At 40.7% G+C, this 72,089-nt stretch overlaps 2 protein-coding genes, 1 long non-coding RNA gene and 1 pseudogene across 3 annotated transcripts; 3 read left to right on the forward strand and 1 right to left on the reverse strand.

Annotated features, from left to right (window-relative positions):
- Positions 1 to 17,446: 17,446 nt before the first annotated feature.
- On the forward strand, positions 17,447 to 26,753 carry LOC121745191 (folylpolyglutamate synthase-like). The gene is made up of 16 exons (XM_042139000.1): positions 17,447 to 17,542; positions 17,726 to 17,871; positions 17,975 to 18,040; positions 18,193 to 18,302; positions 18,433 to 18,493; positions 20,719 to 20,802; positions 20,893 to 20,949; positions 21,095 to 21,155; positions 23,134 to 23,180; positions 23,314 to 23,391; positions 23,983 to 24,138; positions 24,227 to 24,487; positions 25,544 to 25,622; positions 25,811 to 25,960; positions 26,071 to 26,183; positions 26,524 to 26,753. Exons 1-16 carry the CDS (start codon positions 17,533 to 17,535, stop codon positions 26,578 to 26,580), a joined length of 1,536 nt encoding a protein of 511 aa, XP_041994934.1. The 5' UTR covers positions 17,447 to 17,532; the 3' UTR covers positions 26,581 to 26,753.
- A 12,101-nt stretch (positions 26,754 to 38,854) lies between these two features.
- LOC121744045 lies at positions 38,855 to 42,656 on the forward strand (annotated as a pseudogene).
- Positions 42,657 to 43,126: 470 nt separating this feature from the next.
- Positions 43,127 to 44,953, reverse strand: LOC121743018 (uncharacterized protein At2g39795, mitochondrial-like). The gene is made up of 3 exons (XM_042136191.1): positions 44,621 to 44,953; positions 43,576 to 43,916; positions 43,127 to 43,471 (listed from the first exon to the last, which is right to left on the reverse strand). The coding sequence occupies exons 1-3, from the start codon at positions 44,888 to 44,890 to the stop codon at positions 43,312 to 43,314; spliced, it is 771 nt and encodes a 256-aa protein (XP_041992125.1). The 5' UTR covers positions 44,891 to 44,953; the 3' UTR covers positions 43,127 to 43,311.
- Positions 44,954 to 51,539: 6,586 nt separating this feature from the next.
- LOC121744008 lies at positions 51,540 to 54,419 on the forward strand. The gene is made up of 3 exons (XR_006038409.1): positions 51,540 to 51,770; positions 52,491 to 52,582; positions 54,038 to 54,419. It is a non-coding gene; the product is annotated as an uncharacterized LOC121744008 (long non-coding RNA).
- The last annotated feature ends 17,670 nt before the right edge of the window (positions 54,420 to 72,089 follow it).

Raw genomic sequence — 72,089 nt, forward strand, 5'->3', positions numbered from 1 at the left:
GGTCCAGAGACCGCAGCAGCAGACCAGGACAACTCTCCTAGACCCAGTGATGGGAAGAGTGACAAGGAGGCACGCCGCCAAGCGGTTGAGAGAAAAATGAAGAGAAAGCAGGCCGCTCCTTCCTTGACCAAGAAACCAAAGGGCAAATCTGTTGAAGCCTCTCTTCCTCCACCCGCTAAGGTCCCTTATGCTGCTAAGTCCGACAGCCCTACTCGACCTAGCGAATCCGAAGAGGAACCTGAGGAGGAGCTCAATTTCGAACCCACTGAAATCTGGTTGACCAAGGAGTTGCTTGATGCAATGAGAAAGTTTGATGACCCCAAACGTGCAGCAACTTATAAAGCAAAGTGTACCCAAGGTAAATATGCAAAGTCGGGAAAACGATATGATCCCGAGGAATTGAGGGAAATAGCTTCCGACTGTGAATTCCGGGAGTACATAGATGCCATCGGTTTCGACTGGTTACTTAAGTAGAGCTCTTTTGAAGTTCCAACGGCGTTAGCGCGAGAGTTCTTCTCGACCTTCCGCCTGAAGTCAACTACCGATCTGGATGTTGATTCTATCACGTTCTGCCTCTTCAACGAGGAGCAGGAAATGAGCATCCGGGAGTGGTCGCTCCGCATGGGACTGTTTACACGAACAGAGGATGATGAGGGCCTATGGCATGATAGGATGGTTGGCCCGCCCAAGTTTACCCGGGGATTCAAACCACAAGCAGCTTGGGAGTTCATAACCCACCCAAAGGTGGGTCAGTTTAAAACGAGTTGTTCGAAAGCCTCTCATATAGAGAACCGGATCCTGCGATTTGCTCAGACCTTCATCAGTTACAATCTGATGGGAAAGGCAAATGCTGCCTTGACTACGGCAGATCTCTACTTCACTTGGTGCATGGCCAAGGGAGTCAGAGTACACCTGGGCTACTGGTTAGCCCAGGCATGCCATCAGATGACCGCCAACCCTTCCAGACACATGTATACATGCCATCTCCTAGGGGCCTATCTTCAACGCAACATAATACTAAAGATCGCCAAATCTTGTCGTGATGTGGAGATGTGCTTGCCACCGGAAGTTTTTAATGTCGATTATTTTTTCAACAAGGGGCTTTTATACATGCATGGGAAGGAGGTGTGCTTTTATGAAGTCGGTAGGTCTGAAGCCCAGGTCAAGCAGGAATCGGAAGTCGTCGAGGTAGCGCCCAGTGTTGAGGTTGAAGAGGTAAGGAAAGAAGTGAAAGGAGTGAGGACGGAGGTAGAGAAGATGAGGGCAGAAGTCAGGGAAGTCCGGGAGGAGATTGTGGCCCTTCGGGGTAGTGTGACAAAGGTAGTGGAACAATCGGCATCCCACTGTGATCGGATGGCGGAAGCCGTCGAACTGATGATGATTATGACTAAGTGGATGAAGGAGCACTTTTTCGTTCCCCAGGCGGATCCACCTACTGGACCCAGCTCGATGTCCACCCAGCCTGGTCAAGGAAGTGTGCCTCCCCAGTTTCCTTCGCCTGCGTCAAGACCCCTGCTTGCTCCATTTGCCTCAAAGCCAATAAGTCTGAAGAGAACAATCCCCAGACCAAGTGAGGAAGTGAAAGAGGTGTCGGACTCACCGGCAAGGAAAAAAATGAAAGTGACCAGACCGTACGTGCCACCCCAGTCTGGCTCCCGCGGAGGCCAGACCCCGAATTGATTCCCCCCCAAGACCAAGTAACTTTTCAATTTCAATTTTTTTTTCTTCTTTCTTTTCAGTTATGTGTTCTGTGCTCAGCATGCTTTAACTTGTTTATATGTGGTGTGCCTTCACACACTTAGCCCAATGTTTGGTCTAAGTGTGAGAAGAGGTTGTTTTGTTTTCAAGCATGTTTTGCTTAAGTGTGTTGTACCTTCTCCGCCCGATGTTCGGTCAAAGTGTGAGAAGTTTGTGTTTTTTTTTTGCTTATTGGTTGTTTGTTTGTCTTGGTTTGTACTGTTTTCCTTCCCTGTTTCCCCCCTTCACTAGGATAGCTTGGGGACAAACCGGAGTGAAGTGGGAGGGGGAGGGAGTAAGTGCAGTTTCTTTTGTTTTTCTTTTGTCTAGGTTTTTGTGTTTGTGTATCGCATGGGCTAGTGATATTATAAGGAAAGATCCCCTTAGTAAGAGTGATTGAAGATAGGATGCACATCAACTTTAATGCCTTTTTCCTTAATAAGCTGAATGCGGCCTGAATGAAGTAAGGACGATAGAAGATGCCTTAGATAACCTAGTTGTGCAGCCCTACTATAAGAGAAAGTTATAAGCCTAAACACTTTGAGCTGACTTGTCAAAAAATGGCCAGCCACTTGATGCTTAGGGAGTAGAGTATAAAGGGAAGAATGGGTTTTGGAGGTATAAGCTGGACGAAGTCCAGGGGAGGTGTAAATTGAAAAACAATTGGGGGTATAAGCTGGACGAAGTCCAGAGGAGGAGTAAATTGAAAGAATTGGGAGGTATAAGCTGGACGAAGTCCAGAAAAAAAAATATGTAGAAAAAAATCTGTTATAGAGAAAGGGAAAAATTCCTTAAAGGCAGGAAGCAATAGTAACCTGACCTAGGAAATTAATAGAGAAAAGGAGTAGTAAGAAGGAGAAACTCTCATAACCCGACGCATCAGTGGTGTAGCATTGATTTTAGAGCGCTTCGATCCTAACATCCCTAGTGAGGAATGAGTGATTGAGCGAACCTAACAGCTGGAAAATCGATAGGCTATCTTGACGAACTGACAGACCGTTTAGGCAGAAGAGAGAAAGGGGAGGATTTGAAGATTGTAGACGATCGGATAGAACTTAAGCTTGTGGGGACGATCGCCTAAAAGTTGAAACTGGTTCATGCTTATGTGTTTTGTTTTCCTTTGTGTTTGTTCCCTTTTTGTGAGTGTGTAGTATGTCTAGATGTAGTTGTCAGTACTTTGTTCGTGTCTTGTTTGTAGAGTCGTTCATAGGAACCGTGCATTGAAATTCGTCTTATTCTTCTTCTTGTGTTTCATGCTTGAGGACAAGCATGGTTTAAGTGTGAGCAGTTTGATAAGGCTAATTTCATGCTTAGGTCTAGGGGATAAATTCATGAAATTACGGGGTCTAACACATGTCTTAAGCCAGGTGTGTAGAAGAATTTTGCCAGGTCCAGGAAAGAGAGAGGACAATCACATGGTCCGAGGAAACGGGCGAAAAAGTGAGCATTGTGGAGGAAATTGCAAGACGGAGGAAATCTCGGAGCTGAAGGGTAGAATGGAGATTTCTACGTAGGCTTCTAGAAGATTATGTCCGCGCCTATATAAGGAATGAAGCATGCATTCTAGAGGGACCTTCTCGGTGGAGGCCTCATTACGGATTGTAGCTAGGAGCTCACCTTTCTCTTACACACTTGGGTTCTTTTTTTGGAAATTCGAGGGTTCACGTCTGGGTTCACTTCCTGTTTACAGTAGTTTCATTTGGGTGTAACACCGTCCTGTCGAGGGTGAAGAAATAATTTCCAATTTATTTCTCGTTATTTTGTGGATTTCACCGAGCTTCGCTGTTCCAAGCTCGGCACTCTGTTTACCCTTTATTCTGTGGGTTTATGCAAGCTATTTTCCATAATGTTGATGGTGTTTGTTTCTGCTTCAGTTACTGTGTTTTTCTGGAGTTCGTGCTAGTACTTGTTTTGGATGCTTTTCGCATTTGCTCACTGAATCTGTGTAGAATTGTTTGAATTGGTTGTTGATCGGAGTAGATATTTAGAATCGGAAGTTATGGGGATGATTCTGGTTGTTGTAGGACTCGGATCGCTTGGATCCGGAGTGGATTAAGCATCCGACGAGAGATCTGAACAGAGTTGGTTTAATTTAATGCCTAGCCTTCGTGTTTTTATTTCGCTCCGTCTAGTTTATGTAGATCTGTGTTATTTCCGATTTGTTGCAAGTTTCCGACGACCAAACTTTTATATTCTGTTTGAATCAGGGTATGTGCTCTGTTTCCTTCATCTTCGTGTCTGATTCAGCTAGAGAAATGCATGTCGTTGTTAGTTAAATTCCCAGTTCGTTATTTGCAGCTTTTCTGTCGTACCTGCTATTTCTGGAATGATGGTCCCCACTGTTATTCGTTTTCTGTCTAGCTAAATTTGGTAGTCGTTTACACGGTCTAGGAAGTGAATTTAATATCTAGCAGTCATGAGGACGTTTGATCTCATCATGTTTACAGTTTTCTAGGTCTGGTGTTACATTTCTTGCCTAGGTCTAGTTGTAGTTATACCTTAAACCAGTTTGCGTGGCAGTAGCCGCCTTTGTCAAGAGTCTCTAAATGCTTTCTTACGTGTCCGTCTTCGTGGGATCGACCCCTGCTTCTCTATACTAATCCATAGTATTCGGGTTGAGGGATCTTTGAAGGGGAGTTTTGTGTGTACAACGACAGAGCATTCCGTGTTCCATTGAGTTCCTAGACCAAGTGATCTAGTGGGTTCATAGGACTTGGTATCTCGACCTATCATAGCACATCACCCTCTCTCCCTTCACTTCTCCATCTCTCTCCCTTCTCTCGTCGACATCGCAACGCCTCTTGCTCAAATTCCATCCAGCGACGAGCCGCCACCACCGCCGATGACTCCAGCAGCTTGAAGTCTGCATAGCACGTGTCGTCGACTGCCTGGCGGAGTCAGCACAACACCGCAAGAGTCCGCTGCTGTCTCAGGGGTCTCGCCGCAGGACTCCCTCCGCCAGCGCCGTCTTTCTCCGGTGGAGTTCCTTACCCCTCCGTCCCTTTTTGGCATCTCCAAGGCAGCTGTTATACTGCGAGGCACGCGAGTTTTCTCCGTCTAGCGTCGGCGCCTTCCGGTCGCCACCGCCGCTGCCCCACTGGTTGTCCGGCTGAAACACCGCCACCTTGGAGTTCTCCACCCCTCGGCGTCGTCGGTTTATCGCCGGGGCAACCCCTCCTCTGCCTCTATCCCTAACCGGCCATCGTCGAGCAGTCCCCATACCCCAAGCTAAGTCTCGCTCTTAGTTAACTAGGTGTTTCGATTTATTTAGCAATTATATGGTAATTGGCCTTGAGGATTTATGTGTGCTCTTCATCTATTGAGTTTTATCAGTTTGTACCTGGCCGTGAAAGTTGAGCTTTGAACTCTAGGAGTTCACTACTATAGGTTATTGGTTGTTGATGTTATGGGTTCTAAATCTAAAGCCGGTTGGTTCGATTATTTCATGTGAGTGTTAAATCTGTTACTAATGAAGGGATGGCGAGAGTTTACACTTCCTCGCGTATCTATGCTATCATGCTTTTACTATGTGAGGAAATAGAGAGGGTGTTACCTCTCTAACGGCTGCTGCTCCTTGAATTACTTTGGCTCCTAGGCTCCGTCTCTTTCACTCTTTAACTCACTGACTCGTAATGCTATGTGGTGGTGTAGGAGGCAAGGCTGAGGGATTATTACCTTTATATAGGGGATGTATAACTGAAAGCCTGAAAAGGCTGATTGTTTGGGCAGAAAAGGAGTCCTTGGTTGGTTGTGTTTTGGCTGCTTCCCTGCATTAATGCTGGGTGTGTACTCTTGAGAATAAATGCCAATTCAAATCCCCATTTGTTGTCTTATTGCAGGGTACTTCAACTGCATTTATGAAATCCTTTCTTTTGTGGCAGGTGCACTAGAATGGCTAGGATTTGTTATTGATATTCTTGGCAATGGCAGGTGTAAAAAGGGGGTACGAGCTGCCAAATGCAGCCTTGCAGGGGTTGCAGCTGCTGGGGGTGGAGAGCCGGTTGGACTTGCTTCTTTCAGTCCAAGGACTTTCTCATTTTTTTGGAAAGGTAGTACTAACCTCTTCATTCCTTAGAGTGTCCACAGTGGGGGAGCCGCGGCCCGGGGCTCGGGTGCGAGGCCCCCACTGCAGAGAGCCACGAATCGCGGCTGAGGGCCGAGAGCCACGAGAGAGCCACGGCCTACACGAGGCTGAGCCGTGTGAGCCGCGGCCCACCACTGCAGGGAGCCACGAAACGGCGGCTGGGCTGCGAAATTTTAAGTTTTTTTTTTAACTTTCGAAAATTCTTTTATAAATCCTACCATTTCCATTTCCATTTTTTCCACTTCATTTTACATTTGAACACTTCAAAACCCTAATTAAAATCCTACCAAAGATGCAAGGTGGAGATGGTGATTCCCCGGGGTATGGAGACTCGGGATACGACAACTTCCCAAATTAGATGTGGAGTCCACAATCACCGCAATACCGGGTTCAGTCATCCTCCCATCAGCAGAGGAACGTGGTTCGCCAATAATCGGGGTTCGGTGACTACCGGCCAAATATGGACACGATCAACAACCCGTCTCAGCACTTCCAATCCTCTCAATTCCAATACACCCAGTCTCCTCTGTCTGAATCTGATAGATTCACATGGGAACAGTTGATGGGTACACCGGAGACCCCGACATCCGGTAGTGTGGAGGTGGAGGCCCCCACCGGGGGTGGCCGAACTGGCGGTGGTGGGGGGCGAGGCTGTGGCCGAGGCCAAAATGGCGGCGGCGGCGGGAGGCGAGGCGGCGAAATGGTGGAGACGGAGAGCAGGGGCCCGGCGGCGGCCGCGCGGAGACAGAGAGCAGTGGCCCGGCGGAAGCGGCGGCGGTGGGAGCCGAGGCGGCGGGCGGAGCGGTGGTGCTTGGCGGGGGTTCCCGTACAACGACGATGAATCCCTTGCTGTTGCGCGGGCCTGGGAGGCGGTCACGACGAATCCGGTCATCGGTACGGATCAGACCGACGTTTGCTTCTGGAGGCGTGTCCTGACGGTGTACCACGACTTCAAACCAGCAGACAGCGCCGAGTGTGATGAAGGCCAGATCCGGAAGAAGTTCGGCCGGATCAGTAGAGCTTTGAAGAGGTTTAGTAGCATTTACGAGAGACAACTCCAGAATGCCGAAAGCAGCCGCAGCAAAGCCGACGTACAAGCGTTATCGTATCAGTTGTTTAATACTGAAGACTGGCCCAAGTTCACCTACTGGAATGAATATATGCTTCTCCGAGACTCCCCTCAATTCAAGGCGATCTGCGATGATGAGACAGGTCCTACTGGGAAGCGGACAAAATGCCGTGCCGACGGCACCTACAGCAGTGGTAGCGACTCACGTGCATTCGACCTGAATAACGATGTGTTGGAGGAGCCCCCCTCGACAATGTCGAGGCTCCAACGCCCGCAGGGCCAACAAGTCGCCATCCGGGAATCTAGAACCGCAACCCAAGTCTTTGCTGCGAGCGCGTCAGCACCGCGCCCATCACCGACCGCGGCGTTGGCTCAAACACTGGAGGTGCAGATGATGAAGCAACTTGGGGATAACTTGTCCTTGTATGAGAAGTCGACAGACCCTCTCACCAAGAAGATGTGCTACGACCTCATTCTTAGATTGAGGTCGAAGTTGGGGTAGGCCGATGGATCGGAGACGGGCGGAGCTACCGGCAGTGGGGGCGGTGGAGGCGGCAACGAAGGTGGTGATGAAGATGTGCCGGATTCCGATGACGCCACCGAGTAGGAAGGGGGGCGTCTTTTTGTGTAGTGTTTTTTAAAAAATTTCGTTGTATAATTTTTCTCTATCTATAGTACGACGAAAATTTGTCTTTAATTCACTTTTTTATTAAATTAAGTTTATTTTCCAAATTATTAGGCTAATTAAATTTGTTGTAGTTAAATTAAAAAATATAATTATGTAAACAAATTTTTTTTTTGGAGACGTGGCCCTTGTTGTTTTTGTTTATTTACCATTGCGGAGGGCCATGGAGAGCCACATTTCGTGGTCGGGCCAACTTTGGTGGCCTTTAAGGGCCACCATTGTGGACACTCTTATGCATTCGTGTCTAATGGTTTGTGTTTGGCAGGAACATGGAGATTGAGGGCCGTCAAAAAAATATGGGCCGAAACCCGTGCTAAAAGGGGCCCGAAGCTAGTAGTTCCATTTGTAATAGAATAGTGTCTCTACTTTGAAGTTTTTCCCCTTTCCTTTTCATCATGTATGCGAAAAACTATAGAAATTAGTGTGTAATTTGTTTCCTTTATTTCCATCATCGAACATTTGTAATTTATAGCTTAGTTTGAAACTTATACTCCCTTCGTCCCATTAAATATGCAACATTTGCTTTTCAGCACGAGATTTTATGTAATGTTGTTTTGTGAGTTAATGAAGAGAGAGTAAAGTAAGAGAGAAGAAAAAGTAGAGTGAGTAATGTTTTCATTTTTAGAAACGTTTCATTTTTAATGGGACAGCCCAAAAAGGAAAACGTTTCATTTCTAATGGGACAGAGGGAGTACACCGCATTTCGTTTACTTAAGAAGTTAAGGGATGCACTTTCACTTCATTCGGCCCTTATCTTATTTTTTCTTTAAATTTCTAGATTCGCATCCTTTATAAATCGTGTTTCCCAAAAACGAGTTGGAGACTTGTATACTCATCGTACATCAATTAATCAAAAAGATAAATTTGTTCCACGTTTCCAACGTTATTCCATAAGTCTCGGAAATTTAGTTCGTGGCTATTACATTCTATCCTCCTTAACGAAAATTTCATCCCGAAATTAAAGGTTTAATTATTTTAAATTTACCTTTCTTTATTTGATTTCGATTCTATTAATAATAATTTTTAGTAGACGATGGTAGCTTAGTTTGAAATTTATACACCGCATTTCGTTTACTTAAGAAGTGAAGGGATGCACTTCACTTATCTTATTTTTTCTTTAAATTTCTAGATTCGCATCCTTTATAAATCGTGTTTCCCAAAAATGGGTTGGAGACTTGTATACTCATCGTACATCAATTAATCAAAAAGATAAATTCGTTCCATGTTTCCAACATTATTCCATAAGTTTCGGAAATTTAGTTTGTGGCTATTACATTCTACCCTCCTTAACGAAAATTTCGTCTGAAATTAAAGGTTTAATTATTTTAAATTTACTTTTCTTTATTTGATTTCGATTCTATTAATAATAATTTTTAGTCGACGATGGTTGATCCACAGAACTTTTTCAAGGATGAACAAAGTATTCCGCTGTTGCATTGAAGATTTGGACAAGCTAATGTTGGGGTTGATTGCAAATGATTAGGTAATTAACAATTTGATGGCATTTGTAAGAATGATGAGTTGTTCGTGGAAATAATTGAAAAATTAACTCGTGAAAGTAAGATGTGTTGTGTTTTGTAAGAATGATGAGTTGTTTGTGGAAATAATTAGAAAATCATTCGCAGCCGGCCGTGGACGACGCTGTGACCCTAAAATCCTACTCCTTCAGCCCTTTTTCTTTCTCGGAAAAGATTCGCAATTTAACCAAATCAGGAAATTTAATTAAGAGCATCCGCAGCGGCGGAAGTCGGATCGGCATGCCGGATGTCCGCGCGGGACGTCCACCATTAGAGGGACGGATGCGGATGTCCGCTGTGGACACCACAGATCCGCGGCTTTCCGACGACGTCCATCGTGACGTCCGCCATTGCGGGTTCCCGATGGACGTCCAGATTTTTACTTTTTTTTATTTAAAAAAACTTTATATATACGGCTAGTTGAACTTCATTTCATTCGCACCACTTGTTTTAACGAGTTTCTCTCTCTCTACGTTTCTTTTATATATCTAAAATGGCTAGTGGTAGTGGTAGTGGTGCGGGTGGTAGTGGTGGGGGTGCTTATGACGTACGCTGGCGAATTAAAGAATAGTTGCGGGCCGATACGTCTAGGGAGATAAATCGCGCGATACAAGCGGCCTTGCACCAGCAGCAGCAGCCGGTGGTACCTGGACCCATCCATCTTCGAACTATAGTACCCTGGGACCACATCGCTGCATACGGTCGGTTGTATGAGGACTACTTCGCTCCGGAGCCGCAGTTTGGGGAGAACATGTTCCAGCGATGTTTTAGGATACATCGTCGGCTATTTCTGCGTATCGTGGGCGATTTAGAGCGTCGATACGAGTATTTCAGGATGAGGGAGGATGCGGTTGGTAAACTCGGCCACACGCCCATACAAAAGTGCACTGCCGCAATCAGACAGCTGGCATACGGAGGTGCGGCCGATATGTTCGATGAGTATCTCCACATCGGCGAGACAACTGCCCGCGAATGTCTGCAGTATTTTTGTAAGGGCGTTAGGGAGATATTCGGGGATAGGTATCTTTGGAAGCCTACCCCCGAAGATTTCCAGACTCTAATGGATATGCACGTGAGTCAGCACGAGTTTCCGGGAATGTTGGGCAGCATAGATTGTATGCATTGGGAGTGGAAGAGCTACCCCGCCGCCTGGAAAGGGGTGTACACTACCGGTTTCAAGGGCAAGAATCCCACGATGATCCTTGAAGCGGTAGCTGACTACCGGCTGTGGATTTGGCATGTGTATTTTGGAGTAGCCGGGTCGAACAACGACATCAACGTCCTCCAGTCGTCGTCCCTTTCAACGAGCAGTGCATGGGCGTTGGTCCGGCATCAGTTTCGTCGCCAACGGCAGCCAGCACAATATGAGCTATTATATGGCGGATGGGGCTGATGGGATATACTCTATGTTGCCCGTCTTTGTGAAGAGGATCAGATGCGCAACAGAAGAAAAAAAGATCTATTTTGCGGGTCGTCAGGAGGCAGCGCACAAGGATGTGGAGCGGGCATTTGGTGTGCTCCAGGCTCGATGGGCGACAGTGAAGGGTCCATCACGGCTGTGGTATATTGACAACATTGTTGATATCATGTACGCATGTATTATCATGCACAACATGATTGTCAAAGATGAAGGTCCAACACTGAATGATTGGGCCAATGATGATGTTGATGCTGCCGGTCCAAGCCATGACGTGGCCACCGCCAATGTACGTATTGGGATACCCCATGAAGAGGCCGATCGAGTCCGTGCATTTGCCGACATGCGCCAACGACAAGCCCATATTTGACTCCATAACGATATAATTGAAGAGTTATGGACGCGGAGCGTACAATGTAATTTGTTTAGTATTTTTTTGTTGAAATGTACTTTTTTTATTTTTTTTATTTAATGAAATTATCATTGCACTTTCTCCGTTCGTATTCGTGTCGAAATTTTAATTCCTTAAATTGTTTAATTTGGTGAATTTGTGAATTTTTATTATTGTGGATGTCTGTCGGGATGTCCGCCATTGTGCAGTGGGATGTCCTTATGACGTGGTAGTGCAGTGGGAGGTAGACATGCCCACCGGTTCCGGTTCCGGCGGTTAACCGCCGAACCGGAACCGGCGGTTCCGGAACCGGAACCGGAACCGGCGCAATATTCCCGAACCGGAACCGGCGCAATTCGGTTCGCGGTCCGGTTCAGGTTCAAGATATTTCGAACCGGAACCGTCACCGAACCGGCGGTTCGGGACGGTTCGGAACTGGCGGTTAACCGTGGAACCGCCGGTTCCGGTGCTTAAATCGAGGCAGGGGGATGAGGGCCGGTGGTGATCTTCAAAAACGGTCGAAACCGCCGGTTTTTTCGGCGGTTAACCGGCGGTTAACCGGAAAAACCGGCGGTTAACCGCCGGTTTAGTGACTTTCGAGGCGGCGCGGAGCACGAGGCGACAATGGAGCAGCTTTTGCAGACGGTTCGTTGACCGAACCGGCGGTTTTATTTCGGAAACCGGCGGTTTTGGCCCGGAAACCGGCGGTTCCGCCGGTTCCGGCGGTTTTCCGCTAAAACCGCCGGTTTTGTGAAAATTCAAATTTTTTTTTTTTTTTTTAAATTTCAAATTCGAATTCTTCCATTTTCCCCCTCATTTTTTTCTATAAATACCCCCCTCTATCCTCATTTACATTCACCCCACTCTTGTGTTAATAAGAGTTTCTCTCTTCAATCTCTCAATTCTCTCTCTTTGTCTCCAATTTCTCATTTGTGCTATTGTGCTTCCATTTAATTACGCAATTGCTACTCTTATTACGCATTGTTATACACTTATACAGTTATACTTGTTCCCGTAGTTCTATAAGTTGTCTTTCTTTCTCAATTACTAAAACAAAAAAAAATATTATTCCATATTTCTACATTTCTACATACCATTCCAATATGTCTTCATCCCGAGAAGGTCGTGTTGATAAGGGAAAGGGAAAGGCCAAGAGGCCATCTCGGAGATCCGTTATTGATGAAATTTCTCAACTGAACATGGATGAGTGGCAGGTTAATATTTATTATCTACTAATTTCATTAATTTTGAATTACATTTCATTATTGTTCATAATTTTATTTTGTATTTACAATACAAATATTATTTTGTAGGCTCGAGAAGAGCAAGATGTGGCACATGCTATTGCTCTCTCTCGCTCTCAATACCAAGGCGATGCTTATGTTGGTACCGGTAGTGGTGCTCCCGGTCGCGGTGCCTATTCCCAACAAAGTCCAACCCCCGTGAATGTTGATGAAGACGATGATGATGATGATGATGACGACGAGGAGGAGGGGGAGGAGGTAGAAGAGGTTCAAGAAATGCCACCCCCACCACCACCAAGGAGTCGGCGTGGTCGTGGTCGTGGACGTGGACAACCTCCTCAACCTCCTAGACCAGCTGAAAGGTCTTTAACCTCAAACATCTTCGTGAAACATTTCAAGAGGGTACAAGATAGTAACGATCCAAACACTTATAATGTGTATTGCAACTATTGCGAAAACGTATACACATTCCGAAAGGGTGGAGGGTACGGTACATTTACCCGTCACCTGGAGAAAGCGCATCCGGTCGAGTTTGGTATCGCTCCAACCCAAACTCAACTCAACTTTCAACATGGAGTCGGAAGTGGGACGACGGGTTCATCCCAAACATCAGGTATGTGTAGCAATACTCTTTTGAAATATGATCACAAAAATGCTCTTAATGTGATGTCTAGATTTGCCGTTATGAAACATTTTCCATTCAATGCTTTTGATAACGATGCTTTTGAGTCGAGTATGCGGCAAGTATATAATGCCGCTGCAAGAAAATTGAGTCGAACTTCAATGACGCGAGCCGTTGTTCGACAATGCATGGAAAAGAAGGCGCAATTAGGTACGTTTATTATTAACTTAGGGCATAAAGTTTCTATTTGTTCTGATGTGTGGACTGATTGTTTTTGTAAAAATTCGTATATGGGCATCACGGTGCATTTCGTTGATCACAGTTGGACTTTAAACAAACGTTTGATTGCATTTCGGGAATTTCCCGCACCACACACTGCACAAGCAATTGCTCAATTGATCATTCAAGTTTTGAATGAATTTCAATTGATCAATAAAATTTTTTCTATTGGTTTTGACAATGCTAGCGCTAACACTGCTAGCATAGATGATTTAATCAGTGCATGTTCTCCTGTTATTGATGGTAAATATTTCCATGTGCGATGTATTGCCCATATTTTGAATTTGTGTGTTCAAGATGCCATCGATTTGTGGCAAAAGTATGTTGATCCTATTAGAACTGCTGTGAAGTTGATTCATAACAAAGCTCCTATTGGTAGAGCTTGGAAGAGATATTGTCATGGTAAGCAATGCAGGTACACCAACTTTCGTTTGGTTGTTTCAACTCGGTGGAACTCGACATATGATATGTTGGAGTCGACTTTGAACCACATTGAGTATTTATGTGATTTTTTTAGAAGTTGTCCTCATGTTCCTTCTGATTTGATTTTGATACCCGCTTGTTGGGACCACAGCATGGATTTATTTCGATTATTCCGCGCTTTCAAAAATGCCACTGTTGAGTTATCCGGTGTTTATTATCCTACTTCTGTGCGCGTTTTGGAGCATTGCATGTATGTGGCAATTGGTTTTAAAACTTGTGTGAAAAATACTCAATTCGTTGAGTTGAAGGCTATTTTGTTTTACATGGTTGAAAAATGGTTAAAATATTTTTCACGTATTCCAAATGTGTTTTTGATTGCAAAATGCTTGGATCCAAAGTGGAAGTTGCATGGTGTTTATAAAATTTTAGACATGTACTATGGTTGTTTGCACGCTTTGGATTTTTCTCAACTCCGCGAAATGGGCTTGACAAGAGGAGAATGCTTCGAACTAAGTATTCCGGATGTTGATGAAATCAAACATAGGTTAGATAGTGCACTTCGTTCTCTCTACGCGGAATATGAAATGCGGTATAACACCGCTCACCAGGTACGTGCTCCTCCTAGTCCTTCTACATTTGATTTTGGTGGAGGGGATTTTTCCAATGTCATGATCGATCCCGACGTAGTATCACAATTGCAAGATCTATACGGTACTACAACCAATAGGACTAGAGCGACTAGTGAATTAGATATATATTTGGAATCGCGCTCTATTTTTCAAGATGCAGGTCCTCCTACTCAACAAATTGACGTCCTTAATTGGTGGGGAACACATGACAAAGAGTTTCCGATACTCTCCATCATGGCTAAGGAGATATTCGCCGTTCCCGCTTCCACCGTCGCCGTTGAACAAGCTTTTAGTGTCGGCGGTTGTGTCCTAGACGACAAAAGGAGCAATCTCTCCGCCAAGAACATGGAAGCCACTATGTTACTTGACGATTGGGCAAAGGCGGACATGAGAGCACAAGAGCCGGATTTCGACTTCCGTGTAGAGAGTGATGGTGAAGAATTTTCTTCCGATGGCGATGACGAGGTCAGAAGCGATAGCACTCAACATTAGCAATGAGTCGACGGGGGCGGTGAACGGCGAGCACTGCCGACCAAAAAGGTAAGCAAGGTAAGAGAACTACGTGGGCTTTGATTCCTCAATAAAATTGTGGATACGTAGGCACCTCAACTTAAATTTGAAAAGTTTAACTTCGAAAGTTTAAGTTGAGCTCAAGCCCTTTTCAATTTTTTTTTTTCCCCCTATTTCATAGATCATTCAGGATGCGGCTATGTTGTACTTGAAGATCATTAAAATATATTCCCCATTTGATAAATATCAAATGCGGAATATATTTTAATGATCTTCAAGTACAACTTAGCCGCATCCTGAATGATCTATGAAATCTTACCTTGGAATCAACCTTTTTTTCTTGCAAAATGTTGCCCATTTTCTAAGCAAACACATATCAGCACGCTATATACACATTGCTGCATTTCTAATAGGGGCAATTTGATCTTCCAAAGCAATCAATGCATCTCGAACACACATAGTCAGAACATTATTCAAGCATCTAGCATGGAAAAAATCAGAACAAACTATCTATTAGTACTAATTTTTTCCATGCTAGATGCTTGAATAATATTCTGACTATGTGTGTTCGAGATGCATTGATTGCTTTGGAAGATCAAATTGTCCCTATTAGAAATGTAGCAATGTGTATATAGCGTGTTGATATGTGTTTGCTTAGAAAATGGGCAACATTTTGCAAGAAAAAAGGGTTGATCCCAAGGTAAGAGAACTACGTGGGCTTTGATTCCTCAATAAAATTGTGGATACGTAGGCAACTCAACTTAAATTTGAAAAGTTTAACTTTGAAAGTTTAAGTTGATCTCAAGCCCTTTTCAATTTTTCCTTTTTCCCCCCCATTTCATTTTTTTTTAAATTTACCTTCCGAGTCCGACGAGGCGACGAGCCGACGCCCGACGACACTTGTAAATTATATTACATTGTTGTATGTTGTTGTATTGTATACTTATGTATTGTAAATTGTAAAGTATCGTTGTCCGTTACAACTCAAAATCAATAAAATTTATTTCATTTTCTCCTTATTCGTCTTATTTGTGCTTGAATTATGCATTGTCTTGTTCCGATTTGTTGTATAAAGCCAAATTTCAAATTTAAAAAAAAAAAATAATAATAATAATTGAACCGGCGAAACCGCCGGTTCAAAAACCGGAACCGCCAAAACCGCCGGAAAACCGGCGGTTCCAAACCGGAACCGGAACCGCCCGGTTTTCGAACCGGAACCGGAACCGTGAAATTACCTCACGGTCCGGTTCCGGTTCCGCTTCCGCCAAAACCGGAACCGGCGGTTCCGAACCGGAACCGCCGGTTTTCGAACCGTGGGCATCTCTAGTGGGAGGTCCTTATGACGTGACAGGAGGCGTTTTTGGGAAGTCCGTCGGGATGTCCGCTGGGACATCCGTCCCATTGTGGATGCTCTAATTAGTAAAAATGTGCTTGATTAAGTAAATTAAATGAATTAGTTCAGTTTAAAAGTTATTGTAGCATTTCAATATATTTGATTTATGTTTATAGATTATAGCAGTATTTTAAGTATATTTTAATTATCAAGTTAATATGGAGTAATTTTTTATTAAATATATAATAAATTACTAAGAAAATTCTAATATTAAATTCTGTAATTTATAGTACTAGTGTTGTGGGGTTAATATGATAGTAATTTAAATAAATATGTACTCCGTAGGTAAAATTGAAAAAAATAAAAACTAGGTGAATGTGAAATATTTTTTTGCAGATGACTCATATTAATTCGATTTAGCTCTCCAGCTTTATAAAATAAAATAAGAAGTGAGCAGTTAACAAATAAAAAAAGAAGTGAGTGTCTGAGAGCATGCGCAGCGGTGGCGTCCGTCGCCACCGCCGTCCGCTCATCTCAACACATTTAACCTTCACTCAAAACATCAAATGGATTTCACTCATCTCATGGCGGAAGTGGAGCGCGAAGAACAAGAATACTACGAACAACATCGTGCCGCTTACGAAGCATATGTCGCGGCGAATACCCCCGCTCATCCTCCTCAACGCACTAGATCAAATCGCCGCTACATCCATCGTGACCGGGAGGGAGCCAACGAAAGGCTCGTTGCCGACTACTTTTTGCGCACGACCCGAGACGGGTTCTTTTTGCGCAGCGTCAAGAGTCAGCGCGGAAGGACGTCGAAAGAGCCTTCGGAGTCCTTCAAGCTCGATTCAACATTGTGAAGGCCCCGGCTCGGCTGTGGTACGTGAATAATATCGCCGACATCATGTTCACGTGTATTATATTACACAACATGATTATAGCCGACGAAGGGCCGAGGGCGGCTAGCTTCTACGACGAGGACGAAGCCGGAAGCTCAACAGCGAGGTCTCCCCCACGCCGAGGCGAGCATACGACGGTTGGCCAGAGGATCGAGACAAGACACACAATGCGCGATACTCGAATCCACAATCAACTACAAGAAGACCTAATCAACCACATGTGGGCGAAATTCGGCAATGAGTAGTGGTTTTTTTAATTTTTAGGATTTTAATTATGTAATTTTTAATTTTTAGGATTTTAATTATGTAATTTTTCATTTTTAGGATTTTAATTATGTAATGTTTAATTTTATTTGTCATTTGTAATATTTATTGTGGTTTTTAAATGAATTTTAATATTATGGAAATGTTATTGTTTAATTGAATTTTAAATTAATTGTGCTCGTCCTTGCGGAAGAGCACACTTGTGGGTGTTGTGCTCTTGCTAGAGAGCAGGCATGAATAGTACTGTCCGGGCCCACAACCGTGCCGCTGGCAAGAGCACGGTTGTGGATGCTATTGGCGGATGACTCATATTAATCCGATTTAGCTCTCCAGCTTTATACCATCTCTCTCTTTCTCTCTGCTCGAGTGAATCTTACTACTATCTTCAGATTTTAAAGCAGTGAATCACTCCATTGAATAGAAGAAATGTCGCAAGGTGAGCTTTATTGAATTTTCTAATAATCTTACAATGATCTACTAATAAATACGGCTGAACGATTGTTCGTAACTGGTATACTGTTTGATTGTGCAATTAATACTGCATAATGCTCGTTTGAAGTTGCTCATATTTAATCCGAGCTTATGCATTTCTTCTGATTTACTTATTTGGTGATTTTAGATAAAGAAGAAATTGGATCAGTAAACACTGTGCCGTCTCCCTACGATGACGCAATGGATGCTCTGTCTTCACTGATAACAAAGCGCAGCCGCGCAGATAAGAGCAACAATGGGGATCGATTTGACATATTGTTTGATTACATCAAGGTACTCTTTCTTCATTTCGTATGGCTATTGGAATTGGAATTGGAATTGGAATATTGGATGGATTCAACTTCTCTTCTAATTCAACTCTGCTTGAGGAATTCAGATGCTTGAGCTAGAGGAGCCAATAAAGCAGATGAAAGTTATTCACGTGGCAGGCACCAAAGGAAAGGTGAAATGATGAATTCAGTTAGGGTTTTGGCTTTTGGGGATTTCAAAGTGGCAACACATGATATTGATTTTTTGCCAGATTCATATTAGGACTCGTTTGGTATGGTATAGTCTCACTAATAAAGCTTATGTTTGGTATTCTGCAACATGAAGGGGTCAACTTGCACTTTCACAGAATCTATTCTGCGTAGCTATGGCTTCCATACTGGGCTCTTCACATCTCCTCACCTTATTGATGTTCGAGAAAGATTTAGGCTGGATGGGTATGTTGTGACAAAATTCATGTGTAGAAAATGCCTACCTTTATTATATGCATACATACATTGGGGGAGAAATGTACTCAGATTGACTGTTTATTTTCACCCCTACCCCTACCCCTACCGGATTTTTCAGTTCAGATATTTGTGAAGAGAAGTTTCTGGAATACTTTTGGTGGTGTTGGGATCGACTAAAGGCAAGTATGCTGCTTGTTCTAAATACTGTTCCAGCATTTTCATTATATATTTGTTTGGTCTGTTTTCCAAACTCCACGCCTTTAAAATCATGGCTTTACATTATTATGGCTGCTACTCAGTTATATGGAATACAGCTTTACTTGCCTAGTTCCAAGAAAATGATTGATGCTTACGATTTATGCCGTTGACATGTGTATGTTCTGTTTTGGTAAATGAAGAACTCGGTTCAGTTGTTTATACTTAGTATCTGATCATCAATTTGTATTACAATAGTCATAAATGGTGTAGATTAGTTAAGCAATTAAGTGAATGTAATTCACTTAACCAACTTGTCAGTGATCCAGCAACTTGTGTATGTTACCACTGCTGATAGAATAATAGTTTTGCAGTCAAATGCTTCTGATTATAGTGTTCTGAACAAAATCAATCTGTAAGATGATGTAGTTAGCAGTGTTGTTAGGGTCGCGGGGCGCACCGGGTCGATGGGGTGAAAATTCGGGTCGCGGGTCGACGAGTCGGCGGGGTCGAGAGACCCACAAAGCTAGGTTAATTTTTTTGCCTTTTAATATTAAATAAAATAAATATATTGCTCTAATGTTTATAATATATCAAATAATATAAATGTAGACGCAATTCATGTGAATAGAGATAAAATGGAAAATAGATATGATCAAAATATCAAAACAATTTATAAGTCATAACACAATAAATAATTGAAACCATTGTCTGAAAATATCAAAACAAAGGAATATATGAAGGGTGGCAGAAACAGATCTTTGAATTGTTTATTTGTTTAGGAGTGAAGAGGCCGAATTCTAAAGTGTAGAAAGTAGGTTTGAAAAGTTTGATGTGGTGCATGCATATATATAGAGAATTGTGATTGAGAGAGTCAGAAAACATGTGAGAGATTTGAGAAAATCAGAGATAGCATAAGTTTAGGGCGACCCAGGCGACTCACTCGACCCAGGCGACCCACTCGACCCAGCCGACCCAGCGGCGACCCTGTATCTCGATCGACCCACCCCATGTGAATAGAGATAAAATGGAAAATAGATATGATCAAAATATCAAAACAATTTATAAGTCATAACACAATAAATAATTGAAACCATTGTCTGAAAATATCAAAACAAAGGAATATATGAAGGGTGGCAGAAACAGATCTTTGAATTGTTTATTTGTTTAGGAGTGAAGAGGCCGAATTCTAAAGTGTAGAAAGTAGGTTTGAAAAGTTTGATGTGGTGCATGCATATATATAGAGAATTGTGATTGAGAGAGTCAGAAAACATGTGAGAGATTTGAGAAAATCAGAGATAGCATAAGTTTAGGGCGACCCAGGCGACTCACTCGACCCACTCGACCCAGCCGACCCAGCGGCGACCCTGTATCTCGATCGACCCACCCATGTTGGGGCGGTGATGGTCTCGACCCAGGCGACCCGGGCGACCCGAACGACATTTTGACAACACTGGTAGTTAGTACCTGATCTTGCCTCGGATACCTCCTTGGCACATTGTTGAAAGTGATTCCCTTCCACCTAGCACACTTTTTATGTGGCAAGTCTTCCAGATTTCAGAGTTAGAGAGACAACTTGTTGTTTTTCTAATCCATTAGAAGATTAAATTTTGTAGATACCATTAAAAAGTTTCTCGTGGGCTAATTCTGCTGAAGTGAATTTTTTTCATATGTTCTCTTGGAGCCATCTGGGTACTTGGCTTTGTTGCTTGGAGTTGTGCTATTTGTTCTGTTGGATGACTTTGCAATTGATATTTGATAAGATTCTAATGTCCCCTATTTATACTCTTCAAATGGAAGTCTTGTTAACTGTAACAATGAAAATTCACCTGGCCTACAGTTGATATTATTCCCAGCATCATTAAAGATTGTGCAGCACATTTCATGACCATCCCAATATTTAGGTTTTTGGTGAAAATAATCCATCCTCTTGATAAATGATAAGGTATAACTTAGCAACAAGCCAACAACACAGTTAAAGTGGCTGGCTGGTCGAACATAAATTCTGTGTTGGATTGGTAAAATTCCTTAAAAAATTAAAGAAAACTATGTAGTTTAACTAATCTTAAATAAGATGGTGGCATGGTGCAACTCTGACTATATAGTATACTTTAAAATAATACGAGTTGTGTTCACTTTCAATAGAATTATGAGGCTGCTGGGTTTTTTTCTTTGGGGGTTGCTCTATGAATTTATTTTTTCCATGTAGGAAAAAACCTCCGATGAGGTACCTATGCCAACATATTTCCGTTTCCTTGCCTTGCTCGCCTTTAAGATATTTGCAGCCGAGCGGGTAAATTTTTACTGTACTAATGTCTTAGATTGTAGTCATTGTACTGTTTGGGAGAATTTTTATCTCATTTTGATGTTATTTTTTATTCAGGTTGATGTTGTCATTTTGGAAGTTGGTTTAGGTGGAAAATTTGATGCTACAAATGTGGTACGAATCAGACATTCATCTAAACACTAAAGTCACCTATATTGTTATGTTTAACTTGAACTATATACTTGTCCAAATTGCAATATCATTTGAATGACCAGTGTTTGCTGGATCTTTTAACATCACGATGATTGAATTCCTTCAGGTTGAAAGTCCAGTTGTCTGTGGAATAGCATCCCTAGGGTATGACCACATGGAAATTCTTGGTCAGTACTTTCTCTCTCTCCATGATGTTTATGTAATTTAGAATTTGACTGTTTTGGTATAGCTTCTAGAAATTTCTTGTTTTCAATAGGAGAGTCGTACATGGTTACCAGTGTTGTTAGGGTCGAGGGTCGCACCGGGTCGATAAGGTGAAAATTCGGGTCGCGGGTCGACGAGTCGACTGGGTCGAGAGACCCACTAATCTAGGCTAATTTTTTTGCCTTTTAATATTAAATCAAATAAATATATTAGTCTAATGTTTATAATATATCAAATAATATAAATGTAGACGTAATTCATGTAAATAGAGACAAAGTGGAAAGTAGAAAATATCAAAACAATTCATAAGTCATAAGTATAATACAAAATAAATAATTGAAACCATTATCTGAAAATGTCAAAAGAAAGTTATATATCATCTGCACTTAGATGATAGTCATCTTCTCCTTCATCAAATTCTGCTCCAACCAAGTTTATATCTTCATTCTCTTCATCTTCATCCACAAGAATACGAGTAGACTTGGAGCTTGAGGCATGATCTCGAGTATTTGTGTTGCCTCTAGTATTGTGAGATGGCTCCAACACTTAAAATACGAGAAAATTTTGGTTGTAGGGGCTTTATTATATTATCTTTGACTTTTAAAAATAGAAATTATTTCTATTTTGGTTCAACACTTAAAATTAGAAAGTTTCTATTTTAAGAAATTTTATTTTTCTCTAATGAAGTAGAACTCATTCTCCACTAAGAATGCTTTAATCGCTTTTTGTTTTATCTTTTGTTTACTTTAATAATTGTTTAATAAAACATGCGCGGTTTCATAAATTTCAAATTTTCAGAAACGAAGGTAGTACTCCTATATAAATTTAGTTACAATTTTATACATAAAACTAGTTCAATACATAAATTAAAATGTTATCATATAGTAGTGAGTAAAATTAATTCTATATAATAAATCACAATATCCTATATAAATTTAATTACAATTTTAATGCACATTTTTCGTATTTTCATATTTTCATTCTTAATTTCACATAATAATAATGTACTAGTATACATGAAATATTATGAAAACTAAACAAAATTTTCCATAATTTAATCGACCATCATTTATTTAAAACTAAGTAGTCAATTTGAAATTTTATGTCCACTAAACAAAAATCTAAATTAACACATCACATTTTACTTTTCTTTGACCAAAATTAACACAGCACATTTATTTTTCCATTAATAACTGCATTTGAAAGTACGATACCACAACTCCCAATAAAGAAAGCTTTTATTATAATAATAACTATATTAATTTTATTACAATTATCTTCTTCCTCGCGCTGCCTGCCGCCATTGTTTCTCTTTTTCCTCTGCAACTTTTTGCTCCCACGTTGCTTAAGCCCTCCCCCACCTCTTACTGGGTCCGCCCCTGGTTAGGGCGACCACCCGAAACGCTCGACCCCGCCGACCCGGGCGACCCAGGCGACCCGAGCGACCCGAACGCCAAATTAACAACACTGATGGTTACCGATTTTTTTTTATCTGAGAATTTGAAATTCAACTTGTGAATATTTTTTTTATTGTTTCTTTTGCCCTCTGTGTTCTTTATATATCATTTTTGTTTCTTGTTTTGGGAGGGGATGGGGGTATACTACTCCTGTTTACAGGCACTTCAGTTCTTACTAATGGATAATCTATCATGAATAAAATTCCATTTGGACAAGGAATAGTTTTTGGGCTGAACTCATAAAAGTTTTCGGATGAACTCTCATGTTGTATATATTAACGAAATACACAAAATAATGCTCGATTTATTATGTACTGGTTGATTCCAATACTGACAATGGTTAAGGAATCTAACAATCATAGGTTATTAAAATCCTAAGGTTACTCTTTCAAGGTGTTTCTTTTGAAAAGTAAACATGTGTTCTTTGTTGATAAAAGAAAATATTGCTGTGTGTTTTTATATATGGATTGTATCCCTTGAACAGGAAATACCTTAGGACAAATTACTGGGGAAAAGGCAGGAATCTTCAAGGTTGGATGGCACTTATTTCTTTTGTCATGTTCACTATTTGAGATATAAAAAATGCCAGTGTCTTCTGTTTTTATCACTATCTTTTATTTTTCCTCCCCTTAAAAAAACCTTAATCCTTGCATTCTGTAATTAGAGTGGCGTTCCAGCTTTTACCGTACCACAACCTGATGAAGCAATGGCCGTTCTTGTGCAGAAGGCCTCAGAGCTCGGTGTGAGTTAATATCTCTACATAAATTGATTATTTGCTAAATTCAGATTATGATTTTTGCATATTAACTGTTAAGATTTATCATTGAGAATCTTATGGACTATTTGTGATCTTTTTTGGTGAGGGTAAAGTACTACTTGTACTAGGAACAACCAGTTATATGTATCATGTCTTAACTAGCTCAAGAAGTGGAATTTTATTGGATGAGAATGACGGCCTTGCATAGTAATTTGATTAAGATATTACAATAAATTACGTTTTTGTCGCCGTTCTTTTGTTTAACACTTTAGCTGCTTAAATCACAGCTTTGAGCTACATATATTTGCCCTGGGGAAACTATGCCTTGTGATTTCCAGGGCTCATGGGCTATTTGCTAAATACATCTTGAACCATATAATTATGAGTCTTTCAGTCTCTGCGATTTCAGAGTTAATATATTCAAGGATGTATTGATAAATGATAAGCCATCCTTTAGAGCCGATATTTTGTAGTGCTTATTTATGGAGACAAAAGGCCAGCTCATGTTTCCACACTATTTTCATTACAGACATGTGTAACGACTGACGAGTAATGCTTATGGTATAATGCTTATAGGTAAATCTTCAAGAAGCTGAACATTTGCGTCCAAGTGACCTGCATCTTGGACTTGAGGGTGAGCACCAATACATAAATGCAGGACTTGCAGTTGCATTATGCTCAACTTGGCTTCAGAGGACAGGGCATGTTGGAATGAATAACTTGAACCAGAATGTAAGCTCTATTTAACAGTGTTTTACATGTCTTACTGTTACATCACTCGATATGTTCATCCATTTTTCTGACTTCGTTGTGGATGTAGACCCCTGTACCTGAGAAATTCATTAGAGGGCTTGCGACAGCTTCTTTGCAAGGTCGTGCACAAATTGTCCCTGATCATCTCATTGAGAGTGAGAGCCCAGGAGATCTTGTCTTCTATTTGGATGGAGCCCACAGCCCTGAAAGTATGGATGCATGTGCAAAATGGTTTTGTCTAGCAACCAAAGAAAATCGTAGCCCTTCATATAACCAGTCTTACAATGACGCTAAAGGATCACATAAATCTGGAAAGAATCCTATTCAGGTTCAACTCATAGTTTGGAATTTTGAATGTTGATTGATTTATTAAAATTATGAAATACCAGTATTTCTCTCTTTTCATTAAATGGAAATGCTCATGGATGATTATTACCTGATCTATAGGAAATGAGCTCTGCATCAAGGGAAACAATAATGCGAATTAGTGCCAAATTTTAGGAAGATACTACTCCCTCCGTCCCAAGGAAGATGACCCCTTTCTTGAGCGGCATGAGATTTTATGTAGTTTTATTTTGTTTGTTAAGTGGAGAGAGAATAAAGTAGAAATAAATGTGTTTCAATTTTTTGTAAGGGGTCATCTTGGCTGGGACAAACCAAAAAAGAGTGGGGCATCTTCGATGGGATGGGGGGAGTATTTTATTGTTGGATAGAATTATATTTATGTGGCGCATGTTTACAATTTAATCTGTTGAAGTATTGGGCCAAATGTGACAAAGACCAAATACAGAGAAGTGACTATGCTCGCTGGCCTCAAAGTTCGAACAATAAAGAAAGAAAAAGAAAATCAAAGAAACTAGAGCCAAGCTTGTACATTTTACCTTTTGCCTTATAGTATTAGTTGCATGCACAGAATCTTCTGAAATATTTGGTTTGTTATGAATCTCTCATATCCTCTTCAGTTACTTTTGGGTAATAGGTGTTGCATATTTGTTACCTATATTTCCTGCTTGCTTTGATAAATCCATTTCCGTTGTAATACCAGCTATAAGCTAAGAGAGGGTAGAAGTTGGATGACAGTGAATGAGCTCCTGAGTTTTATGGTTACGATTGATGGAGGAAAGTGCAATGTGTGAAAAATAAATTTTAATATATTGAGCAGATGTATTGTTGAATTATGCCATCTCGTGAGGTGATGTTTGAATCCAGTAGGCCTTGAAAAATAGAGCACTTCATGACTGCCAAAAACTTGACCTTGTAAACAGAGTTTTAGAAACTTGTTTGTGGTTGAACTCTTTTTGTGCATAAAATCTTTTTTTATGTTGTATGGGCTAATCAATAATTGATTGACACGTGATGATTTTAGTTCGTTGGCAATGTGCAGATTCTGTTGTTCAATTGTATGTCAGTGAGAGACCCTCAGTTGCTTCTTCCACGCTTGATAAATGCATGCGCTAGCCATGGTAAGTACCGAGTTCATTAAGTATAACTGGTGCAGTATTCGAAGATCTTTAGATTATTTGATTTTTTTCTGGATTTCAAGGATGCAGAATCTAAGATTTTCGGTTCAACATTCAATCCTCAGAAAAAAAATGAATAGAAAAACAATAAGAAAGCCCTTTTAAAATCTTTCCCGCATCGATGCTTTCAGGAGTCCACTTCAAGAAGGCCTTATTTGTTCCAAACACATCAGTGTATTACAAAGTGGGCACTGCTTTACCTACTGATGATGCTCAAGTTGATGTATCATGGCAGATGACGCTTCAAAAAGTATGGAAAAGTCTCAATGTTCGGGAAAAAGGTACCGATGCCCCTTGGGTGGTATTTGCAATTTTAATGCTCATAAAGTATAAAATGAGGAATATGTCAACCATTGCGTAGCTGGCCTTAACTCTGTAACTGATCTTGCAGGTAGAGATCCCGAAAATGCAAAATTAGAGAACAGCACAGTTTTTACATCACTTCCTCTAGCTATTAATTGGCTCAGGGACAGCGTCCGGAAAAATCAATCTGTTCGGTTTCAGGTAATTTTAACTCCCGACTAATTATGAGGCTGAACTACATTGAGCTTATTACTTGTCTAAAGACGAAAAAAATCCATTTTACTACATCAAGTAAAGCCCCACTCTTCTTATACTGTTGCTTTTAATGTTACCATCATGATTCATCACATTTTATGATAGCATACCATCACTTCCGAGCTGTTCCAGTATTTGTGGGAAAGATGGTTGGGTCGAGAAATAGGATAGGCTTCAACTTGCGTGAAAACCTAGATCAGTGAACTACGAAAATAGTACTTGTTTTTAACAAAGCGATTCTTACCGGTGTTTAACAAGATTTCGTATATGTGTGTTCTTCATTCAGGTCTTGGTGACGGGGTCATTACATTTAGTAGGCGATTCGTTGAGATTAATCAAGTAAAGTTGGCAGAGGTGCGGATTTCTCTACTATCAGTTTCACCCTTGATTATAGACTCAACAACGAGGTCTCTTTTACAGACATTGGAAATATTGTATCATCATCTACACATGTTTCAAAGGATTTGTTTGTTCCATTGCAAAAGAAAAAAATCATTTGGATGGTTTTCTTTTTAATAGTATTCCCTTTATCTCAAGGTAGTTGAGTCGTTTCTTTTTTGCTCTCGTTTTGAAAAATGATAGTGTAATAAATAATTAAAGTAGAACAAAAGTGAAGTAAGAGACAGAACAATGTAGCGAAAAGTCTTATCTATATAATTCTCTTTCTTACTTTATTCTCTTGTCACTTTAGTTATTTTCTTCAAAGCGAGTGCAAAAAAGGAAACGCTTAAACTACCTTGGACTGAGGGGAGTATTTGTTTATATGAATTCTTCGATCAGGTGTAAATGGTCCACAAGAATCTTAGTTTATAAGATAGTCAGAGATTTCGTTTTATGTTTGTCACGCCCGCATTTTCTAAGGATAGAAAACACGGTTTATCGCGACTAGGGGAGGATTAAAGAAGCGGGGAAGAAAGGGGGAAAACAACGCAACTCGACCATAGCTCGAAACAAATGGGAATAGCTCGAATAAAAATCAGAGTATCTCAACAATCAACAACTCGAAACAAATATTATCTTAACAATACTTGGCAAAAGAAACAATATTCAGCGGAAGCATCTCGAGAGTAGAATAATGCTATGTATGAAGACACAACATATTCCGAACATTTGATGGACATTCTTCACTTTTATGCTCAACACCCACCGCGCTCGTCACCGCTCAATCTGCACATTAAGAAAAACAACATGCAGGGCTGAGTACTTATTGCACTCAGTGGACACACGCCAAAAACATAGTTTGTCATGCCATATCAGTGTAACCTTGGGGTTTTAAGTGTAAGAAAATAACCCAAGTACACTAAAACATATTTCATAAATTCGACTGCGCAGTCATTTTCAGATATTGCCACCCTTATTCCCACCATCATACACTATCTGATCCAACGGGTGACAAGGGGCGTGGCCACACCCCAGGTCAACTAGACCGGCCAACTTGCTCTCAGATGGCTCCCGATCTCGTGTACACTAGCCTGAGGGTTCGCAGCCCAACAGACCCGAATTCGATTAAACATATGTGGTAAACCACTTCAGATAGGTTTCAAAACAAAACAGTTGGCAAGACAAACAGTTCATCTCCATAAACATTTCCGGAACAGCGTCCGTATTAAAGATAACCCACAAAATAGTAGGGTAGAAAAGCCCACAAAATACTTAGTTAGAAAGCCCACCTCGTTCGTTTAAAGCTTTAACTTGTGTTCCACTCCGTTCTCGGAAAGCGTGCGAAAGAATCTCTCCTTCAATCTTACTTGGAAAATTCTGAAATTCGCGTACTGTAACTCCTCTAAGCAGCCATTTCTTTCGTAACAAATTAATTCCTGAACCCAATCCTTCAAGCTCTTAAACGCTGGCCCAAGTTTAACACACTCATCTCCTTTATTTCCTTGGCCCAACTTTTCCCTTCAATTTTATTTAGGGCCCAAAACTAATTACAACACCCACCTTATATCTCCAAAACAAAAGAAGGAGGCCCACTTTAAAAACAAAACCCAATTACTCCCTTCCATCATCCGTCAAACTTCTTCTCCCTCAATTCATCTGCTTCACCAAATCCTCAAATTGAGAATAGCCCCAACTTCTCGCCTCCTCCTCCCTCACGCCGGCGATCGCTACTCTCGTCACCTCGGCGATTCGACATCGGAGGGTACCGGATAGTTCTTCTCCCCCAATTCGTGAAGAACCCAAATTTCTCCGTCGCTGCCTGTTCCACCCAGGACGCCACTGCAGCGAGCCATCGGCTCCTCCGCCGCAATCAACACCTTCCCCCTCCGTTTAAAACTCTGAACATCACCACCCGTCTTCTCCCTCTCGACGATTTGCTCCCCCTCCGTTCAGCCTGGTCTCTTCATCGCCGCTTCTCCAGCCGCGGTAATCGCCATGGTCCAGCGACGATGCCGTCGTGGCCAAGCACCATCGCGCCTCTACCTGCTCGCGAAACTCCGCCAGCACCGCCGTTCTCCTTCTCCTCCGCACTGCAGCGCCGCCACTGTTCTTCGCTGATTTGCCGACGCGAGCTGTTGTCCGCCGCTGCACGTTGTTGTTCTCACCCCACGCCAGCACCGTAGCTGCTTTCCTTCCGTCGTGGCTGTGCGCGATCCAGCCCAGAGCCGAGGTCGTGTCGCCGCTGCTGCTCGGTCGTGATGCAAGACTCAAACCGCCGCTGTCGTCGCGGTCAGCGCCAGTTCCGATTCCCGAACATGCCGGGTTTGAAAATGAGGTGGAACTGAGAATCCTACTTGCTTCTTTTTTTTTACTCCAGCACTCTCTGCTTTCACTTGGGTGTTTTCTCTCAATTTATGAACTATGGAGAAGATTAAGGAGTATAGAATGGGATGTAAATCGGAAGTTTGCAACATGGTGTAATTTGGAATTTTGATCGTGCAGGAGATGGAGAGTAATGCTTGTAACCGCAGATCATGGGAGGAAGCAAGGGTAATTTTTTTCTCTGAAATTGAATGAATGTGGAAGGAATTGTGGGATTGAGGGAGAGTTACATGTATAGAAATCGTTAATCTCCAATTGGGCTTCAAAGTGTTGTTTCAAATAAAATAAACTGGGCTTGGAAAATTAAATAAATTGGGGTAGAAAAAGAATAATTGTTATAGGCCCAAAATGTTATATCCTTCGATCGAATCAAATGCAAAAAAATTTCAGGTGCGCAAACGATGCCAAAAAGAGAACAAATAAAAAAAAAAAAAAATGAAAGAAAAAGTCGGGGTGTTACAATCTACCCACCTTAACAAAAATTTCGTCCCGAAATTTGCTTACGTCCTTCGAATGGTTCGCACCTAGCTTGCTCCAAAGTTTCACGCAATTCCAAGAAAAAGTTTCATGGTCCACCGGCCTCCATTCGCACTCTCGATCCCCTTGTCTCGTCGTGCCTTGACAAATTAGGGGTTCACCCCAACTTTCAGATTCTCATTCGTAATCGTCACTCGGGAAAGTGATAGATTATCTCAACTTAAAACTATTGTTCGCGCGTATTCAATCTAGCCTACAACATAAGCACTCTATGTTCGCAACATACTTCATCATCATTCATACTTAAAGATAACCAAGTATAACACACAACATTTTAACATCCCAAAGTAAAAACACTTTCATACTTTAAAACTCAAACTCGAAATCAAACTCGTAATTTCTCTTCAAAACTTGCTCTTTTCTCAAACATCAGAAAATACTATTCTCAACTCGAAATCAATCTCTCAAAGAAAGATTCTACTTCCTCCTTCTTATAAAAATTTTCTCCTCTTTCTTTCTCAAATTTTTTTCTCGTCGTCCTTTCTCCGAAACTTTCTCATAAAAAAATTTCACATAAAAATAAATTACCTCTTTCTTGATTGAGCGTGGCGAAGCGGGATGTTGAGCCTTCAATACACAATTATTATTTTATCTTCTTTTATTTTATTTTACTTATTGTTTTAGTCTAGCGAAACAAGTCTAGACTAAGACTGAAAAAGACTCTCGGGTCCAGAGCGGAAAGAAAAATTGCTCTGATACCACTCTGTCACGCCCGCATTTTCTAAGGATAGAAAACACGGTTTATCGCGACTAGGGGAGGATTAAAGAAGCGGGGAAGAAAGGCGGAAAACAACGCAACTCGACCATAGCTCGAAACAAATGGGAATAGCTCGAATAAAAATCAGAGTATCTCAACAATCAACAACTCGAAACAAATATTATCTTAACAATACTTGGCAAAAGAAACAATATTCAGCGGAAGCATCTCGAGAGTAGAATAATGCTATGTATGAAGACACAACATATTCCGAACATTTGATGGACATTCTTCACTTTTATGCTCAACACCCACCGCGCTCGTCACCGCTCAATCTGCACATTAAGAAAAACAACATGCAGGGCTGAGTACTTATTGCACTCAGTGGACACACGCCAAAAACATAGTTTGTCATGCCATATCAGTGTAACCTTGGGGTTTTAAGTGTAAGAAAATAACCCAAGTACACTAAAACATATTTCATAAATTCGACTGCGCAGTCATTTTCAGATATTGCCACCCTTATTCCCACCATCATACACTATCTGATCCAACGGGTGACAAGGGGCGTGGCCACACCCCAGGTCAACTAGACCGGCCAACTTGCTCTCAGATGGCTCCCGATCTCGTGTACACTAGCCTGAGGGTTCGCAGCCCAACAGACCCGAATTCGATTAAACATATGTGGTAAACCACTTCAGATAGGTTTCAAAACAAAACAGTTGGCAAGACAAACAGTTCATCTCCATAAACATTTCCGGAACAGCGTCCGTATTAAAGATAACCCACAAAATAGTAGGGTAGAAAAGCCCACAAAATACTTAGTTAGAAAGCCCACCTCGTTCGTTTAAAGCTTTAACTTGTGTTCCACTCCGTTCTCGGAAAGCGTGCGAAAGAATCTCTCCTTCAATCTTACTTGGAAAATTCTGAAATTCGCGTACTGTAACTCCTCTAAGCAGCCATTTCTTTCGTAACAAATTAATTCCTGAACCCAATCCTTCAAGCTCTTAAACGCTGGCCCAAGTTTAACACACTCATCTCCTTTATTTCCTTGGCCCAACTTTTCCCTTCAATTTTATTTAGGGCCCAAAACTAATTACAACACCCACCTTATATCTCCAAAACAAAAGAAGGAGGCCCACTTTAAAAACAAAACCCAATTACTCCCTTCCATCATCCGTCAAACTTCTTCTCCCTCAATTCATCTGCTTCACCAAATCCTCAAATTGAGAATAGCCCCAACTTCTCGCCTCCTCCTCCCTCACGCCGGCGATCGCTACTCTCGTCACCTCGGCGATTCGACATCGGAGGGTACCGGATAGTTCTTCTCCCCCAATTCGTGAAGAACCCAAATTTCTCCGTCGCTGCCTGTTCCACCCAGGACGCCACTGCAGCGAGCCATCGGCTCCTCCGCCGCAATCAACACCTTCCCCCTCCGTTTAAAACTCTGAACATCACCACCCGTCTTCTCCCTCTCGACGATTTGCTCCCCCTCCGTTCAGCCTGGTCTCTTCATCGCCGCTTCTCCAGCCACGGTAATCGCCATGGTCCAGCGACGATGCCGTCGTGGCCAAGCACCATCGCGCCTCTACCTGCTCGCGAAACTCCGCCAGCACCGCCGTTCTCCTTCTCCTCCGCACTGCAGCGCCGCCACTGTTCTTCGCTGATTTGCCGACGCGAGCTGTTGTCCGCCGCTGCACGTTGTTGTTCTCACCCCACGCCAGCACCGTTGCTGCTTTCCTTCCGTCGTGGCTGTGCGCGATCCAGCCCAGAGCCGAGGTCGTGTCGCCGCTGCTGCTCGGTCGTGATGCAAGACTCAAACCGCCGCTGTCGTCGCGGTCAGCGCCAGTTCCGATTCCCGAACATGCCGGGTTTGAAAATGAGGTGGAACTGAGAATCCTACTTGCTTCTTTTTTTTTACTCCAGCACTCTCTGCTTTCACTTGGGTGTTTTCTCTCAATTTATGAACTATGGAGAAGATTAAGGAGTATAGAATGGGATGTAAATCGGCAGTTTGCAACATGGTGTAATTTGAAATTTTGATCGTGCAGGAGATGGAGAGTAATGCTTGTAACCGCAGATCATGGGAGGAAGCAAGGGTAATTTTTTTCTCTGAAATTGAATGAATGTGGAAGGAATTGTGGGATTGAGGGAGAGTTACATGTATAGAAATCGTTAATCTCCAATTGGGCTTCAAAGTGTTGTTTCAAATAAAATAAACTGGGCTTGGAAAATTAAATAAATTGGGGTAGAAAAAGAATAATTGTTATAGGCCCAAAATGTTATATCCTTCGATCGAATCAAATGCAAAAAAATTTCAGGTGCGCAAACGATGCCAAAAAGAGAACAAATAAAAAAAAAATGAAAGAAAAAGTCGGGGTGTTACAATGTTAACCATCCTAAAAACAAGATTCGAAATGTTTGTTCACTATCATGCAAAAGTAGTTCTTAACGAACTCAATATGATATTCCCTCCGTCCTAAGATAAGCGAGTCAGATTCTTTTTTGGATATTCCACCATAAATGAGTCATTTCCTTTTGTTTATATGAATTCTTCGATCAGGTGTAAATGGTCCACAAGAATCTTAGTTTATAAGATAGTCAGAGATTTCGTTTTATGTTAACCATCCTAAAAACAAGATTCGAAATGTTTGTTCACTATCATGCAAAAGTAGTTCTTAACGAACTCAATATGATATTCCCTCCGTCCTAAGATAAGCGAGTCAGATTCTTTTTTGGATATTCCACCATAAATGAGTCATTTCCTTTTGTTTATATGAGTTCTTCGATCAGGTGTAAATGGTCCACAAGAATCTTAGTTTATAAGATAGTCAGAGATTTCGTTTTATGTTAACCATCCTAAAAACAAGATTCGAAATGTTTGTTCACTATCATGCAAAAGTAGTTCTTAACGAACTCAATATGATATTCCCTCCGTCCTAAGATAAGCGAGTCAGATTCTTTTTTGGATATTCCACCATAAATGAGTCATTTCCTTTTTTTTTTGACAAAAGTCATTTATCTCACTTTATTCTCTCTTCACTTCTCTACTTTTCTCTCTCGCATACTTTAATCTCTCCACTTTAACTATTTAAATATCAATTCTTTAAATCTCGTGCTTAAAAGAAGTACTTCGCTTATCTTGCGACAGAGAGATTTCTAGATTACTAATCATTAAAATTATCATTCTGACTTAGATATATGTGTAGATATTAAATCTCTATCAAGAAGAGTATATAATAATTGTTTAATACTCTCGCTATTTATATCACGTTATCTTTCTTAGTTTTTTTTTAATATTCATTTAACATACAAAATAACATCTCTAAAAATTTTATTTTAGGTTAGTTTTATAAATGATTACTTAATGGAGTACGACATTTATATTAAAATGGTTCCTAAACTTTATTTGAAGTTAATTTAGTTTTTAACTTAATCTTTTCCATGTGACGTGAAATGCCACACAATCTTTTCTACTTAATTTAATTAAATAACATATTTACCATCATATTCTCTATTTCTGCAAGAATATGCACTTTTTCTTTTTTAATTCATCCTATAGGAATATGCACTTTTTAAATTTAAAATTTTTTTCTCTCTAATGAGGTGTGATCCATTCTCTACTAATAATATTTTAATTGCTTTTTCTTTTTACTTCTATCTTATTTTATCAATTATATATTAAAACTTGTGCCCAACTAAAAATAGGATGAGGAGAGTATTTACCCTAAAACTACCACTACAACACTGCACACATACATCTAACTCTCGAAGAGCGCTAAAATGAGCTTTCAAAACATCATTGAATTGAATATTCATGTGAGAATTAATAAGAAAGAGGAGAAGCCATACGGCGTGCTATGATAGAGATGAAAGCTGAATATCAAATAGTCTTTCTGTCTTACTATAAGTGAAAGTATTTCTTTTTGGTATTGTTTTGCAAATATGATAACAAATAGTTAGAATAGAGAGAAGTAAATAAGAGAGAGAATAATATAGAAGAGAGTTGTATCTACATTATTCTCTTACTTACTTTATTTTCTCTACGCTCTAACTATTTATTATCATTTTCGCAAAACAACGGCCGAAAAAAATGTCTCACTTATAGTGGAACGTAGGGAGTACTTATAGGAGAATCAAAATTTGCATGTGAAAAGAGAGTGAGAATTCTGGAAACACAATTATAGTATTATTTGTACTCCCTCCATCCCATGCTACTCGCACATATTTTTTGAATCGTAAATTAAGAATTAAGTAATTAGTATAATTAAATTAATGATTTAAGTATAATAAGGAAACACTTAATAAGGGACACTTAATTACCTCTAATATTTTAATTAAATACAATAATCCTTATTTAAAATAGAAATAGTGCAAATAGTATGGAACGGGCAAAAAAAGAGCAAATAACATGGGACCGAGGGAGTATAAAATAATAAATTAAATAATAATATTTTAAATATAATCTCATGACCTTTGGAAAAGAATAATGTTAAAGCTAATGTATTCTGAAATAAATAATCATAAATTTGTAGAGAACAAAAAAAGTGTTTAGCATATAATTGAATAGGAGTGTCGAAACAGGTAGCGGGTAATGAGTAATCCCGAACCCGACCCCAATACCCGCCGGGTATTGGGTACCCATTACCCGACGGAATCGGGAAACGGGGCGGGGTCGGGTATAACTATTTTGGGTTTTGCGGGTATCGGGTATACCCGATACCCGCTCGGATAATCCCGTTAGTCCTGAAATACCCGATATGTATATTAATATTTTATAATTTTTTATTTTTAATTTTAATACTTGCTGACTGGGCTGACTCAAAAATCATATTATAATTTTTTTTGTTTGTAATTTATTACTAAACGTATTTTTTAGGTTTTTAACTTTTAATTAGGGTTAAGTATTTTAAATCTTTTTTCCTGTCTTTTCTCTTTCAACTCTTTGTCTTTTTAAAAATATAAGTTCTCATTTATTTTTAAAATTTATTCAAATAAGCATTTGTGCGGCTCATATGATTATTTAATCTTCTAATTCCTTATTTATTCTGAATTTAGATGTGAAAATGTAACAAATAACAATCTATACAAAGTTAAAAATTTTAACTTAAAATTTTAGAAACATAAACAAATATTACAATTTACATGGCTTCTTCTCAATTCTCGAAAAAAATTAAAGTAATAAATAAAGTTCAAAGTGAGACTATTACATTCAGCAAGTAGTATTTTAAAAAAATCATCTAAAATAAACAAAAATATATTTTTTTAAAAAAAAAGATGTTTCGGGTCGGGTACCCGCGTTGTCGTGTGCGGGATACCCAAGTCGGGTATCGGGTAATACCCGACTCACTGCGGGACGGGTATCGGGACTAACTTTTTCTGCCAAAATTGGGTTCGGATACCCGTTTCGAAACCCCTGTAATTGAATTCTTTTGTCTTTATTAAGATTTCTAAAATATATTACTACCTCAGTCCCACCCAAGATGTCCACATTTTTTAGCGAAACGAGATTTAAATTTATTATTATTTTAATTGAAAAGTGAAACCCGTCGGGTTGACCCGCAACCCTATTGTGTCAACCCACCTAACCTGCTGACTCGTTGAGGTTGGCCCATATAGCCGTTTTATATTCGGGTTGCAAAAATATAGCCCTAAACCCTGTAATTTTATCTAGTTATTTAAACCGACTCGCAGATTTCCGATTGGATTGACATTCCTATGCCAATTACATAAACAAAAATTCAAATTACAAAATATGAACATAATTACAAGAGTCCACTGCACCTAAATACTCCACTATAAATAAAAGTGCTATCACACCACTACTACTGCTACTACTAATAATAATAATAATAATAATGATTCACTTCTAGCCTGCAGGAGCAATGCAGTTGGTTCCGGATGAGCAGATTTGCAAGAATGGCCAAGGATCGATTACCACTACTGCTATGTAGTTGTAACACCTCTCACGCACAAGTGTGTGAGGCCTAGGGAGGTGGGCTTCCGGCAGGACAATGGGTTACGACCCTCCCCCTTAGTGAGACACTGTGTACCCTGATTGAACACCCCTCAAAATATTGTCAAGCGGGTAGGGGTGACAAATCGTGCGTGTTGTGTCATTATCGTGTCGACACGATAACAACAAACACGAACACGACCCGTTAAGAAAACTCCAAACACGAACAAGAACACGACCTGCTACCCTCAGACACGAACCACTTGGGTCAACACGACACAATAACAACACATATATAACACGACACAATAACGACACTATAATAATACGACCTGATAACACGATAAGAACCTGATAACACAATAGGATTAAAAACTTAAATCTAAGTACACAATCTGATTTAAAATCCAGCAAACAGCAAAGAAAAAATCCATCATTCCACAAACACGACACGAACGCGAACTTAATTTAAATTTTAAAATAAAAAAAATATTAATATTATAATATATTAATATTATTTCTTAAGGTGTAACACGAACACGACACGAAATTTTCGTGTCGTTATCGTGTCGACACGATAAGGACACGAACCCAATAAGCTTTGACACATACCCATTTTCGTGCGGGTTTGTGTCGTGCAAAAAATTGCCAGCCCTACAAATGGGAATATGGGGGAGCATCCACAACCGTGCTCTTGCCAGCGGCACGGTTGTGGGCCCGGGCGATACTATTCATGCCTGCTCTCTGGCAAGAGCACAACACCCACAACTGTGCTCTTCCGCAAGGACGAGCACAATTAATTTAATATTCAATTAAACATAAACATTTCCATAATACTAAAATTCATTAAAAAATCACAATAAATATTACAAAATACAAATAAAATAAAAAAGACATAATTAAAATCCTAAAAATTAAAAATTACATAATTAAAATACTAAAAATTAAAAATTACATAATTATTGGCTAATATTACCTAAGGAAGACTACTCATCCGGCGGCAACAACCCCAATTGTTTTTGGAGACCCACTATCATGCCTCGTGCGTTTGAAGTTGCGTGGGGGTCATAGTTGACCTATCGGCCATATTGAGTTGGGCCAAAAGGGCCCACAACGAGTTGTTCGGGGGTGGAGGTGGAACATAGGGTGCGGGTTCGGGGGCGGGGGCCGATGGAGTCGCGGAGCACCGGCGCTCGGCCGCCGCCTTCTTCCTTCCTTGCGGTCGGCGTAGGGAACCGCTTGGTCCGGCGTCGGGGCTACCCAAGTTAGCTCCGGCGAGTTGGCTAGCGACTTCTTCGGAGCCGGAGTCGGATAGGGATACCGACCTTGACCGTTTGGAGGAGCCGCTAGAGGAGGATGTTACGCCTCCCAGATACCTCGGGTGGAACCGCGTTTCCTGCCAAACGTTGAGGTACTTGAACGACTTACCGTTCATGGATTGGTATGTGCTCAGCGCCGCAGTGATGATGTCGACCTCGCTCCGGCCGCTCCCGGCATTCCGCGACTCCTGGAGGAAATAGCCATTGAACTTGCCAATTTCGTCGTTGGCTCGGCCGATGCAGTTGCGCACCATACTCTCGTTGCGCTCGATCGTTCCCGGCGGCCGGTTTGCATTGTACCGGCGAGATACGCGCCACCAAAAGTGATCGCCCGATTGGTTCGTGCCAACCGCCGCATCTTCGGAGATTTCAAAGTACGCCTTGAACAATTTATCCATCTCCGCCGGCGTGTACGGTGTGCGGACACCGCTGCCGCGAGTAGGAGCTTGCGGAGGTTGGGAGGGGGCGGTCGGCCTAGGCTCCGGTGTCCACCCGTATCGTCCTTCGGAGGCACCTTGGTCGTCGATTGGGTATGGACGGTAGCCACCCGGAACGGCCGAATCTTGGGTTTGAGGAGGGGCCGAATATTCCGTTTCCGGACTAGGAAACGGTTGTGAACCGAACCATTCGGGGTTCCAACCGTGGGAGCCCGTAGGGTTATCGCCTTGGCTGGACATAGTGATGTTGTAGGGTATGAGAGAATGAAGATGAAAATGGATATGAGAGATTGAAGATGAGAATGGAGATGAGAGAATGATGATGAGAATTGTGTAGTTTGATGTGAATTTTTGGGAGTGAAATTGGGGATATTTATAGATGAAAGTGTGTATTTTTGGGGTAAAATTTTTTTTAAAAAAATTAAAAAGTGGGAAAAAACGGTTATAAACGGATATAATTTTTTTGGGAAGTGAAATTTTTTTTTATTTTTTATCGGTTTTTTTAATTAAAAACCGATTAAAAAAAATTTTATTTAAACCCAACGGTTATGCCGTTGACGAATTAGGGCGCGCCACGTTAGCTGCTCGCTGGCACGGCGCTGCTTGATGCATCGAGCAGCGCCGTGCCAGCAGAGCGAGCGCAGCGGCGGCGGGTGGCGTCCGTGCCAGCGGCGCGGACGGCGGTGGCGAGCAGCGCCACCGTTGCGGATGCTCTTAGGGTCAGGTTTCAACTTTTCTGCAAGAATAATAATCCACTTTTATTTTTGCTAATTTTTTTACAGAGATGAGTCTAATTTTTTTACTCGAATAATCTATCTCGTACCCACCTTATCAATTATGCATTTAATATTCTACAAAAGTTTCTAGTTTATAGGGCGAATAAATGTGAATATCACAGGTTGTTGTTGAAGAAAAAGTGGCTTCCAAACTTTGGGCCCAACACATTCGGGCTTGAGCCCGGCCCAATGTTTCTTCACAGTGCAGCAATTATTGTCACGAAATTCTGTCTCTTGAGCTGTGCTTCCCTGAATCTATGGACGAATCTTACACCAACATCCCCAGCACCCACTTTGTTGGCTCCGTTCCGGTACGCTTAATTGAGATTCCATTGCTATTTCTATCGCCATTTTTCGTAATTGTGCATTTTTCGTGCTTTATTGTGATGGAGTATTTGGAATAGAGAATTGTTCCCAACTTCATTTGAGGTTTCGCAGGAAGAATAGTTGGGAATTTGAGCATTAAATAAGTGTATTTGGGGGTGATAGAATGTGGCTTCTTTGTCTATACTGTTAGTATTTATTTCATTGAGGTTTCGATTTGTTTTTCCAGTTTATGATGGCTATATTATGATCCTAAGCATTTGAGCATGGGTTTGATTGTCAATATGTTATTCCAAATTTTTGGAATAATAGATATAAGTGGTTCCTAGTCATGAATTTATTGATGTGTTTCATGTCTGGATATGCACAGGCTATTGTTAGTGAAGATAAGAAAACCACTAACCCGGAAGGTACGCTATCGTTCAGAAGATTCGTTTATCGTTGCTGATTTCCTTCTATAATGCATTCTTGCCATGAATTTCATATAGTTCCAGGAGCAAACTCGCAAATATTTCCTCCCAATGTGAATAGTCAGGGATACCAAACTGTAGGCGGTCCCAGTGGTAATGCTGGTAAGTAATAGAATCCTTTATTTGTATGAATTGTTTAATTTGTGAGGGATTACGGAGTATTTAAATACTCCATCGTGTTACTGTATTGCTAAAAATATTAGCATCTTCTTTCCTATTAGTTATGCTTCGTCAACTAGCAAACCTTTTAAGTTTATTTCTTAAATGTATCAGTTGTTGCTGCATTAGCAGAATCACCATTTCAATGAAGGAAATCCTATCATGGTTCTGAAACAAAGGTAGCTGTTAGTGTATTATTATTGAAGAATTAGATAGCACACTAGGAAGCTAGTTGAGCAGTGTATTCATGGAATTTGTAAGTACAGTACTGAACAAGAAACACTTGTGGTCAGTGATGCTATGGTTATGCTTTTAGCCTTCTACAAATAAGAAGTTTACTCCATTGGAACCCATGATTTCTAGGTGGCATATTTACTTCCGTTCAAGAGAAATTGCCGTCAATTATTGCGTGCAGGATGATGTCTATAATGCATCATTTTGATCTTTAATTCATGGTCCGTTTTGAAAGCTCAACCTGGTTAGTGGTTATCCAAAAAATACAGTTCAGATCATTTTGTCATAGCTTGCTGTTTGTCAGTTGTGATAAGACATTCTTGATTCAAATTTTCTTGAAAATCGTTATGATCACTACAGAGTGTTTTTTATAGTGTCTTTGAGCTTCATTACAATTAAATTGATTTCAATTTGTTAGTAGCCTGCCTCTTTGAATTGATGCACATAAAGAATTAAAGGTGTCTGCTAATATGCAAAACCCAAAATAGGCACCTTATTTATGGACAGTGAAAGAAAGAGAGCTAGTGCTATATAATGGCCCCTGTCCCTTTAAAAACAATTTTTCCAGAACTTCTTGCTAAACTGCTGTGATTGCCTAGTTCAATTACTCTAAATCCATGTGCTTGCTTTGAAATTTTGAACTGCTACTTAGTTTTCGATTTGGACCTAAAGTGATTAATTCCCGGTTGAGCTGTGGGTCATTTCCATTTAACCCAGCCTATTTCTTGTTACAGAAACCATTATACTCTTGAAATTCTGATAGATATAGTAATATAAATATGCATACGCATATAAAGAAATGAGAATTTAACAATCCGCATGACATGCTTAGTATTGGTGGGTCAATAGTCAATAGAACAATCAACTGTTGTCACTTGGAAGTAGCTTGAATAATCGCTCTCTTCATCGTGACAAATACCATGCTTGTTAATTAATAGGTTTATGTACAGACGGGGCGAATTGGATTCTTTGTCCCTCTATTTGTTAAAGATATCTCTTCAATTTACATTGGAAACTACTTAATCATTCCAGGTCCTTTTGTGATTACTTTCTCAAGTTATTTAAATATGTGTATATTCTCAGATGATGGTGGTCAACAGCCAACAAACAACTGGAAGGGAGTATTCAGCATATATTCATACACACAATATTTTAATGTAGACACCGATGTTATTATAAACAGATTGATAAGTTCTTTGTATCCTACAACCGGAGACTTTGTCAGCAAGATTGATGCAAATCCAGACCTGTAAGTTTGATGAAGGAACGATACATGAAATTGTTGAATTTGGTGTCAATACTTGTTGTACCAACCTTTGCCTTTGTGATTGTATTATCTCCCCATGACATTGCTCGTTCTTTCTATTGACAGTTATGGGCTTGTCTGGATCTCTACTACATTGGTTTTTGTGATTGCCTCACTTGGGAATTGTGCCACCTACTTAATGAATAGCAAAGGCAGCCCAAATATCACTTGGACATTTGATGTCAACTATGTAAATGTGGCAGCAGGCTCCATTTATGGATATGCGCTCATAGTTCCGCTGGGATACTACTTTTTGCTTCACTACTTGGGTGCAAGTGTCAGCCTCGTATGTTTTTGGTGCTTGTGGGGATATTCCCTATTCATTTTCATCTTGACTTCTGTAAGTATCTGTTATTACCATTCACATCCATTTTTTGGTATAAGTTCTAACAATTGCTTATTTCCCTGAAATACTGCTTGCCACCCTTTTCCAGGAGAGTTTTACATTCATATTTGCTGTTTTGAGCTGATATTATAGAGATTTAATTGGTTATTCACAGTTCTATTTATAATAACCATAAAGTTGCAAACTTGTAATTACTCTAATAATCTTCTTACAGGATATGCCTCTTTTCTCATTTCCCCTACTCATTCTTTTCTTCACTCTTGGCATGCCTTTTGAGCCTCATTGGTTGATGAAGTACTCAAAGGTTTAATGAATTATACCCCCTCCGTCCCATAAAAATATGGGCATATGATATGGCATGGGAATTAAGACAATTGGTAAAGTAAAAAGAGAGGAGGGAAGGGTAGTTAAAGAAGTGTTAGTAGATAGTGGGACCCACATTATTATTAGTGTTTATTGGTGGTATAAGTTGTAGTAAATGACTTGATATTTAAGGATAATAAATTGGGATAACTTTCCGTAAATGGAAATGCCCATATTTTTATGGGATGGATGAAAATGGGAAGTGTACATATTTTTATGGGACGGATGGAGTATAATCAAGAATAATACCTGTCCTGGTTGAATGAGAACATCATGAAAATTAAAGTTATATGCTTCTACATACATAATAGATGACAGAAGCTTGTGCTGCTTGAAACATTGTATTGGCCGCATTTTGCTTTTCATCAACTGTCTCTCCCTGGTTGTTTTCATCTACATACAATATCTGTTGCTGGTTTTCCATTGCCTGTCCAGTTTCTGTTGCTGATTCCCCTTGAATTTCTTCGGTGGATTGTCATATTGATTGCTGGTGCTGCATCAGCTAGCTTTGTCAGTTTGAACCTCAAGAATTATGTACAAACCACTGATACTATGATTGTGGTTGTCTCACCATCTGTGCTTGTCGATCTTCATCAAGATGTGGTTTTTCCCCTAACATGATACTTATGTACAGTAAGATGTCGTTCTTTTTATGTTTGATTATTGTAAGCAGTGGTGTCATGTATATATTCTCAAATGCTATAAATTTGGACATCTCTATATCGATGCTAATTTTCAACTCCCCAAAGCATTTAGTCATTTACTAACGCCCTTCTTCTTTTGGGTTATGGATATTCACAGTAAGCCATTCCTTGTTTGAACCTTTCCCTTAAAACATTGAACTAAAGTTTTTGAGATACTACTCTACTACTCCCCCCTTTGAGTATGGTGAGGAAGAAGGGCACAGATTTTAAGTGGAGATGGATATTTATTCGGTGTCGAATAAATATAAAGAATTGGTTCTCGACTGGAAACACGATATATAGAAATGGTAATTACACTGATCGTGGACCAATGCATAAGTCGTGTTACTAGATTCCCAAAACTAATTGATAATTTTCTGAGTTTAGTAAGTTGTAGTATATGAAATTGATAGCTTTAAAAGATCAGGGAAGCAGCCCAAAGATTATCCACCAAGAATTAAACAGTTTTTCAGTATCTAATTTATTCATTTGAATAACTTAACTTCATATGCAGCACAATTACTAAAACTGAATCAGCAATTTCCATTCAGGCTAATATGCCAAATGCGTTCAGCAAATATCACTTCATAAAAAACATAAATCCCAATATGCCAAATATATGTAGTTCTGGCAAATCATAATGAGTTCATAGGCAAAATTAATAGGACCAAATCAGATGAAAGTAGAATCCCCATCTGTGAAGCTTAAGCCTCAACAAACTTCTGAAGATTCTCCAGCCACGCGACGTACTCCCTGCTGTCCTTGTTAATCATGTACTCGTGCAAGAAATTTGTCGTGCTCGGCTTGATTCCTCTGATTTCAAGAAACTTGTGGAAGGATTTCTGCAGATTCTCATCCAAATCCCTGAAAAATCAACCACCGTGACATCAGACATTGCAATGAAGTACGACAACCACCAAAAATGTATACCATCCGATATATACATATTGAGTTGTAGTAAAACTCACCCAAAATCAGGTCCTTCATAGGCTACTTGCTCCTCGGAAGTGTTGGGATCCTTGATGCTCAGGCTATCAATGGCAATCTCATCAGCATAAGCAGTGCAAGTAAACTCTAAGCTCGGCCCATTTTGCTTGGAGACTCTGACAACCAATGGGATACAAGACTGACTTCCCTGCTCATCATCTTGCTCTTCATCGTCATCTTTCTCATTCTCATCCTCCGCACTGATGTCAGGCATGTGGACTTCGACAGTAATGCTTTCTCCGTTGTAGTCTCGGAGCAGTGTTATGGTCTGCTGTCCAGGATGGTCTTCAATTTTAAAGGGGAAGCCTTCAGGAACCTCCACCTATAAAAATCAAAATGAACATAACAGATAATTTAATCTCATGAGTTTCAGTAATACACAATGATCTTCAACATCAAATTGACCGATGAAGCCTTCTCACATACTCCCGGTTACCCAAGTTAGCTGAGTTATTTCTTTTTTGCAATCGTTTTGAAAAAAATGATAATAAGTAGTTAAAGTCAAGAGACGGACGGTAAGGTAAGGTAATGTAAGAGAAAATAATGTAGAAAAGAATCGACTCAACTACCTTCAACGGAGGGAGGACTACTTAATTTGTGATTGAAATATTACTTCAAAGGAAAATACGAGAATTGCATCACATAACTGAAGATTACTGATAGCAAGAATGGTAGGGTTTAACGTCCCCATTATTTGCCCAAAATCGGAAAGAAAACTAGCAAAGATCTTATAATTCAACTATTATAACAATTAAGCAGGTTAATTTCATCAAAATACGAAGGAAAACTAGAGAAATTAAACCTAAAATTGGGGGATTGAAACAAGCAACAGCTGAACAAACTCAAACTCAATGGTTTTTGTAACATTTCACTTGAAATCCAAATAATTGAAGTCAAATTAAATCAGATTCACCATCTATGCTTTGCCAAGTGCAGCGATTTAAAAGAAATTATAAATCATTCATGTCAATTTACGCTCTGAGAAGCTAAACGAAACAATAGAAATGAAAATGAAAGGGTTGAAACCTCGTCTTCTTCCTGGGTCTCGAGAGCACATTCAATCTCGGATTTGATAACTCGGGCGAGCGATTCATCCGATTTAGGCTTGGTGGAGTAGTGGTGGGCTACCGAAGGAAATACCCTAGGGAGTAAATTGCGCGAGGGTTGGGTGACGGCGGCACAACAGGGGCAGGCTGCGCCGTGGTGGTGAAGGTACCTCTGACTGGCGGCGGAAGCCCTGAATGCCAGAGGTACAACTCGCGAAGCTGCTCTGCGAATAATGTTGTTTAGGGCCATTTTTCTTAGAGAGCGAAAGAGAGAGAGGATGGCTTTGTGGAGTGACGGAAGGAGGTCTTTATCGAGGGTTTTAGGGTTTAAGGATTTTGTTGGGATTTGATTTTATTATTTATTATTTATTATTTTTTTAGGGCCGGTGAGATTAAATATCTTTGCGGCTATTTTTTTTAAATGAATAATAATATGATTGAAAAATTATTAGTAACTCTAGAAATATACTCCCTCCGTTCCTTAAAACTGAGTACAGATTTTAAGAAATGTGGTGATTGGGAGAAGAATTGCGCGGATCAAGTTATATGGAAAAATAACCGACCGGGTGGATCAGTTTGCAAAAATATTTATAACTCCTTAACATGCAACCTACTTTTAACGGTAAAGCAGCAAGTACGAGGTCGTTCCCACAGAAAAACTGGTGCGTTGAGTGTGTGTTTAGTGAACAAGGTCTGGTTGCGGCCACGCTTTAAGTTGGAAGTTATAAACTACTGGATTAAATTAGGCGGAATGTAAACTAACTACAGGATCAAGTGACTCATCATGCTGGAAATTAGCGAATCGATTAAGTAAACGACAAACTGGAACAAAAGATTTAACTACCTAAACATACTACGAATCTAAGAAACACTTTGTCATTCAACATAATGAAAGTTCAACACTGGATCTGAGATTTTTAAAGATAAAGATGAGACTAGAACAGTAGACGAAAATTTTGAAACAAAATAACTTTGATTTGTAACTCAGAACTCAAAACCGAACTGTGAAGATGCGGAATACAAAACAAGGACGATTCTTTATCTACGCAACAAATACAAATTTAAACTAGGCATCTAGATCTAGAGTATAAGAAAGCGAATAAAGCTGAGAGATCCTCAGTCGGAAACTTGAGACGGCGCCGAACAGATCTGGGTTTCTCTGTCGCGCTCTCTTCGGTCGCTCTCCTTCTAGCTAACCATTACTACTGTCTAATCTAAGCTATTTTGGAAATGGAGAAAGACTTCTAACTAGGAACAGACGGAAAAAGAAAAAAACTTCAACCAGCCAAAAAAAAAAGAAGTCCTCACTATGGCGCTGCGCCCTCTATTTATAGGCTCTCCACAACAACCTCCAGCTGTGATAACAACTTTGGCAGCGAATATTCGTCCTTGCTGGGATTGCGTGTCTCATCCGTCGATACGTGTCCTCCTTCTAGAATGTAGTGGTCCTTGATAACTGATTGAGGATCACTTTACAGTGCATCGGATATACGTGGCCTCTTTCTGTTTCGCAGTGGTCCCCCGGCTAACTGCTTGAACATCAACTTGATCAACCCATACTCTTTTTGGCCTTTTCAGCCTTCTGCGCCAGCTTGATCAGTTTGGCCTTGCTGCCCTTGGTCAAGCGGCATTCCTGCACAATTAACACTCGATTTTCCGCGTGAAACTGATCAAGTAGCATACTTTTTACCCTTTAAACCGATGCATGAAATAGGCCTTATCAAAATGTAATGAAAAGTGGGTAGAAAAAGTTGGAAGGGTGTGGGTCCTACTTTTAAAGTACTCCCTCCGTCCCAAGATAATCGACTCATATTCCTTTTTGAGATGTCCCACTATAAGTGAGTCACTTCCCTTTTTAGCAAAAAATTCACTCTCTTACTTTATTCTCTCTTCACTCCTCTACTTTTCTCTCTCTCATACTTTACTCTCTCCACTTTAACTATTTAAATATCAATTTCTTAAATCTCGTTTCTCTTACTCTATTCTCTCTTCACTCCTCTACTTTTCTCTCTCTCATACTTTACTCTCTCCACTTTAACTATTTAAATAGCAATTTCTTAAATCTCGTGCCCAAAAGAAGTGCTTCACTTACCTTGGGACGGAGGGAGTACTAGTTTTACAATAAAATGTGAGTGAGAATAATTAGTTAGTGGAATGTGGGGTCCATTACTAAAAATGGTAAAATGTGAAATGTGACAAATTAGTGGGACGGACGAAAATAGAAAAATATGACAAAATTTCAGGAACGGAGGGAGTATTTGTTTTAAAATGAAACACTCTTGATGTATGTCATCCACAACCCCATCTCTTAGTAAATGAACTACTTAAATGATCTTTGAACTATGCGTTTCGCACACAAACGATCCATTAACTTTAAAAATATTATGGGTAGTCTTTGAACTAAGGTGTAAGCACATTCATCGAACTTTTTCACTATTCATCAGATCAAAAATACCTCTAAAGGCATGGACGATAATTTTGGACTTTCATAGATAGGTACTGGATATAATATTTTTTCACTTCATTTTTTCAATCACTTACTTTATGTTAAATCCTCTTTCTTACTCTCTTTCTCTTAAACTATTATGAAGTAAATAATTAAAATAAAAAATACTACTCCCTTCATCCCACAATAAGAGTGATATTTTGCCATTTCAGTCTGTCCCACAATAAGAGTCTGACTCAACTTAGGTTTAACACAAGTATACCCGCAAGTGTACGAGGCTAACGTAACAAGCAAGAGCATTGTATCTAGGGATGTCAATCGGGCCGGCCCGTCGGGTTTCGGGCCAACCCTACTCTAGTTGCGGGTCAATCGGGTGCGGGCTAATCGGATTGTGATTTCTTTTGGGTTATAAAAGCTCAGCCCTAACCCTAAAAGCTCGGGTTTCGGGCTAGCCCAGCGGGTTAATAGGGTTGCTACCGATAATATTAACATGCGATCAATCCAATAAATAATGATTAAAATTACTAATATTCATACAATGTAAAACATTTAATTATGATATATTTAAGATATATGCTTAAACTCAATCATAAACATGATCAAATACTAATATTTGAGATATTTCGTTGAATTTTAATGCATGTTTTAGAAATTTAAATATTTTTTTTGTGAATTTGAAGTTTTTAATTTATTTATCAATTATTATATTAATAAAAATTCAATATATAATTTGTATATTTAATATAAAATTGAAAGCTATCTTTTAGTTAAAATTAATCAATGAAATGTCGAATTAGGAGTAAAAAATAGAATAATAGAAATTTTATTGGGTTTTCGGGCCAGCCCATCGGGTTTTCGGGTCTGGCCCTAATGGGTTGTGGGTTAATCGGGTGCGGGCTAATCGAGTTTTGATTTTATCGGGCTAGAAATTTCCAACCCTAACCCTATAAATTTGGCGGGCTATTCGGGCCAGCCCACGAGTTACGGGCTACATTGACATCCCTAATTGTATCCACGGAGGCAATAGGTGTCAACCTAAGTACCACGAACCGATCTCAACTACAATCAAGAAGAATCAATTGGGTTTTGTTTGACGCCTCACTTTTCGAACCCTAAGACGATTGTATTTATTACTTTGATTGCCGCAATTAAATGACGAATTGTTATGTGTTTGCTTTGGTGACCTAATTTTGATTTGACCGAGTCAAATCCGTTGATTTTTTGACGTGTCTTAAATTAATTGATGTGGAATGAAATATATATTGCGGTGAATTATATTTTAAGGGGGGTGAGATTTAATTAGAATCATAAATAATTACCTTGCCCTTTTATGGAGGAAATTTTTGACCACTATTGATTATTGGAGAGGAATTTTATTTCTTGGATTTAATTATTTGTTTTGGGATAATTATCCAAATTAAATCCTAAAGCCTAATTACCTTATTTCCTATGGAAAAATCGACTCCCACTATTTTCCTAAGGGAGATTTCGAAATCTCCTAATTTTTGGGAGGAGTGAATTATTCATTATTTATTTTGATCCCTTAATTATTTCTTTCCATGTTTTAATTGGAATTTCCTAGCAAATCTTTCCCTACTTTATTTCATTAAAGATTTGGAAATTATTCCTTGTGGGAGGAATATTCCACACGCCTACTACCATATTATTTGGGAGGATTTTCATTAATTTTCTGCTCCGTATTATTTTATTCTGCTCTGTGAAAACACCAAATTAAATCAGAGGCTAATTAAATAGCCATGATTTTTGAAAATCCTCCTTATTTCTCCCTCAATATTCACGCCATTTCCTCCCATCAAATCTTCTCAAATCTCTCAAATCTTTATTTCAATTATTCCCCCAAATCTTGAATTAATTGGGAAATATTATATTCCCTAAACTCTATAAATAAAAGACTCCTAACCCTAGCCACCACACTCACACGCCTCCTCCCTCTCCCTCACGCCATTCTCTCTTTTTCATCTCCTCTCCCACTTGTTCTTCCACTCTACTCAAGATCCTTTCGAATTTCCAAGAGATTGTTGAAGAATCGAGACTTTTATTCGTTCCTACCGATTGTTTCGTCCAAGAAAGGTAAAAATCAGACCACATTCTTCATTCCTCTCCATCTAAACATTCTTTGACTCCCTCATGCATGTAGAGAGCGTAGGGAATTCAAACCCAAGGGTTAATCGGTGGGAATTTGCTTTTGTATGTGTGATTGTGTTTTGAGTAAAATTGTTTGATGATTTAATGAATCTATGGTGAGTGATATGTGATGTTACGAAAGCATGAGTACAAGGACTCTTTTGAGCATGTTTGTGTGTTAAAACCATGAAAAGGTTGATTTTGAATAAATAGGAATAAACCCTAATTCGAATCTTTTTAGAGGCCTGAAAAACTGTGAGTTCGGACAGTATGTTCCGACATATTTGATCGATTCTTTTCCTGAGTGAACTTAATGATGTCTTCTGTGTTGTATGTGAATTTCAACTCATTTGGTTAAAATATTAATTTTTGGTGAATTTTTAAAGTTGACTGCGCAATTCTGCCATAAATTGCTTTCTCGACCAGTAGGTTACGTTGTTGATTTGACCGACCAAAAAGAGGTATTTTGACATGAAATTTAAACTGAAAGTTATTTGATGAGTCTACTGTATCGTGGTAAAGTTTTAGCCCCAACGAAAGTCGGGTGAATTTATAAGATTTTTATAAAATGGTTTCGCAGTGCTGCCAGATTTCTACCTTTACAAAAACAACTATATTATTATGTTATGAATGACATACATGAATTATATATGTGATGGAGTGATGTGATATGCAAAGAGGTATGCTATGATGTGAATTCCATATGTTGATGGGGAAAAAGGGAAGTTAGGGACATGCATAAATTTTAAGTCCATGTTGGTGACTGATTGGGAATACCTTATCTAAAGGTGAAAATTCGTGCGCTAAGCGTGATATCAAAGGGAAAGCAGTACTTGAGATTCTAAACGGTCGAGGTGGGCTCTCTTTTAAAGAAGGACTATGTCCTAATGTTTTATCGATGGAAATAACTATGATTATCATGCATTGGTTTGTTTTTACGTGCCTATCTGATGTGGCTTTTGCCACTATTATATAAATCGAATTCGGGTCCTCGTAGGGCTGCAAACCCTACTTGGATTAGTGTATTCCTATGGTAGACTGTGTGCTAGCGTACGGGCTGGCCGGTCTAGTGACCTGGTTTGCGGCCGCATCCCTTGTCATGTATTGGCAGATATGGTTGACGTCTATGGGAAAATGACTGCGCAGTCGCTATATTTTTTAACATTGGAAAATCTTTTGGGTGCCTCGGGCATTTCTAAAGTAAAACCTCGATGGCTACTTACGGATGGCATGATAACATATACTTTTATTTAAAATGTTTTCGGCATGAGCCACTGAGTATTATTTCTATAGTACTCAGCCCTGCATATGTTTTCTCTATGTGCAGGTTGAGCGGCGATGAGTGGTTGGTGGTGTTGAGCAAGAATTAATAATAAACTATGGTCGTTTTGAAACTCCGAGTGTCGTTGTGTCTTCACACATGACGCCACTCTTCTCTTGGATGCTTCCGCTGTGATGTTTTCTTACATATACTTTTTATTAAATTCTAAAACTGTTTTATTTGGGATATTTGCAAACTCGTTACTCTTTTTGAATAAATGTTAAACCCTTAGTCATTTACTTGTTGAACATAATTACTTTTGGTCGTTTTATTTATTAAACTTAAATTCTTGGTCAAACTCTTGTTGAAAACCCTAGTCTTCTATGTCTGTCATTTAAGTCCTTTTAATCACGATCGCCCACATTTATTAACCCTAGAGGGCGGTCGTGACAGTTTGGTATCAGAGCCTCAGTTTCTTTCCGCTCTGGACCCAAGAGTCTTGTTTGAGTAAAAATCTATGCATGTGTAATTTGGTTAAAAGATAAACATCGGAAGCTCAACACCACAACTCGTCCCCGCCCAACCATGAAGAATGAGGTAACAAGTGTGTTGATGGATTTTTATATGAACCTGAGAAATATTGGAAATATCGATGGGAATATTACTCTGGCATGAGAGTACTTCTATGGGGATTTGAGATTTTATGTAGCATGTTGAAAAATTTTTGCTTAAAATATGAATTGATGAAAAGGCATTGTAATATCCCTAACTTTTGAAAATTTTAAATTTAGAGTTAAGAGCTAGAGTTTAATATATGTTTTGTTGTGTGTATGTATGTGCATATGATAAACATATGGAAAAGAATAGTCAATAGTCTAAGTAAAGGAAAAGAACTAAATAAAAGAAAAGAAAATGGAAATGAAGTGATAATGATAAATGGTAGAGATAGAACGTGTCATGCAAAGAATTAAGGAAAAAAAAGAAGAGAAGAATTCATAAAATAGAAAAAAATGAGTTGGACATATGAATCAAAATTAATCCCTCACACTCTCCTCTCTCTCTCCCCATGTCTCTTACCCTCTCTCTGCAATCTCCATTGCCGCCCCTGGACTCTCTTTGTTCAGCTGCACCTTGCCTCCCGAGCTCGCCGGCGAAGTCGTCGAGATGCCAGAAGCTCTCATAGCTCCCCCCAAGTCCTAATTTCCCTAGTTCCTCCTCATTTCAGAGATTGAATTTCAATCCAACCTTGACCCAACATCCAAAATAGCTATGTTGGAGGTTAGATTCTTCTATAAACGTCGTTTGATTCGATAATCGGAGTGAAATTCAATTCTGATAGAAATTGTGAAATAACCGAACATAGTTGGCTATAAATAAATAGTTTTGATATTATATAGAGTAAATGGTTGTTGATTTATGGTTAATGGGATGATTAAACATAAATGGAAATAGAATTTGATACAAAAGTATGAGTCAGATTTACTCCTCTGTTTTTCAGCCCCATATTCCGATTTGTTTTGAATATTTAGGACTGTGAAAAGTTTGGTGTATCAATTTTTATAATAACTCTTATGAGTCTAGAGAGTCCCTGAATTTTGTGGAGAATTTAGGAGTTCGTTTACTATGTGTATAAATTGTTATAACGATACAGCTATGAACTGTCAAAATTCTGGTACTTTGTCATATTTTGGTATGTGTCATCCGAAATATTCAGGGCATGTAAGGTCGATGAAAACTTGATTTCATAATTTCTAAATTAACTATAAGGTGTTTAGTTGTTCTCTGAATTTTATGATTAATTAAAGAATACAAATACCATTTATAAAAATTGTTTAGAAAATGTTGCCAGAAATTGTCTGATTTTGGTAGTCTACGGGAAAATAAGAATATCTCTTAAACTATTAGGAAGCCTTGAGTGAATCATGTTGGATTATAAACTGAACTTCTTTGGGTAAATATGAGTTATTAATAGTTACACTATTTATATTATGCATAAAGGCGAAGGAACGTGCGTTTTGGAGACAAAGGAGTGAACCTAGAAGGTAGAGAAGTATCAAGGTGAAATATGCTTATGTTCATAAGCCTAAGAGGTAGGATATCCTTACTATGAACTTTACTTCTGGTTTGAACTATGTGAACTAATTGAATAATAATATGTTATTCTATGTGATAATTATATATATGTCATTAGAAGACACAAATGGAATTATTATGATATTTATAAACCTGATATGAAAGTTCTACAAAGAAATGGTATAAATATAATTATATGACGATGATAGAAATAATTAGGTGTGAAATGTGATAATATGTGTTGAAGTGTGTATGAATCACACTTTAATTTTACATATATTATGTGGTTGATTGCTATATGTTGATTGTGGTGAATATTTGGGTTATATGGTGTGAACTAAATATGGTTATGCGTTATTTGATATTGATGGTGGAATACGATATGGATATGTGATTGGTGCAAAAGATATGTTTTATATGTTATATTCGAATTATTTGGTAGGATAAGGTATGGATACGTGATTGATGAAATTGATATGTTTTGCATATGATATTGGAATTATATGAATCATTCGACTAAAGAGGATCTGTGACGGTCTTGCCCTGGATCTGAAATCATATTGGGACCTTCGGGTCAAATCACAGTGGGACCTTCGGGTCAAATCATATTGGGACCTTCGGGTCAAATCACAGTGGGACCTTCGGGTCAAATCACAGTGGGACCTTCGGGTCAAATCATATTGGGATCTACGGGTCAATCATATTGGGACCTTCGGGTCAATCATATTAGAAATCCCGGGCAGATACCAGGCCTGATCCATCACAGAATAATAAAAAGGAATAGAGATGCATATGTATATGGATATAAAATTGTTTATGATATAGGTTGTATATTATTTCTGATTATATGTATTTCGGTAAATGTGTACTTTGGTGATCGTTATATGTGTTTGAAATGGGTTAACGTTTGCGATTTGTCTGCGTTGGTGTGTGGATAAGAATGTTACATAGAGTTATAAATGACTGAATGACTTTGGATATGGAAATAGGACGTATGACATATTATGAGAAGTAATATGCTTATAAGATAAGAATAAGTGTGAATAAATGATAATTAGCTAATTGGATAAATTAAGGAATTATATGGAAACATGTATTTTGTAAGTAAGTATATGAAGAATTATGGTACAATGTGATAGTATTGATATGAGATATTATCTGAAAAACACGGTGAACGTATAGATGTTGTAATAAAGTGATATATGGTAATACAAGAAAAGAATGATGATATATTATGTCTTAAGAAATGACAACATGTGGAAGGTGATACGTAAATTAATATGTGTTGACGAGTAAAAGATTAATATAGTACATTATGAAAGTGGGAAGTGCTAAGAATGAATGTTTATAAGTAAAAGATAAATAATGTAAAAGTCTCAATATAGTTTAGATTAGATAAATGATTTTCATAGTTTGGATATATCTACTGAGCTGTGGAAAGCTCACTCCTATCTTCTTTTACCCCCCTGCAGGTTAGAGTTGATAGTATGTCAGTGGTGTTGCGCAGCTTTGCATCTTTGGCGAGTCACTGGTGGTCAATCTGGTTTAGTAGTCGTGGCATGTTGTGAAATAGTTTAATCTTTAATCTTCCGCTGGATAAATGTTAACTTTTTAAATGTAATAGATTTTAATTGTGCTTTTTAAGCTAAAAAGAAAATAGGAAAATTTCAGTACGGGTTGTCGATACTGAAACGTGACATCATGTATTCGGTGGGTTTACCTACCGGGTAAGGGGTATTACAGGCATGGATATGAAATTGATATTTGCGCTTATGCCGAGGTGGATGTTGTTATGAAAATGAACTCGTATGATTTATTCGAGTATGTGTTAACCCGATGGGTTGGATGAAATTATATGATGATCATTTATGCGATTACATTATACAACCATATCTATGATAGTAATCCTGAGCACGCTTCTGTACCTAGTTGTAAATTGTGCGATGAATGCAAGACTTTGCGATAATAATGAACGTAGAGATGCGAAATGCTTAGTGCAAGGAAAGTGGCCTATGGGGAAGTCGGCATACTATGACTCAACGAAATGCGAAAACGCGCGAACCAATAACCTTGGAATATTCAAAACTTTGACATGATGCGATCACATGCTTAAACCTTTCAATATATATATATATAGCCATCTTCATAGGCATCATGTTCTCAGCATCTCTTTTTGAACCTTAAACCCCATTGCTTCCTTCTATCCTTGGACTGATGCTGAGTTTTCTTTGTTTTTCCCTTTAGATGGTCCATCAGTACTATGCCCCGATGCGAAATCGTTACTCCAGCAATAGGGACCATCCAGTTGAACGCTATCGAGACTACGAGTGGGATGGGAAGCTTTTCCTTATGTCCTATGTCACCGGGTTTTATGATAAGTGGATGAACGCTTACGCGTATGGGGGAGCCACCTTGGGACGAGTGGACCGCTCAGGCATCTCGGTCTTTCATATGGTATAGCCCGCCCGAATACACCGCAGGGGTGATTTGGTTGGCCTTATAGAGGTGCTACTTCGGCTATGACAACTGCTTTTGACGGACCACCACGTGGTCCACCTCCACATATCTATCCGCCGATACAAGCCCGCATGCGGAGGAATCGCTGCGACAAGGAGCCACATGTCTCCCGTATTCCTGAGAGAATGAGACTCGGGATGCTTGTTTCAGCCCCTCTAAGAATCGACAGAGAGGTCGATGGGATGCTCGGGATGACCCCTCCACCCGTGGGTGCCGAGGAGGAAAGTGAGGAGGAGGATCCTGAGGAGGGGGGGGACCCAAATGAGGAAGGTGTTGGAGAAACTGAAGAGAAACAGGATGAGGGTGGACAGGATTAGACACAATGGTTCTAGAACTTTTTATTTCGATTTCCCACGTTTTTGATACTTTGCCTTTTTACTTGACTCTAGTTTTTCTCTTCCCACGTTGTTTTACCCTTTTGTTTTCGTGATGATGGAACTAAGACCTCTTGGAGGCAACGTTTGATAATTCTATGGAAATTTTTGTCTTTTGCTATCCTATTGTGCAATAACTTGATACCATTTCTTATTATTCAACTGTGCAATTACCCTTTGCTATACTACATTGTAATCGTCCTTTTCCTAATTGCACAATTATCTTTGACACACTATCTTTGCTACTCGATTGTACAATTGTTTCTTGCCATAATTTGAAACCATCCTAACCATCTCATTATACAATGTCTTTTGTTGTCCTATTGCACAATCATATCCTAATATCGTTGTCTTTTACCATTCTCTTGAATACCTATGATTTCCACTCTATTGTACAAATTGTCTCCTATCATTTACTATCTTGTTGAGCAATCACTCTTTTGCGACCTTGTGATGCAATTGCCTCTTGCTATACCGTTCCATGATTGCTCCCTTACTATCATTTGTGCAGTTGTATTTCGATACCTTGTCTTGCAAAAGCTCCTTGTTGTTCTATGATGTAATTGTCCCTTGATTCCATTCCACCAAAACCACACAACTATTCTTGGGATTTCGAATAAATGCATAATAATAATTCTTGTGATAAATCAGAATGCCGCCAAGACGCAACGTAAGACGTGAGAACCCGGAACCTACCCCTCAGACGGTAGAAGGAAGTGTGACACAACCCATCCCTCCACCACCACCTCCCCCACCTCCGGTTGACCGTGAGATCGTAAAGTTGTTCTTAAGTCAGAAACCTCCTGTCTTTGATGGAATGGGGGAGCCAGCCACAGCCGAATCTTAGATACGCTCATTAGAGGGCATTTTCTCAATCTTGGGGTGCAACGATAGAGAACGAATGACTTGTGTGACCTACCAGCTAACCGAGGCTGCCGACTTTTGGTGGGACACACGGATGAAGACAATGCCCCGAGAGCAAGCAGCGGGAATGACTTGGGAGGGTTTCAAGACAGAGATATACGATAAGTATGTACCCAAAAGCTATCGGAAGGCGAAGGCGTCTGAATTCTACAACCTGACCCAAGGGCGCATGACTGTGACCGAGTATGATCGTGCGCTCAGCAGCATGACTCGATATGCACCTGATCAAGCCGATACCGATGAAAAGCTGGCCGAAAAGTTCCGTGGAGGACTAAGGCCTGAGATAAGAATGTCGTTGGCTAGTCGTGGGAAACTGCCCTACGCGGAAGCTTTGGCCCTTGCACTAGACATTGAGGCAGCTATTCCCCAGGAGAGGTGAAGGATAACACCGCTTTGGCACCACCTCCACCACACCACTCCCGAGAGAAGAGGATGTGGGAGGGAAACAGAATCCCATATGACAACAAGAGGTATCAGCACACCTCGAACCAACCGCAGTATGGGAGAGGTCAAAACTCATCTAACCAGAGAGGCGACTTCCGACCCAAGCCACCCCAATGCAACGTGTGCTCCAAGTATCACTTTGGAGAGTGTAGAATCCAGAGCACCGCTAAGTGCTTTAACTGTGGGAGAAGCGGCCACTTCTCTAGAGAGTGTCCTAGTAAAAGAGTGGCAACAGAGTCGAGGCAGAACACTCAAGGACCCCACATGCAGCCAAGGGCACCGCAAATAGAACCAAGGGGAAATCGCGACCAACCTCCGCGACAGCAGCAGCCCTACCGCCAAAGACTTCCTTCTCAGGCTAGAGCATATGCCTTGAGTCGGAAACAACCCAAGATCGAACAAGGGAATCAAGAAAATGGAAACCTGGCAGGTATGGGCAAAATCCTCGACACTCCTATCGTTGTGTTGTTTGATATGGGTGCATCGCATTCATTCATATCTGATTTGTGTGTGGATACTTTGAGCTTGCCTGTTAGCAAATCTGAACATAAGATGGTAGTGTCTTCACCAGTGGGTGGGACAATAGAAATCTCACGAACATGCCCGAACGTAGAAATTGTTATGGGAGGCCTTAAGATAGTCGCTCATGATCTGCAAGTTATGGCGATCGGGGACATCGACGTAATTTTAGGAATGGATTGGTTAACCTCGAACTTTGCGATGATTCATTGTAAGGAGAGACAAATATCTCTACAAACCCCGGGAAATGAACCCATCGTGTACCATGGAATCTTGATGAACCGGCGAATCTCTATCATCTCCGCGCTTCAAGCTAGTACGATGGTGAGGAAAGGACATCCTGCTTATCTCGTCTATCTACAAGGAGAGGAGAAAGGAGAAAGGAAAATGGAAGACGTAGCCATCGTACGGGAATTTCCGGACGTTTTTCCCGAAGCATTGCCTGGACCACCGCCAGATCGACAATTGGAGTTCACAATCAACCTAGAACCAGGGTCAGCACCTGTGTCCAAGGCACCATACAGAATGGCGCCTAAAGAGTTAGAAGAACTCAAGATACAGCTCCAAGAGCTCATGGACCTGGGTTTTATTAGACCCAATGTTTCACCGTGGGGCGCACCTGTGCTTTTTGTAAAGAAGAAGGACTGATCGATGAGAATGTGTATCGATTATCGGGAGCTGAACAAGATGACTCTCAAGAACAAATATCCACTGCCAAGGATAGATGACCTATTCGATCAACTTCGAGGAGCCGGTGTATTCTCAAAGATGGACTTAAGGTCCGGATATCACCAGTTGAGAGTCCGACGAGATGATATACCAAAGACGACCTTTCGAACGAGATATGGTCACTATGAATTTGTCGTGATGCCGTTTGGATTGACAAATGCACCTGCGGTATTCATGGACTTGATGAATCGAGTGTTTCATCAGTACTTGGATAAGTTCGTTTTGGTGTTCATAGATGACGTACTAGTTTACTCGAAGAATGAGAAGGAGCACGAGGAACATCTGCGAATTACCTTGGAGACTTTGAGGAGCGAGAAGTTGTACGCCAAATTCAGTAAGTGTGAGTTTTGGCTTAAGGAAGTAAATTTCCTTGGTCACATCGTGTCAGCAGAAGGAATTCGAGTAGATCCCGCTAAGGTTGAGGCGGTGCAACAGTGGAAAGCACCTTCAACACCAAACGAGATTCGGAGTTTTCTAGGTTTGGCGGGATACTATCGAAGGTTTATAGAAGGGTTCTCCAAGATAGCGAGACCCATGACACAACAACTCAAGAAGGGAGTGAAAGTCAATTGGACTCCCGAGTGCGAGGCAAGTTTTCAACTCTTGAAGGAAAAGCTAACTAGTGCACCGATCTTAGCTGTACCAGAACCTGGAGTGAACTACGTGGTATACACGGACGCTTCGAAGGTGGGACTTGGATGTGTTTTGATGCAAAACAACAAGGTGATTGCTTACGCATCCCGGCAATTGAGGCCGCACGAGTTGAACTATCCAACCCACGATTTGGAGTTAGCAGCAGTGGTACACGCCTTAAAGATTTGGAGACATCATCTCTACGGAGTTCGATGTGAGATCTTTACGGACCACAAAAGCCTGAAATATTTCTTCGAGCAAAAGGATCTAAACATGCGACAACGAAGATGGCTCGAATTGGTGAAAGACTACGATTGTGGCATCAATTACCACCCTGGCAAGGCAAATGTAGTGGCAGATGCCTTGAGCCGGAAAAGCCATCCCCAACTGGCCACCTTTCTCACTAACGAAGAAAGTCTGGTCCGCGAGTTTAGTAAGATGCGTTTGGAGGTAGTGAGGGCACCTGAAACGGTGTAAGTGCGAATCGCCACTTTAGTTGTTGAACCTAACCTAAGGTCGAGAATTATAGAAGCTCAACGGATGGATGCGAAACTAGAGGAAATACGTGTAGAGGTGCGAACTGGCGAATCTGGAAACTTTAGTGAAGAAGGTGACAACGCTCTTACCTTCAAAGGAAGACTATGCATGCCGGACAACGAGGAGCTCAAAAACGAAGTGATGAGCGAAGCACATGAGACTCCTTACACCGCCCACCCAGGAAGTACGAAAATGTACCAAGACTTGAAGAAGTCCTTTTGGTGGAACGGTATGAAGAGGGATATAGCGGCATTCGTGGAGCACTGCTTAGCCTGCCAACAGGTGAAGGCTCTACATCAACGACCGTACGGAAAGTTGCAACCACTAGAAATCCCCGAGTGGAAATGAGAACACATCGCCATAGATTTTGTGACGGCATTGCCAAAGACGCAAAGAGGGAATACTGCCATATGGGTAATTATAGACCGACTCACCAAGAGTGCACACTTCATACCGATACCCATAACCTATGGATCAAACAAGCTAGCTCAAGTATATATAAAGGAAATAGTGCGACTGCGTGGAGTCCCAGTGACGATCACGTGTGACCGTGACCCGAAATTCACATCAAGATTTTGGATCAGCCTACAACGTGAGCTAGGAACTCGTTTGAATTTTAGCACCGCTTTTCACCCGCAGACAGATGGGCAATCCGAAAGAACGATCCAAACTCTCGAGGATATGTTGAGAGCCGTGGTGTTGGACTGAGGAGGAAGTTGGGAGTCCGCACTACCACTGATCGAATTCGCCTACAACAACAGCTTCCAGGCAACGATAAACATGGCGCCGTACGAAGCCTTGTACGGGAGAAAGTGTAGATCCCCGCTCTACTTGGACGAAGTTGGCGAGAGAAGAGTACTTGGCCCCGATGCAGTTGAAGAGATGGTTAGAATCGTCCGACAAATTCGCGAGAAGATAAAGGAAGCTCAAGACAGACTGAAGTCATACGCGGATGTACGACGAACCGACTTACAATTTCAAGCTGGCGACAAGATTTTTCTCAAAGTATCCCCGTCGAAGGGACTAACACGTTTCAGTGTCAAGAGAAAGTTGAAGCCGCGATTTATTGGGCCTTATGAAATCCTCGAAGGAGTGGGCCCTGTTGCGTACCGTTTGGCGCTACCCCCAAGCCTTGGGAACGTGCACAACGTCTTTCATATGTCGCAATTGCGGAAATATGTGTTTGACCCGAAGCACGTGATTCACTACAATGAAGTCGCGTTGAACCCGAACTTGAGCTACGAAGAGAGACCCCAAACGATATTAGACCGAAAGGTCCAAAATGTGAGAAATAAACCAGTTGCTTACGTGAAAGTACATTGGAGAAACCACGGGCATGAAGAAGCCACGTGGGAGCTCGAGGACAAGATGATGGAGTTATACCCAAAACTCTTCCCATGAGAGTACCAAATTTCGGGACGAAATTTCTTTTAAGGGTGGTAGGATGTGACGCCCCACTTTTTGAACCTTAAGACGATTGTATTTATTACTTTGATTGCCGCAATTAAATGACGAATTGTTATGTGTTTGCTTTGGTGACCTAATTTTGATTTGACCGAGTCAAATCCGTTGATTTTATGACGTGTCTTAAATTAATTGATGTGGAATGAAATATATATTGCGGTGAATTATATTTTAAGGGGGGTGAGATTTAATTAGAATCATAAATAATTACCTTGCCCTTTTATGGAGAAAATTTTCGACCATTATTGATTATTGGAGAGGAATTTTATTTTTTGGATTTAATTATTTGTTTTGGGATAATTATCCAAATTAAATCCTAAAGCCTAATTACCTTATTTCCTATGGAAAAATCGACTCCCACTATTTTCCTAAGGGAGATTTCGAAATCTCCTAATTTTTGGGAGGAGAGAATTATTCATTATTTATTTTGATCCCTTAATTATTTCTTTCCATGTTTTAATTGGAATTTCCTAGCAAATCTTTCCCTACTTTATTTCATTAAAGATTTGGAAATTATTCCTTGTGGGAGGAATATTCCACACGCCTACTACCATATTATTTGGGAGGATTTTCATTAATTTTCTGCTCCGTATTATTTTATTCTGCTCTGTGAAAACACCAAATTAAATCAGAGGCTAATTAAATAGCCATGATTTTTGAAAATCCTCCTTATTTCTCCCTCAATATTCACGCCATTTCCTCCCATCAAATCTTCTCAAATCTCTCAAATCTTTATTTCAATTATTCCCCCAAATCTTGAATTAATTGGGAAATATTATATTCCCTAAACTCTATAAATAAAAGACTCCTAACCCTAGCCACCACACTCACACGCCTCCTCCCTCTCCCTCACGCCATTCTCTCCTTTTCATCTCCTCTCCCACTTGTTCTTCCACTCTACACAAGATCCTTTCGAATTTCCAAGAGATTGTTGAAGAATCGAGACTTTTATTCGTTCCTACCGATTGTTTCATCCAAGAAAGGTAAAAATCAGACCATATTCTTCATTTCTCTCCATCTAAACATTCTTTGACTCCCTCATGCATGTAGAGAGCGTAGGGAATTCAAATCCAAGGGTTAATCGGTGGGAATTTGCTTTTGTATGTGTGATTGTGTTTTGAGTAAAATTGTTTGATGATTTAATGAATCTATGGTGAATGATATGTGATGTTACGAAAGCATGAGTACAAGGACTCTTTTGAGCATGTTTGTGTGTTAAAACCATGAAAAGGTTGATTTTGAATAAATAGGGATAAACCCTAATTCGAATCTTTTTAGAGGCGAGAAAAACTGTGAGTTCGGACAGTATGTTCTGACATGTATTTGACCGACCAAATGAACTCCGATTTGATCGATTCTTTTTCCTGAGTGAACTTCATGATGTCTTCTGTGTTTTGTGTCAATTTCAACTCATTTGGTTAAAATATTAACTTTTGGTGAATTTTTAAAGTTGACTGCGCAATTCTGCCATAAAATGCTTTCTCGACCAGTAGGTTACGTTGTTGATTTGACCGACCAAAAAGGGGTATTTTGACATGAAATTTAAACTGGAAGTTATTTGATGAGTCTACTGTATCGTGGTTAAGTTTTAGCCCCAACGGAAGTCGGGTGAATTTATAAAGATTTTTATAAAATGGTTGCGCAGTGCTGCCAGATTTCTACCTTTACAAAAACAACTATATTATTATTTTATGAATGACATACATGAATTATATATGTGATGGAGTGATGTGATATGCAAAGAGGTATGCTATGATGTGAATTCCATATGTTGATGGGGAAAAAGGGAAGTTAGGGACATGCATAAATTTTAAGTCCATGTTGGTGACTGATTGGGAATACCTTATCTAAAGGTGAAAATTCGTGTGCTAAGCGTGATATCAAAGGGAAAGCAGTACTTGAGATTCTAAACGGTCGAGGTGGGCTCTCTTTTAAATAAGGACTATGTCCTAATGTTTTATCGATGGAAATAACTATGATTATCATGCCTTGGTTTGTTTTTACGTGCCTATCTGATGTGGCTTTTGCCACTATTATATAAATCGAATTTGGGTCCTCGTAGGACTGCGAACCCTACTTGGATTAGTGTACACCTATGGTAGACTGTGTGCTAGCGTACGGGCTGGCCGGTCTAGTGACCTGGTTTGCGGCCGCATTCCTTGTCATGTATTGGCAGATATGGTTGACGTCTATGGGAAAATGACTGCGCAGTCGCTATATTTTTGAACATTGGAAAATCTTTTGGGTGCCTCGGGCCTTTCTAAAGTAAAACCCCGATGGCTACTTACGGATGGCATGATAACATATACTTTTATTTAAAATGTTTTCGGCATGAGCCACTGAGTATTATTTCTATAGTACTCAGCCCTGCATATGTTTTCTCTATGTGCAGGTTGAGCGGCGACGAGCGGTTGGTGGTGTTGAGCAGGAATTAATAATAAACTATGGTCGTTTTGAAACTCCGAGTGTCGTTGTGTCTTCACACATGACGCCACTCTTCTCTTGGATGCTTCCGCTATGATGTTTTCTTACATATACTTTTTATTAAATTCTAAAACTGTTTTATTTGGGATATTTGCAAACTCGTTACTCTTTTTGAATAAATGTTAAACCCTTAGTCATTTACTTGTTGAACATAATTACTTTTGGTCGTTTTATTTATTAAACTTAAATTCTTGGTCAAACTCTTGTTGAAAACCCTAGTCTTCTATGTCTGTCATTTAAGTCCTTTTAATCACGATCGCCCGCATTTATTAACCCTAGAGGGCGGTCGTGACATTTTGGTTCTCTAATTCTACTTTAAACTAAAAGCATAAACAATAATTGGAAACTACTTAGACAACTAAAAGCAAATAAAAGGTAACAAATGTAGATCAAGAATTGGTTAAGGTAGAATCCTACAGGATCGATAATAACTATCATATGCTCAACTAATTTCCAAACTATGCCAACAAAGGGTCTCAAGGGTTACTAAGCTATCACTAAGGTAAAACTGTATCTTCTCTCGTAGAACTCAATTTGTAGATTGCTACCTAGAACCAGAGTCTCCTTCCTAGAACTAAGGCAACAACTCCTTAAAGCTCCTAAGATACTGAGCTTCATTAAAAGGCTCAAATCTCTGGATTATATTGGCAAAGACGTCAATTTCTTCTCTTTCAAAGTAGACTACTCACCTCTCGGTTCTTGTAGTAAAATCCACTTGCATTTATAAGACGACCAGTCAAATAAATGTATAAGCACATAAGAAATCAAAATAAGCACATGAGCCAAGGACGAATGTTTTCCATATGATTATGCAGTTTATTCTTTCTGTTTTATATATTACGTACATAATCAAATTGATAGTTTTATTGATTAGCTATGCTAGCCTACAACTTAATTGCAACAATACTCAAATTGATTTCACAAAAATCTTCAATACGAACTAACTAAAGTAAACACATAAAAAGTAATACATGTATTTATTTATTTAAAGCTTTACAATGAATAACAACTAATTTTTATTAACTATTATTGGGGATCGGTGGTGCACACCCGAACGCCATATTAGTATGATATTGTCCGCTTTGGGCGAAGCTCTTACGGTTTTGCTTTTGGGGTACTCCAAAAAAGGCATCATACTAATGGAGTTGGGGTAGCCCTTATATATGTGCTTGCAACTCTTGTTCATTCTCCAATGTGGGAATTGTTTGCCCTCACAATCCTCCCCTCAAACCAAGACCACATGTGCACCCCATGTTACAGGTCACCAAGTCACCACATGTCTTGATCAAGCTCACGCAGAAACGTTGGAGAACTTGCAAGTGCAATCCACCGAACCTCGAGCCACACAGGCCCAGCCCTGAACCAGGGGTCTAATACCACTGTTGGTCTCAATCAGCCAAGATTACACAAGTATTACAAGATATTGCAACAGATCTAGCTATATAACTACTAGATCTTCAGTCCTCAGTCTTCAATCGATCTAACCTTCAACAATTAACACACACATCAAATGCGTTCATGAAAGCGTATGAAAGTAACAGAGAGGCTCTTTCGTACGTATGCACAGAAATTGATCAATGCAAGCGCTCGGTCAAGACACCATGCTTCTTAAGTCCACTGGAGCACAGGGTCCAGGAACTCAAGAGAACATACAGTGCTTCAGTCGTTGGGCACTCTCAACTCCCCTTTCAAAAAATAATATAAATCCCTCAACCCGAATACTATGAATTAGTATAGGGAAGTGGGGTCGATCCCACAGAGATGGACTCGCAAAGTAGTGCTCAGAGGCTTTGGACAAACAAATGGCTGCTGCCACGCAAAAGGGTTGAGAATTTTAAACTAACTCTAGACCTAGGCAGGAAATGTAAATGCTAGACCTAGGACATATTAAACTCGTAAATTCAGACTTCAACAGCAAGAAACATAACCACTTCCTAGACAGTGTAAACAACTACCTAATCTAGCTAAACAGAAGATAACTAAAAGTGGGGACCATAATTCCAAAAGTGGCAAGTACGGAAAAAAAACTGCAGATAACAAACTCTGACGCTAGCTCGCAGCGAAATGTATCCTCTCAACCTAATTAAACTTGCAGATGAACAAAACAGAGCACAAAGCGAGATTCGAACAGAATATAGAAATTTGGTCGTCGGAAACTTGCCACAAAACGGAAACACATCAGATCTGCGTACACTAGACGGAATGAAAGAAAAACTCGTAAACTAAGCATGAAAATCAGATCGAAACTACTCAGATTCACGTCAGAATACTTGATCCACTCCGGATCCAAGACATCCGAACCCAACAACAAACAAATTCAGCAGATCAAACACAGATTCCTCTACAATCCAACTCCAATCTCCCAGATCTGACCATTAACCTGCAATGACTCAAAAATAGCTGCGAAACGCATCCAACTCAGACAATTTAAAACACCAAAATCTCAATAAACGAAGCAATCAAACTAGAAATCAACACAATCACCATAACGGAAAATCAAACTTGCATTTAAACCAGAAACTATTTGGTGAAAACAGAGAACCGAGCTTCGAACAACGAAGCTCGGCAGAGTAAGTAAAATACGGAAAGCGGAAAATAAATTGTTTCTTTCGCTCCTAACAAGAGCGGTGTTACACCATATCGGAAGCTAAGATGAAACCCGAACGTGTGAACTGAGATCTCCTCAAACTAGTATCAAGTGTGTGTGTGGGAAAGTGAACTAGGCAACAAGCTGTGGTGAGGTCTCCACTGAGAAGATCCCTCCAGCTTGCATGCTTCTGCCTTTTATAGATGCGGACATAGCCCTTGAGTCTTCGTAGAAATCCCTATTCTACCCTTCAACTCTAGAGCTTCCTCCGTCGAGCAATTCTCTTCATAATCGTTCACTAAATCGCCAGTTCCTCGACCTTGTGATTTTTTGGTCTTCTTTCTTGGACCTGGCGAATTCCTTTACACACCTGGCTTAAAACGTGCGTTAGCCCCAGTAAAATCACGAATTAAATCCCTAGACCCATGCATGAAATTAGCCTTATCAAACTGCTCACACTTAAACCATGCTTGTCCTCAAGTATGAAAGACAAGAAAAAGAAATAAGACGAATTTCAATGCACGGTCCCCCCAAGTACTATTCCAAAAACAAAACAGGCTCCTAGACCTAGACAACTACAACACGAAACACATAAAAATCACAAAAGAAAAGAAAACACATAAGCGCATAAACTGGTATTTTCCTAGCAGCCATCCCCACAAGTTTAAGGTCAATCCAAGCGTTTACAGCCTCAGATTCCTCCCCCTCCCTTCTTCTGTCTAGTCAAGTTGTCAGTTCGTCAAGATAGCCTTTTGACTTCCCAATTGTTAGAATCACTCGATCACTCATTCCTCACCAGGGATGTTAGGATCGAATCGCTCTTAAGTTAAAGTTACACCACTGATGCGTCGGGTTATGAGAGTTTCCCCTTCCTACAATCCTCCTTGTACTTTTATTTCCTGGGTCAGGTTACTACTGCTTCCTGCCCCTTAAATAATTTTTTTTTTTTTTTTTTCTCTGGACTTCGTCCAGCTTATACCTCCTTTTCCTGGACTTCGTCCAGCTTATACCTCCTTTTCCTGGACTTCGTCCAGCTTATACCTCCAGAACCCTATTCCCAATTTTTTCTCCTTCGGACTCTTCTCCCTAAACATCCAGTGGCGGCCCCCTTTTTATACATGTTAGCTCAAAGTGTTTTGGCTTATAACTCACTTTTATAGTAGGGCTGCACAACTAGGTTATCTAAGGCATCCTCTATCGTTCTTACTTCATCCAACTGACTTTGATTTATTAAGAGAAAAGGATTCACAAATTAGCATGTATTTTCTCTTCAATTACTCTCCCTAAGGGGCTTTTGCTATTTATTATACCAGTTATGCAAACACAGAACCTAAAAAAAAACTGCAAACTCCTAGGCCTAACAGAATATGTACAAGACACTAACTACACTAACTGTTTCCCCCCCTCCCACTTCATCCATGCTTGACCCCAAGCAATCCCAATGAAGTGGAAAACAGGACAGTTAGTGGCGACATGAAACGAACACAACAAAACACAAACTTCTCACACTCAGACCAAGCATTGGGCTGAGTGGGAGAAGGGACAACATACAACACGAAACATGTTATGACATACAACCCCTTCTCACACTTAGACCAAAGATTGGGCTAAGTGTGGAAGGGTTCAACACGTATATACAGAACCTAGCACGCTGGCAGGTATAAACAGAAATAAAAACGAAAGCACTTTGAAAGAAAAGAAAAGAAAAAGTTACTTGGGTTTGAGGGGAAATTTAATTCGGTGTCTGGCCCCCGCGGGAGCCAAACTTTGGTGGCACCGTCGGCTGGGTCACCTTTGCTTTCTTACTGGCCGGCATCTCCGGCTTCTCTGGTCTGTCATCAGTGGGTCGGGGTATGGCTGTTCTCAGGATCACGGGTCTAGCAGAAGAGGGGGTGGTGTGAGGCCTCGGGCCTTCCGATGGCTTCTGCGCGGATACACTTCCTGGACTCGGCGTTGTAATGTTGCCGCTAGACCCAGGAATAATTTCTGATGTATCCGGGAACTTTTTGTGCAGCCATTTCAGCATTGTCGTCATTAAAGCAACACCCTCCGCCATCTTGTTGGTTTGCTTAGTTGACGAAGCCACCCAATCGGTGATACGTCCCCTCAGGACTGCGGCCTCTTCCCTGCTTCTTCCGAATTCCCTTCGGATCTCGGTCATTTCCTTGCGTACCCCGTCGATTCCTTTCCTTACCTCCTCAACTTCTTTCTGCACTCCCTGAACCATTAGCCTGACTTCGTCCTCAGCGGCTTGATCCTTTACCTCCACACCATCGGGTTCCTGCTTAATTAGTGCCTCTGACTTACCGACCTCATAAAAACACACCTCCTTCCCTCGGGCGATCAGCAACCCCTTGTTGAAAAAGAAGTCGAAATTGAAGACTTCCGGAGCTGAGCACATTTTTACTTCACGGCAGGCCTTGCTGATTTTGATTACAACGTTGCGCTGCAAATAGGCCCCGAGAAGATGGCACGTGTACAGATGCCTGGACGGGTTGGAGGTGACTTGATGGCAGGCCTGGGCTAACCAATAACCCAGATGAACTCGTACTCCTGTAGCCATGCACCACGTAAAATATAGGTCGACGGTCGTCAGGGCGTTGTTGGCAGTGCCCATCAAGTTGTAGCTGACAAAAGTTTAGGCGAATCGCAGGACCCGATTCTCTATATGGTGTGCCTTCGAAAAACTTGTTTTAAATTGACCCACTCTTGAGTGAGTCAAGAACTCCCACGCGCCTTGTGCCTGAAATCCTGGCGTCAACTTCGGCGGACCAACCATTCTGTCGTTCCACAGGCCCTCATCATCTTCTGTTCTCGTTAGCAAGCCCATCCGCAAGGTCCACTCCCGGATACTCATCATATGTTCTTCATTAAAAAGCCTGAAAGTTATGGATTCCGTATCCAAGTCGGCAGTGGATTTGAACCGGAATGTGGAGAAGAATTCACGGGCCGCGTCAACCGGAACTTCGAAAGTGCTGTGCTTTAGTAACCAATCAAAACCGATTGCATCTATAAACCCCCTGAACTCATCGTTAGAGCTAATATGTTTGAGCTCCGCCGGGTGGTACATCTTACCGGACTTCGCAACCTTTCCCTCAGCACTCTTTTCCTTGTATACGGCCACACGTTTTGGATCGTCAAATTTTCTTATATCGTCTAGCAGCTTCCCTTGTAACCCAAATTTCCGTCGGCTCAAAGTTCAGAACATCTTCTTCTTGCTCCTCCTCTGAATCACTGGACCTGGCAGGACTCTCGGGCTCTGTGGCGTATGGTACCTTGGCGGGTGGAGGAAGTGGAGATTCAGTAGATTTCCCCCTCGCCTTCTTGGTCGAGGAGGAAGCAATTTGTTTCCCTTTCCTCTTCTTAGCCGTCGCGCGGCGCCCTTCCTCTTCACTCTCCCTACCACTCGGTCTGGGAGAGTCTTCCTGCTCAGACACGGCTGTCGCTAGGTCCAGCGTTTCCTTATCCTTTTGTTGTGCGGATTCGTCAATGTCATCAAGTATACTTCGACGTGTCCGTCTCCTTGTTCCCCTTAGATTTAGCTGCGAATCGGCCTCCTCAGGGACCTCAGTTAGATCCACTATCATGTTGAGTCCTGCATCAACAGTTTCTTGAGCATCCTCAGAATCGAGTGCTCCACCTTCCTCTGCTAATAATGGGGTTGCCCCCGCGATATAAACAGGGGTTTCCAACCCCTTAAGATTTCCTTCAGGTTGGGCATCAGTGCCCACAGACTTGTCGGGAGTCCTTCCCGCAACAACATCTTCCTCAGCAATTTGGGCTTCATCGCCCTCAACTACTTCTAGGGTTTCCCCTTCCACATCCTTCTCAGAAATTATGGCGGCTTCGCCCACTTGAACATCATCACCATCAACAACGGCATCCTTCTCAACAGACGCCTCCAGAACAGGGGTTCCCCCCTCAACATCCTTACTAACAGTGATAGCGGTGTCCTCAACTACCGCCACAAGAACATTTACCCCCTCAACAACACTCTCCACTAAGCCCACAGCAGAAATATCATCACCTCCGTCCTTTAAAACGGGGGTTTCCCTCTGAGAAGCAGAAACTAACCTGGGTTCACTTACGGCCAATAAATTCAGTCCCGCGGCCAGATCTGTCTCTACTTCGCGAATTTCCGCAATGGAAGGTTCTGGAACGGCGGGTACTGTAATGTCCTCCGGCCTGGTGGTGGTTTCTGGGACTGTGTCCTGTGCAGAGGTGGTTTCTTCTGGAATAATGGTAGCAGCCTCCGGTGCGGTTTCTTGTACAGCAGTGGGCGGTGTCTCGACAGCTTCCGGTTGTGTCACGGTGGTTGTTGGTCCGGCTGGCATGGTTTGTCCCATTGCGAACATCGCGAACGCCTGCATCGCTTTATCGGCCCCTCCGAACTTCTGAAATAGTTCATTCATAAACTCCGCCGCACTCTTCTCGGCGGATCCAGAGGCGCTGCTAGCTTCTTGTTTGTTATCCATGGTATTCTGCAGAAATTTTTGAAAAGAAATTTGTGCGAAATTTGCAGATTAGGGTTAGAAAGAGAGAGAGCGAAATTTGGGGTTTTTTGATTTGAGAGAGAGAATATTTGGAGAGAGAATGAGTAAAGAGAAGATAAGAATGCCAAAACCGATTATAGTGTAGGCATGGGAGAGGACATCTTTCTTTTGCAGGCGGTGGCAGGTGGTGACGCTAGCGACCGTACGCCTCCCCATAAAGTGCCATGTGAAATCCGAACCGGTGCCAATTCCCTCCAAAACTCCTTTACCCCACAATTCCTTGCTCAAGTAAATCCCTACTGCCAAAACACACTCTAAGAAAACATCAAACTAAAAAGAATGAAACGCCAAACTCCCCGGGCCTAGGATATGACAGCATCAAAATCATTCCCGATGGGTCTGGTGTTTCGAAAATATTTTTGAAAATTTTTTATTTTTATTTTTATTTTTATTTTTATTTTTTTTAAAAGAAAGCAATTAAATATTTACAAAATTTGTTTTTAAGTGTTCTCAAAATTTCCTGGATCAGGGTATGGTCAAACTTTTAAGTGCTAGACCCAGGAGATATTCTAAGAACACTTCCTTCCTAGACTGGTTAGGTGATATCAAAGAGTGCGCGTAGTGGCACTTCGTCCACTACACACAACTCCGAGCTATCCCTAAAGACCTTTATCCTATGTCCATTGACAAGAAAGGGTATGGAATTTGGTGCACTTCCCTGGATTTCAACTGCTCCGTTTGCTCGAAGTCCCACGATGATGTAAGGCCCAATCCATTTAGACTTTAACTTTCCAGGCATCAACTTGAGCTTGGATTGAAACAAAAGGACTTTCTGTCCTACCCTGAGTTCCTTGCCCCGGAGATTTTTATCATGCCAAAGCTTAGTTTTTTCCTTATACCACATGGCAGATTCATAAGACTCAAGCCGTAACTCTTCCAGTTCCTGGAGCTGCATCTTCCTCTCTTCTTCAAAAGCCTGCGGGTTCATGTTGATCTCTTTGACCGCCCAGTATGCTCTGTGTTCGATTCCCACGGGCAAGTGGCACATTTTTCCGAATACCAACCTATATGGTGACATACCAATAGGTGTCTTATAAGCTGTCCTATAAGCCCATAATGCATCATCCAGTCTCTTACTCCAATCCTTCCTAGACGGGTTCACCGTTTTTTCGAGAATGGCCTTTATCTCCCTATTTGATATTTCTGCCTGGCCGTTGGACTGAGGATGATAAGGTGTAGACAACCTATGGTGGACTCCGTATTTCTTCATGAGAGCCTCTATTGTACGGTTCTTAAAATGGGTTCCTTGGTCTGAGATGACAGCCCTAGGGATTCCGTACCTGTTGAAAATGTTAGATCGCAGAAATTTGGCTACTTCTACAGCTTCGCAGGAGGTCGTAGCTTTTGCCTCTATCCATTTCGAAACGTAGTCCACCGCCACAAGTATGTATGTATTCCCATATGAAGATGGAAATGGACCCATAAAGTCCATACCCCAAACATCGAAAATCTCACAAACAATCACCGGGACTTGTGGCATTTCGTCCCTTCTAGAAATTCCTCCGGTCTGCTGACACCTTTCGCAATTCTGGCAGAATTCGAATGCATCCTTGTGTAATGTCGGCCAGTAGAAACCACTGTCTAAAACCTTCCTTGCAGTCTTCCTAGGTCCAAAGTGACCCCCACAAGCTAGAGCATGGCAATGATTCAGCACATCCCTTTGCTCCCACTCCGGAATGCATCTCCTAATTACCTGGTCAGCTCCCATTTTCCACAAATACGGATCGTCCCAAAAGTAGTATTTGGCTTCACTTTTTAA

This window comes from Salvia splendens, chromosome 8, assembly GCF_004379255.2.
Source record: "Salvia splendens isolate huo1 chromosome 8, SspV2, whole genome shotgun sequence".
NCBI lineage: Eukaryota > Viridiplantae > Streptophyta > Magnoliopsida > Lamiales > Lamiaceae > Salvia > Salvia splendens.

Excerpts from the sequence above, each read along its gene's own strand:
- LOC121745191 (XM_042139000.1), top strand. Across the intron at positions 18,303-18,432 it reads GAAAGATTTAGGCTGGATGG|TTCAGATATTTGTGAAGAGA; the intron begins GTATGTTGTGAC and ends CGGATTTTTCAG. Across the intron at positions 24,139-24,226 it reads TGAATAACTTGAACCAGAAT|ACCCCTGTACCTGAGAAATT; the intron begins GTAAGCTCTATT and ends TTGTGGATGTAG.
- LOC121743018 (XM_042136191.1), bottom strand. The coding sequence starts at position 44,890 with ATGGCCCTAAACAACATTATTCGCAGAGCAGCTTCGCGAGTTGTACCT. Across the intron at positions 43,917-44,620 it reads AGACCCAGGAAGAAGACGAG|GTGGAGGTTCCTGAAGGCTT; the intron begins GTTTCAACCCTT and ends TGATTTTTATAG. Across the intron at positions 43,472-43,575 it reads TATGAAGGACCTGATTTTGG|GGATTTGGATGAGAATCTGC; the intron begins GTGAGTTTTACT and ends TTGATTTTTCAG.